At 40.0% G+C, this 58,592-nt stretch overlaps 4 protein-coding genes across 8 annotated transcripts in view; 3 read left to right on the top strand and 1 right to left on the bottom strand.

The window, feature by feature from the left end:
* Positions 1-1,320: 1,320 nt before the first annotated feature.
* On the top strand, positions 1,321-6,034 carry hsp90aa1.1 (heat shock protein 90, alpha (cytosolic), class A member 1, tandem duplicate 1). The gene is made up of 11 exons (XM_029497196.1): positions 1,321-1,532; positions 2,478-2,627; positions 2,725-3,091; positions 3,207-3,340; positions 3,440-3,745; positions 3,861-4,026; positions 4,164-4,354; positions 4,490-4,637; positions 4,734-5,002; positions 5,193-5,526; positions 5,629-6,034. Exons 2-11 carry the CDS (start codon positions 2,478-2,480, stop codon positions 5,736-5,738), a joined length of 2,175 nt encoding a protein of 724 aa, XP_029353056.1. The 5' UTR covers positions 1,321-1,532; the 3' UTR covers positions 5,739-6,034.
* A 324-nt stretch (positions 6,035-6,358) lies between these two features.
* Positions 6,359-12,136, top strand: hsp90aa1.2 (heat shock protein 90, alpha (cytosolic), class A member 1, tandem duplicate 2). The gene is made up of 11 exons (XM_029497145.1): positions 6,359-6,496; positions 8,051-8,200; positions 8,399-8,765; positions 8,847-8,980; positions 9,173-9,493; positions 9,613-9,778; positions 9,930-10,120; positions 10,546-10,693; positions 10,806-11,074; positions 11,207-11,540; positions 11,685-12,136. Exons 2-11 carry the CDS (start codon positions 8,051-8,053, stop codon positions 11,795-11,797), a joined length of 2,193 nt encoding a protein of 730 aa, XP_029353005.1. The 5' UTR covers positions 6,359-6,496; the 3' UTR covers positions 11,798-12,136.
* An 873-nt stretch (positions 12,137-13,009) lies between these two features.
* Positions 13,010-34,634, top strand: ppp2r5cb (protein phosphatase 2, regulatory subunit B', gamma b). 4 transcript variants are annotated; one of them, XM_029496065.1, is made up of 16 exons: positions 13,010-13,098; positions 13,625-13,684; positions 16,120-16,282; positions 26,290-26,489; positions 28,672-28,782; positions 28,899-28,991; positions 29,132-29,262; positions 29,355-29,414; positions 29,518-29,626; positions 29,737-29,790; positions 30,290-30,460; positions 30,617-30,744; positions 30,844-30,945; positions 31,183-31,255; positions 31,796-31,912; positions 32,611-32,745. In XM_029496065.1, the coding sequence occupies exons 1-16, from the start codon at positions 13,072-13,074 to the stop codon at positions 32,743-32,745; spliced, it is 1,734 nt and encodes a 577-aa protein (XP_029351925.1). In that variant the 5' UTR covers positions 13,010-13,071. The 4 variants fall into 4 exon arrangements, with proteins under 4 accessions (XP_029351925.1, XP_029351924.1, XP_029351926.1 ...); XM_029496064.1 differs by having other exon boundaries at positions 13,072-13,098; positions 16,117-16,282; positions 32,611-34,634; XM_029496066.1 differs by lacking the exons at positions 13,010-13,098; positions 13,625-13,684; positions 16,120-16,282 and adding an exon at positions 21,223-21,415.
* Positions 34,635-50,981: 16,347 nt separating this feature from the next.
* The window catches only part of LOC115037825 (thyroxine 5-deiodinase-like), a 10,087-nt gene continuing 2,476 nt past the window's right edge, over positions 50,982-58,592 (bottom strand). The window contains exon 2 of one of the 2 annotated variants that reach the window (XM_029496577.1): positions 50,982-52,286. In XM_029496577.1, coding sequence (XP_029352437.1) covers positions 51,515-52,286 — 772 coding nt within the window. In that variant the 3' untranslated portion in view covers positions 50,982-51,514. Of the gene's footprint in view, positions 52,375-58,592 lie in introns of those variants that run through there. The other variant, XM_029496576.1, reaches the window with a different exon arrangement.

Genomic DNA, 58,592 nt, shown 5'->3' with positions numbered 1-58,592 from the left:
AACCAAATGGAATTTGATGGAGGAAAATCACTCAAGTAAGAGGATACACTTCCAGTATCTACTTTTAAATACCAGGAATATCCATTATGTATCATGCTACGTTTATACAAGCATGGACTCACTTGATCTAGAACTATTTAAACTATGAAGAATCTGGCTCTCTATTTCATAAAAATATCATCTTACAGTGATTGCAACAGTTCTCCACGTTTCTCAACACGGACAGAAGTGTCTGCTATTTACTCGAAGCACTTGCATTATGTAATGGACGTAGCAAGGGTAATACACTGCCATCCTCTGGTTAGCTGAAGTCACTAACATCCGCAATGAACCAGAGAGTTCTAGTCTTTTTTCCTGCACAAGATGTTTACCATGTAGTATCACATTTGAGCATCTCTTTTGTGAGTTCTTTTTCGAAAATTTTCAAACTTTTCAAAGTGTGAGTGAAAATAAATCTAACATCTGAGAATGGGCTGTGTCTCACCTACATGGTTCTCATAATTTTCATCAATAAACTGAATGTTTTGCACATTTTCTAATTCATTATTATTCTGTGTGTAATACAAGTCCCTGGATTTCTTATATACCCATATCACGCAAGAATTTAGCAAATTTTTTTTCTTTCTGCATTCAAAGCATGGTCACAGTTTAACGCAAGGAAAGTAAACATTTTATTACATCTTCCCAGCTATTGTAATACATGTTAAAAGAGAACAGTATATTTTAGTCTTTAACAAGTTGTTTTTAGTCCAAGTGTTAGCTTCATTTGAAACATTCTTTTTCAATCTTGACTTATACTTTCAAACATCTTATGATGGAAGATATTGTCCATCCACAGATGAAGGTTTTATCAGACTGTTAGGAAGTTTATTATTGTAGTAATTATGTTTTAAGGTTTGAGTTACTCATAAGAAGACAGCCAATCTGAGGGACAGTTTCCTCTTATATGGACGTCAGTGATGCACATTAGTTAGTTATGGTCTGTCCAAAGCTATGTGAAACCTTGGAGATTTACCCCAATCTCACTTGCCAAAAAAACACATGGGCCTGCTGTCCATATTCTGTGTGTTAAGTGTCCAGTAGGTCCACAAGACAGCAGCTGATAGCAAAGGAAATGCACAGCTGTGACGCTTTTGGGGGGGGTATGGAGCCTTCCAGTCAGACAAGCTATCAGGAAAGCTCTTGTCGTGAGTGACAGGCACTCCTTGTGACTCTGCAGCCCTATAAGGGCACATCAACTTTAGGGCTCTGGCGTCCCCTTCACCTCCCCCCAACACCCCCTTCACTGCTGTGAACGTATCTTCTGGAAGCTTCTGAATGGGAGCTTCGAGAAACCACCCCGTAAGTATAAAAAGACACCAGCAAGTTGTGGGGTCTGGATAGAGTCAAAAGGTACTCACTTGAGTGCACCAAAAGAGACTTACTGCATAGGAGCAGTCAGGTACCGATTTGGTCTTCTTCACGAAGAAAAGAAAAGCTCAGTGACAACATTTGACGGCTATCTACAAGAAGAGACAGAAGCCAAACTCAAGGTAAGATTGTAATGAATAAAATATAATATGACTTTGGTTCTGCATTACCACATTAAAATGATCAGTATATTAGGTGCTTTGATGGCATGAACAGGCGCAAAGAAACAAATTCTTTCTTCTCAATATATTACATAATAATAAAACAAATGACGAAAGATTGAAAAGAATAAACAAAAGTGTATTTAATCAGATGTTCGATATCAGTTATTTTTATGACAGATTAGCCTATTTAATGTTAGTATCTTTTTAAGACTGTAACGTGCAGGGAGCACATGGCAAGCAGGGTGACCCTGAGTCTAAGTGCAATGGCGCATGGGCAGAAAAGCCAGTTGGCACAAAGAGCAGATGCAGCACATTTGCATCTTAGAGCAGAAACAAAGGAAATAATAATAATAAAAGCACATTTGAATGATTTGGACCTTTTGTACAACCTTTAACTAATGACATGCAAAAAAGGAATTGAAGAAATTTCAAGACAAGACAGAACTGTTTGCACTAAATGTGCAGACTAATTCATGAATATAGAAGAAAGATCATATCTGTATGGTTAAAGACAAAACTGAACTTTTCTTCTAGTTGGAATTACAGGCAAGTCTTGCCTACTCCTTAACATAAAGGTGTTATATGACACATATTGAAGTCATTGGGGGTTGGGGAAATCATCAAAGCTCCACCCATTTTACAAAAGGCACGTCTTTGATTGACAGAAGGAACATGTGTTCCTCTTGTACCAGCAATTTTTATCCTCTGCAATACCAACCCATGAGGCTGTCTGTAACAGGAAGGGGAGAATGAGCTTTTGAATTAAACACAAGCAAATTAAATTCAACATATTGGGCACATAAATTCAAATTTTAATGCTGTATGAAATTCTTACTATAAGTGCTGATTTCAGAGGATTTCTAACAGTTTGGGATTTTTATTAAATATAATGTTTTGTTTTAGATGCCTGAGAACGCTGGCCACGTTATGGAGGAGGAAGTGGAGACCTTTGCCTTCCAGGCTGAGATTGCTCAGCTTATGTCCCTCATTATCAACACTTTCTACTCCAACAAGGAGATCTTCCTTAGAGAGCTTATCTCCAACTCCTCAGATGTAAGTAAAATCAGCACTTCAGTCCATTTTCCCATGTAATTCAATATGTACACATTAATGCAACCAATGTTTTTTATATTTTTTTGCATTTGGGCAGGCATTGGACAAAATCAGATATGAAAGCTTGACAGACCCCAGCAGACTCGAGTCCTGCAAGGAACTGAAAATTGAAGTCAGACCTGACCTGCACGCTCGCACCCTGACGCTGATTGACACAGGTATTGGCATGACCAAGGCCGACCTCATCAACAACCTGGGCACAATCGCAAAATCTGGCACCAAGGCTTTCATGGAGGCTCTGCAGGCTGGAGCTGACATCTCCATGATTGGTCAGTTTGGTGTGGGTTTCTACTCTGCCTACTTGGTGGCCGAGAAAGTCACAGTCATCACCAAGCACAACGATGATGAACAATACATATGGGAGTCTGCAGCTGGAGGCTCATTCACAGTCAAACCTGATACTGGTAAATTAAATTTCCCACATTGATAATATGAGCTGATTTAATAATCTGCTGCATGAAAATGATTTTCCTCATTACCTGTCACTGTTGTCATCGCTGGCTTTATTGTTTATTTTAGGAGAGTCTATTGGCAGAGGCACAAAAGTGATTCTCCATCTCAAGGAAGATCAGACGGAATACTGTGAGGAGAAGCGCATCAAAGAAGTTGTAAAGAAGCACTCACAGTTTATCGGATACCCCATTACACTTTATGTAAGTTCTTATAAAGGCCTATTAGTTTTAGTAGAAATGGTAATAGTAGTTAAATTCTTGAAAAAATTCCTAAATCCCAAATATTTTTGCATATTTAAGGTGGAGAAGACCAGAGAGAAAGAGGTGGACCTTGAGGAGGGAGAAAAGGAAGAGGAGGTTGAGAAGGATGCTGCTGAAGACAAGGACAAACCAAAGATTGAGGATGTTGGCTCTGATGAGGATGAGGACACAAAAGAGAGCAAAAACAAGAGGAAGAAGAAGGTCAAGGAAAAGTACATTGATGCTCAGGAGCTGAACAAGACCAAGCCCATCTGGACCCGTAACCCAGATGACATCACCAATGAAGAATACGGAGAGTTCTACAAGAGTCTCACCAATGACTGGGAGGATCATCTAGCTGTGAAGGTAAATAAATACAACATCAAACATACAAAGTAGAGCAGGTAGCTTATTATTATTACCAAATGTCACTCTTTTAAGATCAGAAACGTTTTCCTGTCCTATCCCTTTTTTTCTAAAGCATTTCTCAGTGGAGGGCCAACTGGAGTTCCGTGCTCTGCTCTTCGTGCCCAGAAGAGCGGCATTTGACCTCTTTGAAAACAAGAAAAAGAGAAATAACATCAAGCTCTATGTACGCAGAGTCTTCATCATGGACAACTGTGAGGAGCTCATCCCAGAGTACCTCAGTAAGTAACATATTGATAATATATATTTCTATGTAAATGTCTTGAACTTTGCATTCCAGCTCTCTCAATCAAATTCAAACTATTGCATTTTTACCTCCAATAAACTGATATTGTCTTCTTCAATCTTCTCCATTCAGATTTCATCAAGGGTGTGGTGGACTCTGAGGATCTGCCCCTTAACATCTCCAGGGAGATGCTGCAGCAAAGCAAGATCCTGAAGGTCATTCGTAAGAACCTGGTCAAGAAGTGCCTGGAACTCTTCACTGAACTGTCTGAAGACAAGGAAAACTACAAGAAGTACTACGAACAGTTCTCAAAGAACATCAAGGTCTGTGTACTCTGCTTGCATTCTGCAAGCTCTGTTTTGTTTTTGTGTTTTTGTTTTTTTACATGCCTTTTTTAATCTTGGGCTTTTATAATGTCATAACAGAGCAACGTAGTAAAACATCATTTACTATTTCAGCTTGGCATCCATGAAGATTCACAGAACAGGAAAAAGCTCTCTGAGCTGTTACGCTACTACACCTCAGCCTCTGGAGATGAGATGGTTTCCCTGAAGGACTATGTCTCTCGCATGAAGGACAACCAAAAACACATCTACTACATCACAGGTAACATTTGCATTCTGTCTTGTGCTTTTGCTTAGGATTTCTTTCACATATGATTTAGTCACACTCTGACTCATTAATTTAAATCCCCTTTCACAGGCGAGACCAAAGACCAGGTGGCCAACTCTGCCTTTGTGGAGCGCCTTCGCAAAGCTGGCCTAGAGGTCATTTACATGATTGAGCCCATTGATGAGTACTGTGTCCAGCAGCTGAAGGAGTATGATGGCAAGAACCTGGTTTCTGTTACCAAGGAAGGCCTGGAGCTGCCTGAGGATGACGAAGAGAAGAAGAAGCAGGAAGAGCTCAAAAATAAGTTTGAGAACCTTTGCAAGATCATGAAGGACATCTTGGACAAGAAGATTGAAAAGGTAATAAAAATGGCAAAATAATTATATATCCTCTTTTGATGATCCAGTGACAGTATGGTAATATAATATGGTGAATTTGGGCCTGGTGTTTTGTTGATGACAGTGGTAAGACTTAACTAAATTGGTTGTAGTCTCAAATCATGCAGATGAGGGAGAATGCTATTGTATTAATTCTTGTTTACTGCCACAGGTCACAGTCTCCAACCGCCTGGTCTCCTCTCCCTGCTGCATTGTCACCAGCACCTACGGCTGGACGGCCAACATGGAGAGGATCATGAAGTCTCAGGCCCTGAGAGATAACTCCACCATGGGCTACATGACAGCAAAGAAGCACCTCGAGATCAACCCCATGCACCCGATTGTCGAGACCCTGAGAGAGAAGGCAGAGGCTGACAAGAATGATAAGGCTGTGAAGGACCTGGTCATCCTGCTGTTTGAGACTTCCCTGCTGTCTTCAGGATTCACACTGGAGGACCCACAGACACACGCCAACCGCATCTACAGAATGATCAAGCTGGGTCTCGGTGTGTGTTTTTTTTTTCCTCTTCTAACACAGATGGAAATTTGTTTGCTTATTATTGAATTGATTAGACTCTGACCGCTAATGCATGTACTCTACTTTGCAGGCATCGATGATGACGACTCTGCAGTTGAAGACCTCTTACAGCCTGCTGAGGAAGACATGCCAGTCTTGGAGGGTGATGACGACACATCAAGGATGGAGGAAGTTGACTAAAATACCCAGTTGATGCTTTCCTTCTTTCTTAATTTTTATTTTTGTAAAATATATTGCTCCTTAAAACAGACTTAATTCTAACACAACTCATTTCTCTGACAGTATTAACCAGTCAGTTGAAGTTCAATAATGGGATTAATGGAGGCCTCTGTGGTTTAGTCTACATTAATATCCGCTGCTTATATGAAACTACTGACAATCATTAAGAGTAATATAAAGTCACTGGTAATTTGACTTATGTCTCTTTTTGTAACCATCACATTTTTTATGAAATGCATTCAAATTTGTAATAAAATTATTCAGAAATATCTATACGACTGAGTCGATCGCATGCTGGATTTCAACACAGAGAGGGGACAACGACGTAACTCACACTTCCAACTGTTTTACTGGATGTTCTGGAATTTTCACTGAGTTGCACGTTTATCGTGGTGAATTCATTCACTCCTCCTTCAGCGGCTCTGCCTGCTGCCCGCTTTTAATCCCGCCCCCCTCCAGCCAATGATGGTTCGAGTGGAGTGGGCACGGGCGGTGATTGACAGTGCCCTGGTCCAATCAGATGGTGCCGCTGAGCTGTCGCGGGGAGGATTCTAGATGGTTCTGGAGCTTCTGGTCAGGATTCTCGAACGCTCCTCGTAGGATACAAAAGCAGCCGAGCTCCTGTGTTTGCGAAAGGTACTACTCCAGCCGGGCTGTCTGCGGTTTAGAAACGATCTCCACCCGTGTCTCAATAAGTTTTCGATACTCCGAGGACTGAGGTAAATTTAATTTTAATATAACTTCAATATAACAGAATGTCATCTGATTAATTAAATGTTATGCACTTGGACATTTGTGTCAGCTAATGTTAGCCTTCTTGTTTTAGCTATCATTTCGTTGGATATGTTTTCCTGAGACGAGAATAATGATGAAGTCCTCCGACACGAATGGAAGCAAATAGTGATGAGCTCAGTGAAAGCAGCATCAAGTCTAATGAGTGCACATCGTGTAATAATCAGATTGTCAAAGTACAATAATCATCAGGGTTGGCATGTGGGCTTTACATCTATTCATCCATCTTTGAAATGCTAACGAGAGAGAATTTCTGATCTTAACGTTATTTTCACATTTCAAAAACTTCGCAAAGTATCCCTCACACATAACCTCTGCCTTGCTCGACGGCAGCTACAGGGAACACATGGTGCACTTGTCGCACACGAATTGTGTAAAGCAGTAGCTCATCTTTTGATCCATAGTGATATTTTATAGGCAGAGGCATATTTTATAGTGAGGGATCAGTGAAACACAAGGTGATCAGTCCCAGTTCCTAATAGGATGGTTGGGGGGAGGAGCTTTCGATTCCTATGGAAACTGCTAGAGAGTTCTGTTCGGCCGTTGGTACCTTCTAGAAAGCTGCATTTCGCCCGGAGAACCGACAGGTGGAGTCAGTTTTGCCGATGCTAATAATTAAGTCTAGCCACGTGCTGCTCTTTGATTAACAATCCTGCCAATTGCAGGAGGAACATAACAGCAGAATTATTTGTAATGTCATTAAAGGTATCCAGGTTTGTGGACACATTCATTAATCGCAGATCTAAGGAGGTTATATATACTGAGGCTATAGTATTTATGAAATCTGTTAATAAAACAACCACAGTACACTTTCTGCATATACAGATCATTTATTTTGCTGATCCCCACAAATAAAGCACACCAGGCACTTGTTTAAATAAGCAGATGGATTTAGCTCCTTTGGTCAAAGATGGATTATAGTGAGCTGGATGGACAGTCTGTCAAACCACCTGCTTGGATTAGAGATACATGGACACTGATAACCTGTTATTATGGACACATAACTCACTGCTACCCAAGGTACCCAAGGTAACTGCCAGCTTTTGATATAGACTGACATTGAGCTCCAGAAATTAATTGAACTCGTTAAGTTATTGAGACTGGTAGTTTGATGGAGGGGATTTTCTTGTAAAATGAAAAGGTACAACTCATACAACGTGTGCATTATCTGTGGGAGATTAGCATTGCTCATTGTATGTGTGATTGCATAGTGACTTGCTGTCGTGACTCATTGTCACTATTTATACAGTCCAATGAACTAAGGCCCTAAAAGGGGTTTGGTTTAATGAAATAACCAAGAACAAACAGACTGAGGTGCAGATCCAGGGATCAGTGACTGCCCGCTTTACAACTGTTAGCAATAATCTTAGTGAAATAATTGTGTTGGCCTGTGTTTTAGAGGGACATGCTGCCAACTAATGTGTGCGGACGCTATCCTTGATGTATGTGCAATGTTAAAAATAATTGTCCCCTCTGCTTAGATGCCTGAATCACAGAACCAACCAATGGAGGAAGAGGCTGAGACCTTTGCATTTCAGGCTGAGATTGCTCAGCTGATGTCCCTGATTATCAACACTTTCTATTCCAATAAAGAGATCTTCCTCAGGGAGCTTATCTCCAACTCCTCAGATGTAAGTTTGCTATAGCATTTGTCTAAAGTTGCTTATTTAATCTCATGCTGTGTCAAACATATTTATTGTTTTATGCTGTGGCAATAAAACATTATTATAGTAAAATTCATATTAAATGGCAAAAAGACCGGTCTAAAAGTTTAAAGTAAATTGCAAATTCAATTAATAAAAACATAAAATATTGTTTTCTAATTCAAGGCTCTGGACAAAATCCGCTATGAGAGTCTTACTGACCCCTCCAAACTGGAGACTGGCAAAGATCTCAAAATTGAAATAATTCCCAACAAAGAGGAGCGCACCCTGACGCTGATTGACACAGGTATTGGGATGACAAAGGCCGACTTGATCAATAATCTGGGCACAATTGCAAAATCTGGCACCAAAGCTTTCATGGAGGCTCTGCAGGCTGGAGCTGACATCTCCATGATTGGTCAGTTTGGTGTGGGTTTCTATTCTGCTTACTTGGTGGCTGAGAAGGTGACAGTCATCACCAAGCACAACGATGATGAGCAGTATGCCTGGGAATCATCAGCTGGTGGCTCATTCACGGTGAAAGTGGACAACTGTAAGTGTTCTTTATCAATCATTTATACTGTAAAAGGAGGTTGTCTGTAGCTTGCACTGACCTGACCTCTGTTTTGTACAGCTGAGCCTATGGGTCGTGGCACAAAAGTGATCCTCCACCTCAAGGAAGACCAGACAGAATACCTTGAGGAGCGAAGAGTCAAGGAGATTGTGAAGAAGCATTCACAGTTCATTGGCTACCCCATCACACTCTTTGTAAGTGCTAAGTGCTTCAACAAGAAAAATGCTTTTTGATAAATGATAATAATGAGATAAGTATTTAAAATGCTCAGATTTCAAAGTCACATCAGTTCATCTAAAATAAAAAAATAAATAACATTGTACATATTCTGAATAAAGTTCAATTTTCTACTTCTAGCCAATAATGAATTAGTTATTTTTCATCAGGTGGAGAAAGAACGTGACAAGGAGGTGAGTGATGATGAGGCAGAGGAAGAAGAAAAGGAAAAAGACAAGGACGAAGAGGAGGAGAAAGATGAGGATAAGCCTGAGATTGAGGATGTTGGGTCAGATGATGAGCATGACCACGACAAGTCTTCAGACAAGAAGAAGAAGAAGAAGAAGATCAAGGAGAAGTACATTGACCAGGAGGAGCTTAACAAGACCAAACCCCTGTGGACCCGTAATCCAGATGACATCACTAATGAAGAGTATGGTGAATTCTACAAGAGTCTTACCAATGACTGGGAGGATCACCTGGCTGTCAAGGTTGGTCTCTATTTTTTTTTTTTTTATTTATGTATTTTTTTGGAAAAGCATAAGTATAAGACACTTAGTAGATTTTAATACAAGTAATATGACATTGCAAAACTAAATTTTTCCCACAGCACTTTTCAGTGGAGGGTCAGCTGGAGTTCCGTGCTCTCCTCTTTGTGCCTCGCCGCGCTCCATTTGACCTCTTTGAAAACAAGAAGAAGAAGAACAATATTAAACTGTATGTGCGCAGGGTTTTCATCATGGACAATTGTGATGAGCTCATTCCCGAGTACCTCAGTGAGTATTAACTCAAGTGTGGAGTTGCTTATTTGTTGAGCAAATATAAATTTAAAAACAAAAGCAACTATGATTTTTTATTTATTTATTTATTTATTTATTTTTTATATAAATATATAGCTCACCAGGTTTTCCCTATTCATCCTATCAGATTTCATCAAGGGTGTGGTGGACTCTGAGGATCTGCCCCTTAACATCTCAAGGGAGATGCTGCAGCAAAGCAAGATCCTGAAGGTCATTCGTAAGAACCTGGTCAAGAAGTGCCTGGAACTCTTCACTGAACTGTCTGAAGACAAGGACAACTACAAAAAATATTACGAGCAGTTCTCAAAGAACATCAAGGTCTGTGTACTCTCGTTGCATTCTGGAAGCTGCATTTTTTTTTTCCAACAATTTATTTAATCTTGGGCTTTTATAATGCCATTACAAAGCAAACCAAAAATTATTGGAATTCTAGTATGGTGTAGGTTAAATTTCTATAAGTGAAACGCTCATAAAACAACTTAAGAATTGTAGCTAATGATCACCTTTGTTCCTCTGACCTTCTAGTCACAAGCCATCTGTTGGATCCTTTGGCCATATTGTGCTAATGAAAAGCTGCTTTAAGCCGCAAACAGTCTCTTTTCTCCAGAGCTATTTTCTGTTGGTTTAAAAAAAACAATATTAGTGTTTCCTCACATTTTTACTCATCACACACAAAGTGATAATGTTACTAAAAGAACAATTTTTTTATGAAATAACGTGCTTCATTTTTTTTTTACTTTTAGCTTGGTATCCATGAGGATTCACAGAACAGGAAGAAGCTGTCTGAGCTGCTGCGCTATTACACCTCCGCCTCTGGAGATGAGATGGTTTCCCTGAAGGACTATGTCACCCGTATGAAAGACAACCAGAAACACATCTACTACATCACAGGTAAGAAGGCCCCTTCATTTATCAGCAATTTAAATATGAACCGAGAAGCATTTTAAAATCAAGTGAATTGACTTACTTAATGACTTACAACATATTCATATCTGTATCTCAGGCGAGACCAAAGACCAAGTGGCCAACTCTGCCTTTGTGGAGCGCCTTCGCAAAGCTGGCTTAGAGGTCATTTACATGATTGAGCCTATTGATGAGTACTGTGTCCAGCAGCTGAAGGAATTTGAGGGAAAAAACTTGGTTTCAGTTACCAAGGAAGGCCTGGAGCTGCCTGAGGATGAGGAGGAGAAGAAGAAGCAAGAAGAGAAAAAGGCCCAGTTTGAGAACCTTTGCAAGATCATGAAGGACATCTTGGAGAAGAAGGTGGAGAAGGTGAGAAAATTAATAAATTAAACAGTGTTAAAACACCCTGGGAGATGTTGCATAACTTCCTACCATGTATAACCCAATTTTTGTGCAGCTAAGGCAGGACATGATTGTATTGCCTCTCGTTTCCCTTCCTAGGTCACAGTCTCCAACCGTCTGGTCTCCTCTCCCTGCTGCATTGTCACTAGCACCTACGGCTGGACGGCCAACATGGAGAGAATCATGAAGGCCCAGGCACTGAGAGATAACTCCACCATGGGCTACATGGCCGCCAAAAAGCACCTTGAAATCAACCCTGACCACCCCATTGTAGAGACCCTGAGGCAGAAGGCGGAGGCTGACAAGAATGACAAATCTGTGAAGGATCTAGTCATCCTGCTCTTTGAGACTGCTTTGCTCTCCTCAGGATTTACTTTGGATGACCCTCAGACTCACTCCAATCGCATCTACAGAATGATCAAGCTGGGTCTTGGTGAGTATGTGTTTTGTTGAACAAATCTATAAGAATGATGGTTGTCACAAGGTCATAAAATGAGTAACTTCTCACAATCATGTGTTGGGAAAACAAAACAAAAAATAAGGTGACATCACTTGCTCAATCCTGTTGTTTTTCCAGGTATTGATGAAGATGATATGACATCAGATGACACCACCTCTGCTCCCACTGAGGACATGCCCCCTCTGGAAGGGGATGACGATGACACATCCAGGATGGAGGAGGTGGACTAAGCCTGTTTCTATTGCATTTAGAAAAAGTGTTCTACCCTATTTGAAATGTAACGTTGTAAATGAAACTATACTGTCCACTGACACATTCTTCCCATTGCATTGACTGTATGCAATCCAGATTCATTCCATTTAAAACATTATTTTTTAAGTTGACAGGTTTTGTATCTTGAGTTCTATCAACACATTTTTTTTATATATATATATTTATTGACATTTTGACATTCTATGTGTGGTCTTACTTTAACTGTAAATATCTAAAAATTGATACTGTTATTTCAAATGGTGGGACCCTAAAATAAAGGTTTACAATGGGAACAAGACATCTTGTGGTTGCCTGAGCTTTAACATGCTACTGTGACAAAGTAAAGACATTTAAAGAAATGTTTAAGAAGAACATGAAATGACACATGACATGACACAACAGGTGATGAACTGCCTGTCCAGTAATATTCATAGGATGAACCAAGTGGTATATGACATGAAAAATTTAGCATTTGCATTTTAAATGGTTAGGACAGGGCTACAAAGGTGTATTCAAGTTCAAGATTTGTGGCTGAAAAATAATTGACATGGTCTTCTGACTGTAGCCATTGTGACTAAGATCTAATACACTTGCATTCATTGCACAAATCTCAAACATTTGAGTTGAATAAAAACAGTTTTTCCAAGGGTATTGTCTCACAGCACCCTCCTTATGGTAGGATTAACAGGAGCCTGCAAGGAGATAGTTAAAATAAGAAAGAAGCCAGTGGCATCGAGACAATGACAGTTAATTACCGGAGAGTATGATGGACACTGATTCGATCTGTATTCAAAGACTTCTGATAGTCTAAAACTTAAAAAAGGGGAATAGGAACCCATTAAATTTGTGTGCTTTACCTGAGACACGTCATTTCAAAGGCTTCGCATCCCAACCAACATGTTTCTGTTTTGTAAATGGGTATGCACACTTGTATTAATTCCATTACTGCTTACCCAGACTGTTATTTTCTGGATTAACCAAACAATGTGGTCTGTGCAAACAAACGAGTTAATCGTGTTGCGGGCCCCGACATGTTTGCTGGCTGCTGTCCGTCCGGTCGGCCAGCAGGAGGCTCCCACTGCAGTACAACGCTGAGCGTGTTGGGCCGAGACGTTGGGTCAGCTGACCCGCAGGAGCCAATCAGAGCGCGGGGGGCAGACTGAACCGCCTTACAGTGTGTGGAGCCCGGAGAGTTGTCAAGGTTTGGGCTGCGAGGATCTGGGAGGGTAGCAAGGGCGGCCACGGTTCTACAATGCCGAATAAAACCAAGAAGGACAAGGTGAGCTTGAATATTGCAAAAATAAAAAACAAAAAAGGCTATGTCTGTAGCGGCTAACGTACACAATAGGCGCGTTTCGGCGCTTGAATTGATAAACCGGCCTCTCAATAAGACATTTAGCCATCAGTCTCTTTCCATAACCGTTAGCTAGCCAGCAGTCATCACCAGCTAGCCGTTATCCCTCCAAACATGTTAGTACTTTATCCAGGAGACACATTGTAAAGTTTAAACACACATGCTTTCCTTTTACTTTGTGTGGTTAGGTGTAGATATAAGCATTTCATATCTTAAAGGCTGAAATCTGGGGTTATCCGCTTGGTATTGACGGTGAAGTAACACAGCTAGCTGGTAGCTTGCTAGAAGGGGAGTCTGTTTAAACAGGAGTGTGAGACTGGGTGGGCAGGCGTGCTATATTTAGCTAGGATTGTGCACTGTGGCATTCACTGATAGACTGCTTATTGATGTGGTCAAACCACTTACCAGCTAATGCCAATTTTGGATCAAGCACCTCAACTTTTTCTTTCAGGAGTCTCCTAAACCTGGCAAAGGGGGCAAGAGTGGAGGACAGGAGAATTCAGAGCATGAGGTAGGCTAAAGCTTAGACACTGACTGGGGCATAGCAGGTTTGTCCTTCCTGTGCCACACGTCCAATTGTCATTGTTATGCTTTGAAAATTGAGTGCACTCTCATTGTGCTTATGCATATTGCATATATGCATATTCTCTCCAACCCTGCTCTCTGATAGGCAAAAGTCCAGACAAGATACTCAGTCTGAATAAAATCATACAATGTTTTTGACGCATGATGGAAAATTATGATCGTCTGGCAAAAATATTGTATCCTATTATTTTCTTATGGTAATTACAATTCTATAGTTTTAGTTATAGGTTACAATAGTAGTGACGTTGACTAATACTATTTGTTACAATAGGTCCCTCCCCTCTTTAAACTTAACCTGTGTCATTTTCATTAAAACAGTTATATGTAGGAATAATTTAACATTAATATTATTAATATTTAACCTCGCTCCGCATGTGACATGTTTTAATGCAGGGCTCAGTGTACTTGCTATAGATCCAACATTCTGTTGATCTTTCAGTGGTTTGTTTTCCTGCCTTTCTTGGTGTGATGTGTGTTGATAGGACTCGGTAGTCCTTTTCCTGGCATACTGTTCTTTGCTCATAACTTGATGCTGTGTTATTTGCAGATTAGGGATCCAGTCACTCTCAGATGCTTTACCTTTATTTGAATTTTATTAAAAAAAAACAGCAACAACAAAAAACTGAATTTTATTCAATGACCATAGCTTACATTAGTACACTTTTCAAATCATTTCCTGTAAAACTGTTTTGCAAGATTTCAAAAATTTCAAACAAAAAGAAAATGAGTAATGCGATTGGGCATGCCTTTAACATTTTTTGCTTACATCTGACTTGACACCTGGAGGGGCTGTACATTCAGACCGCATTACAAATTGTTGAACATTGCGTTTGTCCTGTAATAGGACTCACATCTGGTGCAAACCATTACAACAAATTGTTACACAGCATGGCCATGTAAAAGGACCACGTGCACACCATGGCCTGAACACTAAAATTAAAAAAATATTCATCAACAAATGCAGTTTACATCAGAATTTAGTCCAACTTCATGCTTCTGCACAGGAAGCAATGAACCAATTTGGGAAGGTTTCAGCTTTCTTTGTTTTTCAGTGCAACATGGTTTTCTTTACTTTGGGCAAAATGGAATCTTGATGTACTCATTCAGCTTCTGTTTTTGGTCCTCCCAAAAAAGGTGGTGTTTCTGTTTACATTTAATATTCATGTTGGAGCGGGTGCTCATCAACTATATTTCTTGTGTTTTTCATACAGTACATAGTCAAGTTCGCTGTGACATAAAAAAACAAAAACAAAACATTACCTGCTCCCATTTTCAAAGCATTACATAATTCATTAAAATGCCATTTAATTCCCAAAACATACATTTTGTACTCTTTTGCCTTAATGCCAGTCAGTTATAAAGTATTATAAAGAATTAAATGTATGTACCCTATTTAAATATTTTTTTGCCCGATACTTACTAGGCTATAATCCTCCATGTTATTAGGTGTCACCATTAGCGTAGCGGATATGTTTATGCAGCAACCTTGTGCCAAACTGAAATTGTTGGGCTTCAAGTTGTTGGGGTTAACACATACGCCTTACTTTTTGACATACACACTCCTGGTAACCACAAGCATATTTAACTGCTAAGAGTCTCAATACTGTAATGCATAGGAAAGGTTAGTTTGCAGTCTTTGAAACAAACTAGAATAGATTATGTTTAAAATATTAAATGAGAAGATCATAGATATTGCTTCCACATTGGCTTAATGAACTTCCAATTTGTTAAATCCCATCTTTGTGTCACATTAGTATGTAATCTAGGTCATAATGGAGGCTAGCTCAGCCATACTTCTCCAACTTCACTCAACAGCTTGCTAGTGGTTGGACCTAAGCTTCTCTCTTGTAGAGCTGCAGACTGTGGCCAAGTTTAGCTGGGTCTTAAATTAATTTGATAAATCCCTTGTGACTCTGACGGGCACAGCTCCACAGCTGCATCTGCTGAAATTCACTCTGTACCACTAGATGTGTGTTGATGAATGGATCCCAGCAGACAGGTAGGACTAGCTGTATGAAGTCAATCCTACATTAGGATGAAATTCAGCTTATTGAAACCTTCTTTTTTTTTTTATTATTATTATTTTTTTTTAATTCATAAATGCATTTGGGCAGCTTCATGAATGGATAGCATTATATATTATCTATAGTGCTTTGGGTGAAGTGAGGTTAATGTCCTTGGTTACATAACATAAGGCACTGTTAGAAAGTGGTGGCACACTGTATATAATTAAGTCAAATAGCTTGGCTGGTGTCGACACACACTCAAGTTTTATCAGATTCCTACAGAGCCACTCTCTTTGACATTTGGTGCGCAATGTTGCCTGACTGTCTCTAATGTGGGTTTTTCTCATTTCAGCAGAGCTCAAACAGGAAGACTAGCAATAGTGTTCCTCCCACCACTCAGCTGCTGAAGGGGAAACAGCCAGGTTCCCAGACACCTGTCAAAAAGGACAAAAGGCAGAGCTCCTCTCGCTTCAGCTTGAGCAACAACAGAGAGCTGCAGAAACTGCCTGCTTTCAAAGGTATTTACCTGTACGACACCTCAACCCTGTCACCTACTCACCTAATGAATTAACTACCCAGAACTGTTGGCTGTTACACATGTGGCTGCATGTGTGTCTCTGTCTGTGTGTGTATGTCTATTTCTTGGTTGCTGCACTTTAGCTCTTTGTCAACAACCTGTAGACAAATTGCACTGTTGCAAATTGTGCTGAATTTAAAATGTTTTGAAGCCTCTGTTCAAGATTTTATAAATAAAACAGAACTTTCCTTTTAAGGGGGTGGGAAAATACACAAGTTGCCTGTTTGAATTTTAAATATAAGAAATCCCTATAATCTTGACAAAGATAAGTGCAAGCTTCACGGACAAATGCTAATTTACAAAGACATACTCCGTTATTTACTCTTTTTCCAAAGTGAAATGTCGACCAACGGCCACTGCTGCATCCCCCTTCATTTTAATACCAAGCTGAACATGACATTATGCAATACAAGGAAACAAACAGAGGACGTACATGGCATGGACTTTGCGCTGGATTTAACCCAAGTGTCTATATTTAGTGGTAATCCAGAGATAAAGCTTTAATTCCATGGTCCTGGTGTTTCAGGATGTTGCCAGTGACCAGATAAGCAATGTCTGGCAGCTATACCACTATTCCTTCCTTCTCTTCTTCCCCTTATAGACCAGAAATTGGAGGATTCTTCCAGATGTATATAGTAATGTGTACTTAAATGTCTAAGTTCAGCATAGCACCAGATGGAAAAGCAAGGAGTGGCCACTGCTGTCAGGCCTCTGGATATATTGTCTATGCATTTTACTGGGTATGCATACATGAATACACACAACATTGCGTTCTACTGCCTTTTCCCAGCTAATTCCCTGACTTTGTGTTGCACTGAAAACAAACAGCTATGATACGTAACCGGATATTAAGTGTGGAAACCAACAATTTCTTAAAAAAAAAAAAAGATTTTGCAGATTGTAGTGGCAGGAGAGCAAACTGCTCTGTGGAATGTTTTAAGAAGTTGCTTATCAGTGCAAAATGCAAAGCCACATTCTTCTATAGGAAGAGTTTATAAATGATATTTCTCAAAGTGAAATAAATGTCTTTGACTTTGAAGGTATTAGCAGCGATAATGTTAATTAGCACCATTTCTTCACCATTCAGTTTTTTCTGCATTATTGGAATTAATGGACATAAACCTGGACTTTGCTCTGCAGAAACTATAGCTGTACTTTGGTTAGCCATTACCTTTGTGGTGTGTCAAGCATAACTTAATTCCTGATAAAGGCTACAGACTTCCCACACCCCAATGAGAGCTTTGATAACAATGTGCAAAACATTATCCCACAGTGGCCCGGTAGATGTTATCACTCAGTCCTGTCCAAACAGGCTCCTCGCTTGGCCTGTTTTCATTCCAAGTATGTTCATTACCTCCTGATGGAAACACATGTCTATGAGCCTGTCCTGCAGAATCCTAACCAGAAGCAGGCTCTTCCCATGAATTTACCCCAAAATCAAGTCTCCTTGTTTTTACTCACAGTACATTTTAACTGCCTCTGCGTTTGCATTTGGTAATTCAACAATTACATTGCTTAATTCTGAAAGGTTTGCCTGGGCGAAAGCTTCAGTATTTACAAGGCTTTTCCAAAGTTTAACAGACCAAAAATACAGTGCTTTGGATAAATGGTTGTTTGAGATTTTCTAAATGTAGTAAGGACAGTTAAGAGGAGTGCTCTGTAGGTGCTTGTTTATTTCCTTGGCAACACATTTCTAATATAAACATATTGCCAAAAAGAACAAAACAGTTGTTGCCTCTGTTTTCTGCTCGCTTTTAAAGTAAGTGCTATCCTGTATCAAGTTTCTGCCTCACAGGGTTTGTCGCCATCTGCTGGTTAGTGTAACACTGGGACAAACATTTTTAATGCTAGGACAAAATTACAAACTGACCCTCTTATTGCATGCACAAGAAGCAAACAATGCCAAGTGGGAAATGAAAACTATTTTGTCAAATAATCCCTTTATTTAAATTGTGAATCTTCTGAGTGCTTACTTAATAATATTGCAGGGTATTCAGTATAATTTGAAAGGCACTAAATTGTAAGAAGACATTGGCTTTCAAAGGGATGATAGTTAGCAGTCAAGGCCTTTCAGATATATCTATCAAAGGAAGAGATAAATAAATAAAAAAAAAAATGGCTGTGGTTGACATTTGAAGCGTAATAGTAAAGCTTTCAGAAAACAATTTCCAAGTTGCATCAGTGATCAATCCCTCAAAAAAAGAATGTCTGTCATGTTGTTTGTTTAAAACAGTGAGTACTACAGTATTTAAGATTAATGTGTGCAAGACTTATTAATGTACATCATAAGTAGAATCAGATGTACTAACAACATGGCTGATCAAATTTTTATCTGATCATCTTAAAGTTGAGGCAATTAAATTAAAGCTTATAAAGCTGTAGTTGCTAGCAGCGTATGAAAGTTTGACTTCACATTGAAATCCATGTAGGTATTTTTAATGTGGTTGGGAGACTAATGAAGCAGGATGTGGAGGCCAAGGCAACCTTTAGGAAAGGATTTCCTCTGCCACTCCTGCAGGTGGTAGAGGAAAAGACTCCCACATCTCATGAGAATGACTTCCCTGGCAAAAACATCTACATAGAAATACAATAACAAAAGAACTATAACTCACTGTCTGATATTAGCTTAAAAGACATTAAATGTAGAGAAGGACAGAGTCTTCACTATTATAAGTCTTGAGTAAAAAGACTTCCCAACATATGGATGACAAATAGTACAAATTGTGCTGAGTAGTACTTGTGAGGTAGTCTGCTATTTGATAGGTTTTAACACTATGAAATTAACATAAGCACACACAGGCCAAACTGACACAGCTGGAAAGAATTTTTTGTCACTTTCAGTAGCATTTATAAGGGAGACCTTTGAGTGTATTCAGATTAGTCTTTAGTTTTATTAGTCTCGTGTTTACAACATTAGTGACAGTCTAAATTCCAAAATATTATTTCTTTATCTCTGACTGCAGCTAGGAATCTGTTTCCACTAATGTTTTCTGACTTCACATGAATGTAATATGCCATGAAAATAAACATGACATCTATCATTTCAACAAATTGCTTTCTATAAGTCTTAGCATAAGCAGGCGAATGGGAATTGATCGAGGAAACAGATGTCTGGCTTTCTGTCAGTGAAAGTTGCTTAAGCGGAAAATGATGTCAGCTACTGTTAAAGAGCTTGTGTCCTCAGCTGTGTTGATTTGTCTATCTCTCTATATATATTTCAGCCAAATCATTGAAGCTTTTCTCAGCTTTGTATTTTACTTGGCTTTATTGCTATTAATGAGGAGCACAATTAGTCATACTCTGCATCATGTCTAGTACAAGCCCATGATGCCTGACAAGTTTTCTCTCTTTCCACTGCCAAAAGTAGCACAGACACAGCAAAAAGCAGAAGCATGATGAATGCATGTGCCAAAAAAGCATTTGAAGAGTATTTGTAACAAGTGGGCGTATTAGGAGTCATCTTGGGAAGAACAACAGATCTTTAGATGGGAGGTTGCCCCATGATTCTGATGAGTGCAGAAGGGCAAGAAAGAGCCTTTTATATGCTGGGATTATATCTTGCTGCTGAAATACTTCATACTATACATATATTAGAAAGGGCCAGACCTGCTCTTGGAGTTCTGTTACACTCCTACATCGTCTTTTGTCTCTTAGTCATTACGATGAATTTGATTTGCATATAGAATAAATGACACATTACACAGAGATGGTAAATAGGGAAAAAACTAATTGTGCTCATAATGTGACACATAATGTAATGAATTATTTTCTTAGAATCTCTCAGTTTACATATAAAATGTGTGTGGATTGATTGATTTATAGATTTATTTATTTAAGTAATTATTTGGGGAAGGGGGGTTATAAAATGCTAATCATTGGTGGCCATGTGGAGCAGGATTGCAAAGGAAATGTTCTTGTGTGAGTCCTTAGTAGTTTCTCATTTATCTCCCCTTCAAAAATGCATGATACCGTCATGCGGCGAACGGAAGCAGGCAACACATCTTTAGACTAAAAATACAAAGAAAATGCTCTACAACCTAGTGCGATGCAATAACAGATTTAAACTGGTGAATAATATCTTGTCCTTCCCTTATCAACATTTAATTAATGATCCGAATTTGAAGGGCTCCATAGTCATCTCATTTGATTGTCTGTGATATTGTAGATTTAAAGTTTTCGTGCTGAGACAGAGTGCTCACTGCATATGCACATCCTGTGTTGCTCACATCGAGACTTCCTGCCTTCCTGTTTCTCTGTTACATATACCTGGGCTCAGGCTGTGTGCTCCCGGAGAGCCATCTGCTATGCAAAAACAGACTCGCATGCACACACATATGGACAGTTAGAGAAGCAGGGGTTGTTAAGGTGGTCTCATTTTGTCTTGTTGTGCATTAACCACAGTTTATAGCTGATGATTAGCTTCCCTGTTGAATCTTGACACTGTTTTTATTTATTACTAAACTTGTCCTTGGATTGCATGCTGAGTGTATTCAACTTTTATTGCGTAAGACAGAAGTGTAATTTGTCAGTTGTGGTGTTGCAGTTGTTGAGTACTGGTTGTGAATGAGTGTTACTTGATATCTCTTGATCCTTACATATTGCATGGGAGTGTGCATTTCCTGATCTTTTTCTTGTATTTATACATTTTAAAATAGGCTGTATTGGGATCTGTAGTTGCTTTAAAACTCTTGACAGATGTAGCTGATCTTGCTCCAATCACAGTAACAGTTCCATCCCTTCCCCCTCAGCCCATCAGCCAATCCCTTCCTTCATGTTTATTTATTCTGACAGCCAGCCCATGTGATTGTAGACAACCAACCGGATGGCTGCAGTGGGGAATGACATCACTAACTAGCTGGTTCCCTCCAGCAGCAGGGGAGCTTCATTTTCTGCTTCGAGTGTTCGTGCTAAAATGGAGGCTGGCTCCTCGCCTTAGCCTGGGCTGCCCTCTTCTCCCCTGTCTCCTGTCTCAGCTCACTGATGTTGGCATGTGCTAGAGCTGCTATTGGTATGGTTTTGGATGCACCGAGCTCCAATGGGCCTTTCCAGCCTGTGGCCCTAAAGCATTTTAGAGGTGAGAATAGGAGCTTTACCTCCTCTGCTGCTCTGTGTGGGTTTCAAGGGGCGACAGGCAAGAATGTTGTTGTCATTTAACAATTGCACAGAAAATGTCTGTGCCAGATGACCTCTGTAAAATTTACTGCAAAAAAGTGAGAGCTTTCATATTCTTATTGTGGGTGGCAGTATTTTTGGAAGAGGAAGCAGGGGATTGTGTTTGTATGTTAACAAGGAAGACATTGCATAGCTTAGCTTCAGTAAGAGAGGGAGGGTTAGAGTGAGAAGGAGAACTAGTTTTGAGTCTCCCATCCCCCTCAAAACTGCTGATGTCATAGGAAGTGAGGTCAAAAAGCTTCTTGCCAATTTGTATGGATATCTGTTGTATTATGTTGTAAATGGACATGTGATGTCAGTGGTTATGTGTGTACGCTGAAATGCTTTACTGTTTGTTGCTGCATCTCCAGAAGGTGCTGTCAGCTCAGACTGGCTGGGACTTGTACTAGGTGAAGAAAAATTTACTCTAGAGATTTGCAACGAGTTTGTCTGTATATTTTTTTCATGACAAACCTTTGCCAGAAACTGATATGGTGGTCTTCCTTTAACATGCAGCCTATCGTAGCATACAAATACCTCAATCGTCACATTCTCATGTTGTGACTTGCAACAGTATTAAAATGGCCTCATGGAGTCTCCTTGCAACCTGTCCAAATGTGTTTGTATTAGTTCATTACATTCTCCAGATAAACATTATTGGATTAGAGAGGCAATTTTTTCCCATGACAAATTTCCTGTGTGCGAGCTGGAGCTTTTAGATGAGTAAAGGTTATTTGCCCATCCATGCAGAGAGCTCTGCGTGTGAAGTCTGCAGTTGCCACAGCATGTCTCTTAATATTTTAGGCTTGTTCAGAAACTCTAGTGCTGTTGTGTAACGGGAGCTCCAAGACCTCTTGGCACTAGGGGGCTGATTAGATGAGAAGCTCACAGATGGACTCATGTTTTAATTACAGGTACAGTTCCAGGTGTGTTGAAACTTTAACTCTTCTTACTGAGGATTTAAGAACATCACAGCAAAAGAGATGAATATTTCTCCAGTCATGTTGTGTTTTTGTATGGCTCATTCATTTTTCTAAATGTGAAGATTGTATATAGGGTTTATGAAAAGAGTAGGACTGATACAGTACTGGGCACAGAAAGTGGCTGAGAGGTTTTCCCAAAAGTGAAATGGCTTAGAGATAACTGTTTCACAGTATAAGAGTACAGTTTGTAGAAGAGGAGAGAATAGCAGTAAACTCTACTGTGCTGAAGTATAAAAGAGACCCTCACTTGATTTGTCAAAACTACATTAAATAACTTGCCATGCATGTAAACTTTTTTATGCTATTAATTAGATCCTCTTTTTGGCAAGTCCATTGGAGTGAGGCAATGGTGTATGATGCTTCGGCAGAGCTACTTACAGACTTGTCACTATTCCCCAGAATCAGAAACAGAAGGTTTTATTGCCAGGTATGTGTAAAAGTACTAGGAATTTGACTCTGGTCTTTCTATCTTGGACAAGGGAAAGATTAAAAGAAATAAAAGAAATAGAGAGGAAATATATGTGTGTGTGTGTGTGTGTGTGTGTGTGTGTGTGTGTGTGTATATATACACGTATATATACACGTACACACACATTGAACTTTGAAATATTTGAAGAGGGATATGATGCAATTGTGCAATAGTGCAGTAATGTGCAAATGTAAGCCAAATGTAAGGTGGCTTATGGGGAGATCTGGGAGACAGCCTGGGGGAAGAAACTGGTGGTTTTGGCTTGTTTGAATATAGACTTGAAAGTGTTCTGTAATCAGTTGGCTTGACTCCTTGTCCCACAGTACCATACTGCAGAAGCAAGCCCTAAAGGCTGATATACACTCAGGGGATAAGTTGTATAATGCCTCATCCACCTTGGCTAATTAAAATGCTCTGTTTATAAATAACCATAAAACAGAAATATGCATAACATTTTGGCAGGTAACACACAGGTAGCTGCATTTTGTGTTGTGTCAGACAGCTGTACTACTGTAAGGTGTAGGGAAAGTCCTTCTGATACAGCCAGGTTCAGGTTCAGGTTATCATCTATGTGGGAGTAGTTTGTATTATTAGTCTGTATTATGTAGTATTACCTCATAATCTGTAGGTCTAGATATCTTAAAATCAACTAATTTCACACCCAATTACAGTGGTATTATATTTATTGGTTTCAAGGTTGCCCATATATGCTTTAAAGACAATAGCCCAAAAGAGCTGCTCAGAAAATAAGAAAAAATTATATAAAGATAATATCAGTTCTTGTTTTTTGTATTTTGAATTTGTAAAGTGAAATATTTAATAATTTATGATTTTAAATTGTTTGATGTTTTGTGTGGTAAAGACAGATTACATGAATGTTGACTACACAATCTTGCTTCAACTGAAAATGTGAGTTTAGAGTGCATACACGAGTCATGAGATGTGAGATTTGTTTATAAAGCCATTATTGATTTTATCTTATAAGAAAGGACCTTGTATAAAATAAGAAAGTGCCTTGAGGGTTTATAGAGACAGCGAAAAAGATTTTGTTAAGTGCAGTGTTTCTTTGTGGTAAACATGCGAACATCCTGGAGCTAGTTGCAGTTGCATAAGGCTGTGTGGTTCACATTTTCAAATAACATAACCTCCTTTTTTGTTTGCCAAACATGAAGTAGTGCTTGCTACACTGAAGAAGAATTACCCAATAAAACCACAGAATTTTGCCAAAGTGTGCTGCTTCATTTGATGCGTCTGAATTGTAAAATTTCAATCTGACACCAAATCGCTGTTTGATTGTTATGTGGTGTTGCACACCTAATGACATTTCCAGTTTGTGTTTCATTTATGTGAACATTATGACACAATAAGTTTTTTTTTAACACCAGAGCTGCAATGATGAATCAATTGATTGATTCGTCAGCAACTCTTGATAGTTTTAGTAGTTTTAGTAACTCTCTCCTTTAGCAATTTCCCTTTCTTAGGTTTCTGACTTGTGTGGACTTGAGGAGGGTATCTGAATGTCTGTTTTTAGTTGTGCAAAACAAGACATGTAAAGATGATAGACTGTGCTGAGATGAATCATAATGGCTTTTTCACTATTTCCTGACATTTTATACATTAGTGGCTATTGACTGAAAGAGGACATCGTCTAGAAATATATCTTTAATGATTTGATGCATCATTTGCACCTCTGTGCTGTCACCTACTTGATTGATTGTTTAGACATTGCCTAATTATAGTGGATTACATTTACTTTGGTACTGGCTCTTGTGCATGCTTTACAAGGGCAGTTTGGCTGATGCCTCTCGGTTGCTGTTGATTGACTTCAAATCAGCAGCATATGATTCCACTGTAACAGCAGCAGCCTACATCCATCTCTGAATAGCAGTGCACCCCTTGGTCCAAAGTCCCTTCTCGCTCAGTGGTCGCCATAGTAATGTACAGTACACATAAGGATTATTATTTTTGGAGAAAAGAGTAACTGCCCCATAGATAGAGTTTACCTAGGAGCTACTAATCTTGTAGTAGGCTGAACATGAATAAGCACAGTTCCATTTCTCTTGGTTTCAGGGTACTTCTGGCTTGCAAACTTGACAAACTGAAGGAAACTGATGAGCAGGAGGTCTTTCTCTGTTGCTTGTGTCATTTCCTACAGGCTGATACTGATATTTTGTCTATTTAAAAGCAAAACCACCTTCTTGGAGAAACAAGTATAATTTTTGCAGTAACTACATCACAGTGAAGCTTGTAATATGACTACTTTGTGCTCTCTGTGATCTCATATACTGATCATATCCAACATGATCATTTTCCTTGTCGTCACAAATCACAATTTAGTTAGAACAGATCCAGACCTCTGCTACCTGAGTACTGACAAAAACCAGTGTGGGAGCACCATCTGTTATTTTTTGTTTTTTAAAGCATGACACTTGTGTATCTGAAATGTTTTTGCTGTATGAGTAGGGAAGGCCCTTTAGGCCCTGTGGGAGAAGACTTGAAACAGTTTGCTTTCAAAACGGGGGGAAAAAAACAACAATCTGATTCTGTGTGCAGCTTCTGTGCTCCTACATACTTGCTCTTTCCCCTGTCAAGATGTGAGCTATGATGTCTTTCTCTCAATTTTTTAACTTAAGATCATTTAATTGATTGTGTATTGTGCTGAATGAGTGCTTTTAGTCATCTACATGTATCATCAGTGCTAAATGCTGATTTATTTGGAACAATTGTTCAATGGTGTTCATTCATGCACGCATCACATACATTTAGCTTGTCTCACTGACAATGACTACAAAAGCATAATTATTTTTTAAAATTGCAAGTTAATTATTTCAGGTGTGTCCCTGTAGCCCTCCAGGCACATGCATTATTATGGTAGCAGTGACACCATCTGACAGTTTAAATAATTTATCTGTAAAATGTAAATGAATTGCATCTTGCCACATGAACCCAATGGCACTGAACCTGAATATATCTTGAAGCCTTGATACACCTTTACAATAGATGGGAACGGAGGAGAAAGGAAAAAAAAAGTTTGATTACCACAGCAACAAACAAAGCTTCAGAGCCTACAAATCATTAAACATTTCATTTATGAAAAAGATCGACTGATTTTAATTTGTTTATAAAAGACAGTGACTCACTCACTCATATGATATCTGAATAACAAATTTCTGATACTATTATTTGGATTCTGTTATGTATTATAGTGACCTTTTACAGTACCATTTGCTTTAGTGTATTAATTTACTGTACTGAAACAAACATGCACATTAATCTAACACAATAGAATCAACACACAATCCTGCAATCTGGTAGTTCTTATCTTCCTTTGTTTCTTTCTTGTAGATGTTCCCCCTGCTGAGCAGGAGAAGCTGTTCATCCAGAAGTTGCGGCAATGCTGCGTCCTCTTTGATTTTGTCTCAGACCCACTGAGTGACCTAAAATGGAAGGAGGTGAAACGGGCAGCTCTGAGCGAGATGGTGGAGTATATTACCCACAACAGGAATGTAATCACCGAACCCATCTACCCAGAGGTGGTTCACATGGTCAGTATTAAAACAGGTGGACGAATTGGGGACTTGGGTTGTGAAAGTTGAGAATAAAGAATTTTGTTTTATTTTGGGTAATTGTTGTCAGCTACGTGAATACTGTACTTTATTCAGTGCGAACATACACGGCTTAAGATACCTGTGTGATCTACACTCTACTCACCATATGAGGCCTAAATATGTACCTATTTAATTTTCTTCACAATATGGGTTTTCTCTCCACAGATAACATCATATGTACTTTGGTTTTAGGTTTAGGTTGGTGTTCCAGGTTGGTGAGATAGTAGGTCTGTTCTTCTGATTAAAAGTAATAGCACAGTGGTTCAGCTGCTGTGTCTGTCAGAGATGAAATTTCTTTTTCATAGGGGTTTGTTTCCTGGGAAGAGCTTACACTGTAGTTTCTGCTGCCAAAAGTTCATACTGGTTTTAGACCCTTTAAGTCATTATTTTCTGGTTGCTAAGTAAGTCATAGAAAAGTCAATGACCTCGATTTGTATGCAAAGATTGGTAACACAAACCTGACTCAGTTGTTAGTATTCTACTCATTGTTAAACCATTGAGTGACTCATTTATTTTGTGGCCACTTAGTGGTGTTTATTTAAAGATCCTTCACCTATTTGAGGTCCGTGAATCAGGGTCTCTCAGCTCCACCTCTATAAATCAGAGCCAGGCCATTCACTGTTGCTGTAGTCACTGTGGCTGTCACCAATCTCCTACTGTATATTTATTAGAACTGTCCCTCTGAGGTTGTGGCCTGGATGTGTTCATGGTGCCAGGTTTGCTTTCCCAAGCCAAATTAAAAGGCCTTTGATGTTAATCAAAGCCCTGCCTCAATGCCACATGGTAAACTGCAGATGATCAAGGTGCAAATTTCCCTCCGTCCTCCTCATTGTGGCTTTATTTGATCAGTGCAGCAGAAAATGCAACAGAGCTGCTAAATCAACATGAAAATATACTCTTATTCCTGGCAGCCCCTTTCCTCTGCCCCCTTAAAGACAAGGACTCTTTGAAGTCCACTGATGGTTTTCATCATCAAAGTATGGAGATTGACACGAAAAACTCCTTTATAGCCATAAAGAGTGTATTCTTATGTTAAGACTGTATGCATTATTTCTCCCAATGGCCCTTGCTCTTTCAAAACATGTTTGGTAGCTAAGTATTGATTCGTTGATAATATTTTTGGTAGACCTTTGCATGACACGACGCTGAGTGCGCCATTAGTCCCAGTCTCTGTAGGAAAGTAAGAAAGAGTTTCTGCTAAGAATTATCAAGACAGCGATGCTGGAGTGACCTCTGGTCGACTACACTCTGAGGGACTCTGTATGTGTACTGCCTGGAAAGTGATAATTGACTCTCAGGGAAACTAAAAGGATCTTTTTCACTTTGATAAATGGATTCCCTCATTCCCAGGAGAGTTTTTCTGACAGCATTATTTAGTGAAATTTTTCATAAACAAAACAAGAAATTTTCTCATTAAATGTTCTAAATGCAGATTTGCATTGGAATTCTATTATATTGTGCCTTGGGTCAACATGTGCTGATAAGAGGTCTCACTTCTTAGCAGGCTGTGGTTCCCATAATGAATACTGAAACAGAATAAAATGTGATTAGAAACCTTTTTTTTTTATATATATATATTTTGTGTGTAGTTTACAGACCACTGTACTTAGTGTTTCTTCAATGAAAACAATGCAGTAGAATTGCTAGCAGAGCTCATTCTTTTAATCTGAATTAAAATGAAAGCGTTGCTTGACAAAGCTGCTAAGCGTTTTTTGGAAATCAGTTGCACCACAAACTATTGATTACCTGTCTTATTTGCTTATTCTCATGGGTCAGAACTTAGTTGATTTCAACTGTCGGATGTGTTATCAGAAAAAAACATTCAGTGGTTGGTATGGAGTGGCCGGCAGAAGAGTCAGCGTGTTTACCAGGCTTTAAAAAATGACTACCATTTTGTGTACCCTGACTAAATGTATGGCAAATAAAACTTGTTAATTTGAACGCATTGATTACATACAATAACCTGTTAGGCAGCTTATGTAAATAGTGAAAATAGGACCACTGTTTCCCTCCTGCCTTTGTGTTGGTGTTTGAACTGTGCTATCATAAATCCTTTCTCATAATTGTTTGTTTTAAATTTTCATTGGAGCTAACATAGCTCTTTCTTTCTGTTACCCAGTTTGCTGTGAACATGTTTCGCACATTGCCACCATCGTCCAACCCTACGGGTGCCGAGTTTGACCCAGAAGAAGATGAACCTACACTAGAGGCTGCATGGCCACATTTACAGGTACATAACAGATACAGACACACACACACATTCACACATTAATAAAACCATATATTTTTATTTATCGTGACCCTGGGTAAGAATAAATCCATTCAGCTGATGCTTTTCCTCTACAGCTTGTATATGAATTCTTCTTACGGTTCTTAGAGTCACCCGACTTTCAACCAAACATAGCCAAAAAGTATATCGACCAGAGATTTGTAATGCAGGTGAGCATGAAACAATACTATTTCTTACTTCTCTTTATGATAATTTTTTTTTAAATGTGTTTTTTTGTCTTGGTGGCCAGTTGCATTATCTGGGTCTGTTATCTGTTTTTTTTTTTTCTTTCTTTCTTTCTTTACTATAGCTCTTAGACCTGTTTGACAGTGAAGACCCTAGAGAAAGAGATTTTTTAAAGACCACTCTACATCGCATCTATGGCAAGTTCCTCGGCCTGCGAGCATATATTAGGAAACAGATTAATAACATTTTTTATAGGTAAGTGAATATTTGAGTTAGATAAGTTTAGTCAAGAGAATAATGTGCGAGTGTTTTTCATCTGTTATCCCATATACTTCCAATATTTTCAGATTCATTTATGAGACTGAGCATCATAATGGAATAGCAGAATTGCTGGAAATATTGGGCAGGTAAGAAGCAGTGCTTTGGGTTTCCTTCTAGTTCAGATTATAATGACACAGTTGAGGATGGAGTGGAGCTGCGACATCTAATTAAAGGCGTTTCCCCTTACAGCATAATCAATGGATTTGCATTACCATTAAAAGAAGAGCACAAAATATTCCTGCTGAAAGTTCTGCTGCCTCTACACAAAGTCAAGTCACTTAGTGTATATCACCCACAGGTAACCATCCTGGCAGTATGCTTTGCCATAACCAAGATATCGTAATATTGTTGTTCATAAGACTGTGCTTTAATTGGAAATGGAAAAATGATGATGTCTCTCCCCCTTAGCTGGCCTACTGTGTCGTACAGTTCTTAGAAAAGGATAGCACCCTCACAGAACCGGTAAGATTTGATTTATTAATGTTTTAATGTTGTTCGAATAGGTGATTGAATTATACTTCAATATCCTTTCTATTGAAGGTAAAAACTCTGGTACAACCTCAAGCACTCTTGTGACAAAGCCGTGCTTTCATTCATTCATTTCACTTGCGTGCTGATTTGTAATGTGATTTAACAGATCGGAAATGCATTTGAATTATTTGATTGAAAATTAAAAAATTAAAAATTTTAATTAAAATTTAAAATTAGAAAAAATTGACTCCACCAAAAATCTCATCTCCATAGACCTGATTATTAGATATACAAAGTGTCTACATGGCTGGCTCTTCTTTCTCTCTAAATAAGTTTTCTACAGTTTCTATACAGTGTCTATTTGTATTGAACTTTTTAGAAAAGCTAGAAGACCTTCAGAGCAGACTATTAGATGGACAAATCAGCTCTCCAAACATTCTTAACTAAAAAGGTGTTCATCATGGGCATGTGTGTGTATCTACGTGTGTAGACAGTGATGGCTTTGCTCAAGTACTGGCCAAAGACCCACAGTCCAAAAGAGGTGATGTTCCTCAATGAACTAGAGGAGATCCTGGACGTCATTGAGCCTTCAGAATTTGTCAAAGTCATGGAGCCCCTCTTCAGACAGTTGGCCAAGTGTGTGTCCAGCCCACACTTTCAGGTCTGACTTTTATTTCAGTTCAATAAGTGCTTACATTTTTTATTTATTTGCTTATGATTTTTTTTAACAGACGTTCTGGTGTTACCTGGGTACATTGTTTTTTTTTTTAATTTGTCGGTATACATGCGTAACCTGGTATGGTTAATGTCTTATCAGGTGGCTGAGCGAGCTCTGTACTATTGGAACAACGAATATATCATGAGCCTGATCAGTGACAACGCTGCCAAGATCTTGCCAATCATGTTCCCAGCCCTCTACCGCAACTCCAAGACTCACTGGAATAAGTGAGTCACACAACGTTGCCTTGAATGTCTCTTGTGTTTGTCTTTGTGATGGATTCTGATGATAGTCAAGTGACCTGGAATATCTTTGTGTGCCTAAAGGACCATACACGGGTTGATCTACAATGCTCTGAAACTCTTCATGGAGATGAACCAGAAGCTGTTTGATGACTGCACCCAACAATTCAGGGCAGAGAAGAGCAAGTAAGTCATTTATGAATTTCCAGCACAGCCACAACTGCCATGGTGTTTGAGCTTTGTTACACACTGCATCAAAAGCATTGTACAAAAATAATTGAAATGGGAAAGAATGGCTAAACAGATACATAAATCAGAAGAGTCAACTGAACCACAGACTCCTGAAACGCTTTGAACATAACAGATGTGTGATGTCAATTTTTCCTTTTGAAGTTATGCTTTGATGATGTCTGCTTTTTTCAGAGAGAAAGCTAAATGGAAAGAGAGAGAAGATGCGTGGCTGAAGATTGAGAATCTAGCAAAGTCAAACCCACAGGTGAGCGCTCTATTAATTTTGCAGACATCCTACTGACTGAGCCCTGACACTAGAATGCACCTCAGGTCGCAGGATATCTGAGTAGAAATGGCATTGATGTGTCAATGTGTCATTGGCTTTATTGAAATGACCGCCTGCTCAACTGATGTCCTGATGTTTAACGTCACAGTTTCATCCCCAGTGATGCATGTACACAGATTAATATGTGCGGGGTTACCCACAATATCAATATTGACTGCAAATTTTCTCCACCTGTATATTTTGCATAGATAAACAAGTAGGTGCTCGGCCAGCACATTCAATGTCAGATATAAACAGGTTATGTTATATTTCAAGGTTGCCTCAGTATCTTTAATCTTGCATGATTATTCTTTTTATTATTCCTGCATTTCCATGGACATTCTTTAGGCCCTCATCATCCATTAATATAACTATAACATACCATATAAAATGCCAAGTTGGCATGTGCCACTTTGACATGATATGAAAAATAAATAAAAAGTTGATGAAACAACATTTCTGTCATTCCTCCTCGTGCAGTTTCTGATGTATGTTGACTCAGTCAGCTCAGGCAGTCCAATGGACATGGAGACAGATGGGCCACTGCTGGACGATGTCAACATGCTAAAGAAAGCTGTAGAAGAGGAAGCCACACAGGTGAGGGACAGTGTGTCAACATAAGGTGTAGCAGTTAATATGTAGACATGTTTGAGGAAGGTTAAAGCGCATTCACTGTAATGCTGTCTTTCTTAAACTTTCTGCAGTTATAATTTAATGGTGGGATTTAAAGGATTACTCTGTACCATAAGAGTGCATTAGTCGGAAGAAACACAGCTGTGCTTTTACGTTTATAAATTTGTGCTTTTAGAGGAACGCTTGCCAACCTTTGGGAGTCAATTCTCAGGGAATAATGCTCTTGATATTCACATCAACATAGTTGTACTTCAGTTTGCCTTTCAAACATGATAAAGATTTGTTACTTATAGTGCTTAGAGGCTGCCTCATGTTTTTGAGTCAGTGTAGTATTTATTAAGTGAAGAGGTATTTGGCTGATGTGGTTGGACCCCCTCACATACTTAAGGCCATTTCAGGTATTGTTACAGAGAGAGTGTAAAAATGGTCTCTGTCAGTTGCTTAAGATGATTGTTCACACCTAAGTGAAGTGAGTCATGTGACCTACAGAGCATCATTCCAATAGTCCTGCAACTACCAAGTGGAGCAGTCTTGGAGGTTGTCCCCTGCTCAAGAAACATTTGTGTGTCATACTTTTCTTTCTCCCTACTGCAGACAGAAGGTAAACATCAGGAGCATATCATCATTGAATGTTGCTAATCCCACTCTCTCGATGTGTCCAGATCCAAAGAGATCAACGAAGAGAACGTCCATTAATGCGAAGGAAATCGGAGCTCCCCAAGGATATCTCCACTGTCACAGCATTGGAGTTGCACCGGAGAGCTGAAGAAATGTTGACGACACATGACGGCCACTGAGACACCACCTTCAGATCCACCATTAACCAGCAACAGCAGAAGTATCCACAGAGGAACCAGGGGCCCACAGAGGCTTGCACAACAGAGCTCTGGTATCTCTGCCCAGCTCAGCACACCACAGAACTGAAAGGCCTCAGCTCCACCTGACACAAAAAATGTCTAAAGAAGCGCATCTTCCTGGATCTGCTCTCTGGGCCAGCGGCACTCAGTACTCACTGATCTACCCTATACCCTCACCCCAACTGGTAATTGTCCAGCAGAGACATCTGTGGTAATGGACAGTCCTGCATGACCACAACACACCGTGAACTTCACCCAAGATACTGTAGTGTTGATATCCTATCCTCCCCCACTGGTTTTTCTCTTTTCCTGTCCTCAACCTGTTGTGTTTTGGGGTGCTGTGCTGCCCCCTTCTGGTCATTTCTCTCAGGTGTTCTGTTCTGTGTGTGTGTGTGTGTGTGTGTGTGTGTGTGTGTGCGTGCGTGTGTGCGTGCGTGCGCGCGCATGTGCGTGAGCTGTCTTCTCTTCTTGCCTCTTCTTTATAGATGTCAGGTGCTTGTACAAATAATAATATGAGCCCTTCTACAGAGGACTTGTTCGGTTTAATAAAAAAAAAAAAACCATCAGTAAATGAGAAAATGTCAGTCGTTTCTATATATATTTAATATTAGCTATTTTTCTCATAACATTTAATCTAGACAGCTGTTTATATTTTTTCCTACATAGTATATTAGGAGCTCTTCTCAGAGGAAAATACACTTCCTATCTGTATGTAACTGTTCTGTCAGGAGCTTGCTATTTTTTTCTCTGTACATTTTCCATTAGCTGTGAAGAATCATTGATCATTCTGTAAATCAGGGCAGGATCATTGAGGACTCACCAGTAGAGTACATCTGGATTTAAAGCATTACAACACTGTTCTGTTCACACAGTGCTTGCCTGAAAGGGGTCCAGGTTCCAGTTTGTTTTGTTTTGTTTTTTAAATATCTACCAGGTCATTTTGTCCACGTAGAAGCCCAGCTCAGTGCCAACTACTCTCACAAATTAAGTTCTTCCTTCACGATGAATCTTTGTGTAGTCAGTAGGGTAACACAGGTTGCACCGTGTCTGTGTCTTTAACAATGCTATTGGTGATTACATGTTTGGATCTAGTTGATGGTTCCTTGGGATGAGGCCAGCTAAAGCTCAGTTAGCTTCACTGGTTACATGAGAGGGGATTTGGGGATTTATTTTTGGTTCCTATTTGCATCCAACCATTGTAGAAGTTTGTTAAACACGGACATTAGCATTCAGTACAGGTCAGTGTCACTCTCGTGAGGCTTAGAGGGGTCAGAGAAATGTAGTTGCTCGTCTGGGATTTACACAATGTTGCTGTGTGTTGAGTCGAGTCAAACAGGGGCAGATACTGTGCTGATGGTAATTACTTTTTCTACTCTTCTCAAGCAAGACCCTTTTATTTATAAAACACTTGATAGAGATTAGACTGCATCATAAATGAGGTATGTTTGGTTCAAAGAGGTCAAACATACGCCTTTCTTTTTACAGTGCCTTTTATAGTCGAAGGGGATATTTGCTCATCTGAGAATTGAGTAGTTTCATTAACAGAAATATCAGATCATAAGCAAATGGTGATAAAAAGACATGTTCAAGTCTGTATTCAGCACACCTCCAGCCCCTTGGACTCCAGCACTTGCCTTGTTGAAGCTGCAAGTCCATTTTGATGTTAAAAGCTCGAGAGGAGAGTAGTAGAGTAGAGCGGTTGCCCCAAACTACTCCAGCAATGAAGCACTTCCTGATAAAACTTGAAAGAAAATAGAAACACAACTGAAGAGAAAAGAAAAAAAAAAAAAAAAAAAAACGAGTTAAGAATTGAAATCTGTGATGCTGTCTGTCTTGGTGTATGGGGTCACTTCCCCCAGAGCGCCAGCCTAAGAGCTAGCCTCCACAGGAGAGGAAATCACATCCCATCATAACTTCACCATTCTGTTTCCCCTCTGTCCCATTCCACTTTTGATTTATTCCATTGTTTGACCCCCCCCCCCCCCTTCCCCCCTGCCCAGTTGAAAGTCTAATATTCCCCTTTAGGGCCCATTATTTGGACATCGTTTTCATCTGCTTCTGGATGCTTGCAAGTTCTTTTTGTTGTGGTTTTAACTTCCCTTGCCTGCAGAACCTCTTGTCAGTGTTTCAACTGAATGTGCAAATTTGTAAATAATACTGCAGTCACATTGTTCTGTTTTCTCCGTGTTTGTCTTGAAGAACAACATTCACCAGAGGCTTTTACAGAAAGCTCAACCCCTTTACCCTGGGTGTTACAGTGGAGCTGACAACAAAAGAAAACTGATTCTATCCTTTCACTTGTCTGCATCCTCTGATTGTTGGTCGTCTGCGTTGTGGTGCAGTGCAGTGGCGGCACATTCTTATTGTCCCATTGGTGACTGTTGTTCTTCTTGAAATGGCTTTAATATTGGCTTCTTTGGAGCTCTCTTCATTTTACATAAGCTTTGTTTTCTTTTTCTTTGAAAAGAATAAATATTGCAAGTGTCCTTTAGTATACATCTCATACTAAATGGCTTCATCTAATATTGTACATATAATGTACTTGTATTTTATGTTATATCTATGATTAAATGTTAGAATTCAGATTTTGTACAAAGAGCCTGTGTACAGAGGTTATTAGCAACTGCAGACAGTTGGTATGTGACGCAGACTTCAACACATGTGACTATTTACATTTAGAGACTGTTTAGAATTTGAATAGTTTTTTATCAACTTGTAATCTGACATTTTTTTCCCCGTTTTGTTATTCCACCTCCAGACATGTGTTGAGATCCTACATACATAAGCTTTTTGTGTGTGCTTTTATCCAAATCTCCAGTGGTGTACATCTATCTATATACAGCAAATAAAGAAAACATGTGAGTTTTATATTTTCATCCAAAAAACAAAAACAAAAACAAAAACCCAACAACTTCTCTGCGAGTTTCATTCAACCTGCTTTTTTGTTTCTATCTTGCAGTTTACCTTTGGCCCAGGAGGCTCATAAGAGAGTTGGCAATCAAGCAACCACACATTTATCTCAAACATGTTTCCTGTCGTCCATTTGAATATGACAGTTGGTGTCCAGTCAGCACAGCTGATTGGGTCCACTGACAGGTTGGCCTGTTTGTAGCACATTTGTTTATCTCTGATGAATTAGATAAACTGAAGGGAGCATGCAGTCATTTGCTGCCACCTGCTGGGCAAGATGTTTTATACTAATATCATTACTGTCTTAATCAGCTGTACTACTGTTCAAATGAAGACAGCCGTAAAGCCAGGAAATATGTTTGTGGCCCAAAGAAGAGAAAAAACTTGGAAATCTTTGTAAAATAAACCTGAAGGAAATTATCATCTCAACAGGGGGATCCCTTCAAGATATTTTGAAGATATTTTTCCTCTATCTTGAAACTATTATTTAAGATAATGTTAGAATCTGAAATTAACAACAATTAACAACATATTTCTGAATGATGTTCTCAAGCATTACTTATTGTTAATAGATCCAAATTTGATTATTCTAAAAAGAATGAGACCTATTCATTTAGTCTTAATATTGGAGGTTATTGTAATGCCTTTTTCTGTTTTGACATCAGTTATTTTACCAAACAGCCAAATGAAATGAATGAGTGCATTGGCATTGATCATCCTGTTCATTCAGAATAAAGCCATATTACCCTGGATCAGAATATTTAGGACACAGCTTGTTGCTCTTGACGAGATGTTCAGTTCCGCCATCAGCCATTCACAGTTGCCTTAACACTCTGTAAATTGGCTTGTCGGAGGTCGCTTAAGTTCCTCTATTCATTTGAAGACAACAGTGAAGTTTGGCATCCACCCACCCTCTTGTGTCTAGCACCCCTGCTGGGATCTGTGCTGAACCCAAATGAACCTGTGGGGATTTAGAGAACAAATTAACCCACGCATTTTTCACCTCTCCAGCAAAAATGTTGGCTTGTTGTTGTGACACTAATGACAGTGCTAAATAGTGTAAAATTGGATCATTTATTGATTATGTAAATACCTGGTGGGTTAACCATGGTTGCATTCAAAAATTTACCAAGGTTCGAACCAACGTTTCTGCATTTATCATAAAGAAACAAAAATATAGCAGCATAATAGCCCTTTTTTTTTTTCTAAATGACTGGCCTAATGAGGATGCAAATTGTCTCCCATGAGGAAAAAAAAAACTGCTTCACTATCAACACATTGTCCCCCAATTATCTAAGAGGGAATATTCCTCTGGGCTGGCTGCGTCATTGAATGTCAAAATACGTCAGTGAATTTTGTGGGTGGTTAAAAGAAAAGCTTCACAGATAAGGTCACTTTAGTTCGTTGTTTTTTGCTTGCAGTCAGAGTGCTGTACCGTCATTCTTGACTTCAACTGTGGTGTGAGGTTTTTCATTTTTATTTATATATTTATTGCTACTCCCTCCCCTTCCTGGTCCGCACAACCAAAACATATTTTGTCACGACTGGATATGTCAGAAACTATCGCCATGGAAACAGAGCTCAAAAGTTTGGAGTGTCGACCCCCATTGTGACAACATCCAATCAGATTGGAGCAAAAGCTTGCGGCTTTGCGTTACTTTACTGTTTTGTGCAGCGTGAGCATATCTGCGTGGACCTGATTCTCACTGTGTGTGTGTGTGTGTGTGTGTGTGTGTTGTAGGAAATGGGAGCCAATAGGGAGGAAAGTGACTCATCACATCATCCCTGGGGGTTTAAGATCTGACCTGCCTCAGTGGTCTTCTATCCAATGCCTCATCTTTCCTCCTCACAAACACAGAAGCTTTGTTTCACCTGAAGCCCTCTTTAGTAAAGTGTCGAGTCACACATTGTGCCTGCCCACCGACCCTCAGCCTAACCCCTGGTGACGAAGGGCTGGGGTGCAGCCCGGTCCAAGTTTCTTTGCTGTTTGACGCTTCAAAGCCCTTTTCATCTTAGCCGAGGACCTGGGATCAGGCCCAGCTACAGCCTGCCTTACACACACAAGAATGAGACAGGACAGACTGTGTCCCCTTTAGGTCCATCCGACTTTAACAAGGCCGACTTCCCTAACGGACATCTCCAGACAAAGTTGGTAAAAGTACACATTAAAGACTTCAAACCTAAGCTCAAGCATGCTGGAAATGTTTTTCTCAGGGAATCAGAAGATTGAGAGTAGAACAGAACTACTGCTTTGCTTTGTGTTTATCATCTCAAACAGTCGTATGTGTTGCATTACTTCTAGCCCTCTTCCTTTTTATAATTGTTTCCTACAGAGCGGCAGGCTGGATAGCAGGTGTTAGTTTGAGAAACCTGCACCTCCTACACACTGCATGAGGCTGTTGATAACGAAGCTTCGGGGAATAAAAGGTGAGAAGGGTGATGGTTGCAGGTCGGAGAAGTTGTGAAAATCGGAGGCAGTGCAGCTCCTTTTTGCTCACAGCCTAATTTAGAGCTAAATTATTAGATGCCAGTGGCTCTTGGAGCTGCGCTTATGCTGAAAAGACAAAGTTGCTCCGTATCCAGAACAGCCGCAAACAAGCTGATACTATAAGTATGTTAAAGCAATTTAGAATGAGTGCAGCGTACAGAATGTGCCATGTTAACTCTCAGCTCCTCTTCAGATGATGAAGTTCTGGACCCCCACACTGTGAGCCCTGCAACTTATTGGAGCATGTTAACAGCAAAAATGACCCCCTTTGCCTGTGTGGGTTCCCTCCCACGCTCCAACAACAGGTACATTAGTGCTGACCGGTGGCTTAATTACCCAAAGTTCTCAATGGTTGTTTGTATTTGTATGCCTGGCTGGTGATAAACTTACAAGGATGTGACTGGAAATAGTTCATTCCAGTTGACTGCTTCCAACTTAATTAGATTATTTTGGTAAAGCTGCTGTCCTACACACTCTGGTTTCTGGAGTTATCACGCAACTCTAGTTAAAAATGTCAATGTAAAACATGTGCAGTGTTGACATTATCAGTCCTTTAACCCCAAAAAGGGGTGCTTGTTTGTGTGCTCCACGTGCCTTTCTGTGCTCACGCTCCTCTGTATGTGCATGTGGGAGATAAAGCAGTGGTAATCCTACTGCCTGTCAGTTCAGGCACACTGAAGCTGTACTGGGACGCACTTCCACTGTGGCTGTCTGGAACACGCACACACACGGACACACACGGACACACAACCTTTATTATCTTCCAATATCTGGGCCACATGGGGACAACCCCATTGTCTGCTGAAGCTAAGCAGACACATAAGCGCTCTGTCTGTACAGGGGACACAGATAACTGTCTGACTATACGTGGAGCAGCTCAAGCAGGACAGTGGAGACGCAGCAGCCTCACCTGACCGTCTGAGGCCTTGTTGTTCTCAGCACATAAGGTCAGAACCTACTTGGGGGACATGAAGGGCAGGAAACACTACGAGCAGAGCGCTGACTTGTACTTTGGAAATAAAATCACAAAGACAGAGGGAATTGGAGAGAGAGAGAGAGAGAGAGAGAGAAACAGTCAAGCAGAGGGACACACTATTTTTACTCTTTTTCCACTTGGCTGAGTGATAGATGGATGCACAGAAAGTGATGGAAGCAACCTTTTGCAGGAGCGGATGCTCAGAGGAGTGGCATTATCTAAGCAGCACGGATGAATGCTTTTTCTAAGCACGTGCATTGATGCATGCATGGTGGAGAGATTTTGTAATTAGGCAATTGTATAAATTAGCAGGTAAATAATATATTCAAATGTGCTAAAAACCAATTTATGATGTATGGATTAAAATGATTTGCACAATCCACCTCATCTAACTCCATTCAAGCTCCTCTCAGACCAGCTGTGAGAGCATGTGTACTCCTTTCTGGGGCCTGTTATTTGCACGAGACTGACATAATTCCTGGATGTAAACGTAAAGCTTTCAAGTCATCTTATTACAGATTCAACGGGAACAAACATGCAAACTGTCACAGAAATGACGAACATGATTATATAGAGTTCGTTCTGCAATTTGACTCTTTCCATGAAAGTCACGCAACTGCATGCGATCCTTTCATCCTTTCAGATGCACATGCACTCTATTGATGGTCACTGAGAGCACTGTGCTTTAGTTGGAACACCTAATGATGCTACCTCAGTGCTGCTGTCTTTAGTATTGGTTATTTTATTTTGTCATTTTAATTTAGTTACTTAGATTGCTATGGTTATTTATTCTTAAATGTCATTTAAGTTCAGGAGTTCTGTCTTTGATACTGAGACCTGAGTGTGGCATTTTGTTCACATTGGCAAATGACAAATAAAGTATCTTGAAATCAGAAAACGAAAAGGAGCCTAATACGGTGGGTTGTACAATGGACTACCATGTTTGTCTGATCTCTGATAGTCAAGCTGGAGTGTAATTCTTCTAACATGCTTGATGTGAATCAGTTTCCAGAATATGAAGGTGTAGATTGTGTCCTAGCTCCTGCCTGCACTTGTGTGCTACCCTCTCATGATAATTCATAGGTCAGAGTTATTTTCTTCCACTGCGTCTGCTTGTGTTGTTTAAACTTGGAAAAACATCTTCCCTTAGGTTGGAAATGTGTCCAAGAGAAACATTGCCAAGAGGAGCTGATGGTCCTTCAACAGTAACAGCAGGTGAAGGACATTTGAAGCGTACACTGAACTGACATGAGGGCTCCATATTGTGAAAACACTCAAGGAGATTATTATTGTATATTGTTCACGGTGAGGAGACTCCACAAGAGAATCTGGCAGAGATAGGTTTTCGACAGTCATTCACATTTTTTCAAAGTCTCTTGCCTACTTTATCGCACATCCTGATTTGGTTCACCTACCACTTGTGTCCAACATCTCACAGAGGATGCACACAGCCAGTATGCTAAGCAAGCACAGGATATGGTAGATAGCCGCTGTGCGCACTGTGGTTCTCCTTCTTGCCCATATGTTTCATATCACATCAAACAAGAAATGTCTGACAGCTTTATGAGTAAATCTGTTTGTATGTTGTGGTCTACAAACATATTTAGGAGGATCTGTTGATGTTTTTTTTTTTTTTTACTAAAATGCTTGACCACCCTTTCATGTGAAAAATGCTCGGTATTTGGTCAGCAGCTTTTTTTTTTTTTTTTTTTTAAATCCACATATTTACATGTGCAGCACGACAACAGTACATCCATTGATCAGATGAACACTCCCCCTCTGTTACTATAGTTATTATTAGTAGATGTGATGAAAAACTTTAAAGTCACGCAAAACACATGAATAATCTCAGCCTCCGCAATAGATGGGAGTAATGTCCTTTTCACCAAACTCGGTTTCTTGCTGTGGACTAGTGGTTTGACCCCCTCACAGGTACCACAGTGAAGAGGGCCGCAAAGATCGGTGGCTGAGGTCTGTGGTGGTCTGTGGTGGTCTCACGAAAGACTGGCCTAATGTCTGGTCGTGGTTGATGGACTGTGGTAAAAATATTTAAACATCTTTTGTGAAGGATTCTGTTTGTGTCTGTTTTAACCGCTAAACCAAAAGCTTAAAATGGACTAAAACAAAATATGTACATTTTGAATCAGAATCATTTTTCAAACAATGGGTTAAAACCGAGCCCCAAAGACAGCAGTTATTATTCTTATGGAACAGGGACAGGAATGTGGGCAATTTGCGTTCTGCGTAATGTCAGCCGGTTGAAACTCTTTATCTGTGTGCTCTCTCCCACTCTGTGCTCACATATGCGTTGTCTATACAGGACTGCCTGACAGCATGTATAGTCTGCCGCGTTGGGGTGTGATATGTTTTATTTAAACTTCAGACAACTTCAGACTTCTCAGTTTTTGAATCGAATTTTTGATATTTGTGTGCTTTTAAAGTACCAACAACCATATCATTTCAATGTAATTTTACATCCCCTGTCAGTCAGTCAGTGCTGAAATGAGATGGACAGTGATCAAATTCAGACTAGTACTATCCTTGTAATAGTTCGGCAGCATTTCCTTTTCTATCTTGTAGCTTTCACGCTGGAGCCCTTAAGCAGTTCATGCGGCTCTGCGTCGTTATATGTAAAACCAGTATTGGATTCACTGTCAGATGGGACAAGAGAATCAGATTTGGAGGAAGTGAAAACTATCTCAGTGTTTTGACAGTCTGGTGCAGTCCAAATGGGAAAGAAATTGAGGTTTGGATTTATCTGCAGTTATTCAAATGAGATAGAGCTGGCAAAAACAGTTTTTGACACTCGACCAGCCGAGCCGGATCTGACTGCAGGCTGGCTTGGAAAGAAATTTAGTGTTCGCACAAATGTCCACCGGACGACCAGGATTGGAGCCATATGTCCTTATTTCCTCTGCTCTGGTCATGTCTTTATTATCGATTTTTTTTTTCTTTCTCCGAGGAGGAAATTTCACATGCAAACTACATACTGTCCTGTAACAGGTTTATTAAACTCAGGCCTGTTACCAAAACTGAACCCAGGGAAACTCACACAGTTGGGGTGTTTCCCTGTTCTGGGCCGAGACACCAATACTCCAGTATTACATAGAACATGTGGTGCACTGTTCTATTATATTTTTATAGCGTGTCCATTGAACCTTTAAGGCACAATTTATGAACACAGCTTGTGTACATTTCTTGTTTGGATATTTCCCATTAATATCATAGCATTTTTCACTTTCTGTCATATGGAGCAGTAGATTAAATGACATATTAAGATCAGTAATGCATTTAAGTTGTTCAAAAAACATGAATGGCCAAATCCCCTTCAAAAATATGCAGATACAAAAGGAAGACAGGCAGAAATACTAAATAATGCAAGTTGGCTGTGAGTCAAAAGGCTAATGAGCTGCTAATTTGCAGGTAGAATACAATCTGAAAAAAATAAAACAAACCTGTGAAATTTTAATACATTTTTATTGTGTTTCAGTATAAGCATACTTTGGCAATGCACACTGTGCATTTATCTTTCCTGACAGAAATAACTTGCAAACATAAAATGTAACATGTACAACTTGTCCAGTCTCCTCCGCCTAACACTACATTTACAGAATCAAAGTGCTTTTTTCCTCACCTTTGCCCCGGGCTAAATGTGGCTCCACGGTGCTCGTGTTCACAGGCAACAGGTGGGAAATGTTCACCACTAATGGGAATCAAGCTCTACCTGTGAGGGCACTGTATTGATGTACAGCCTCTTCCCAGAGGTGGATGAGACGAACCTTGACATAAACTTACCCATGTTCTAATTCTCCAACCCATATTCAAACTCTCCGTCAATAGTCAGGGGAAGGAAATCTTTGTCTGTCGCTGTGAGCTGAGCTCCTTTGAGATCATTCGACCAGATTTTAGCCCTCATGGTGTGATGAATAGAGAAGACAGAAGAGCAATAAATAGGTTTTTCATTTGATGCTCAGCGGTATTAACTACTGGAAAGCAAGTAGGTGGTATTCCCACTTCTGAGCAGAACCACACGTCAGAGGTGCAGAGACATGCGTCATGCAGGGGCCGCACTGTACCACACAGCACTGAGGCTCTGAAGTGGGAGAGAATGGGAGACAAGGGGTTGGAGGGGAGGGCTCTATGTCAGGCTCCACTTGGATCTTGACTAATATCTTATGGTATTCATCTGATAGACTGAAAACACGGTCTCCATTAGATTTGGTATTTTTGTAAGTACGGTCTGAAGGGCAGTGATGCGCTGAATTCACTTTCTGACTGTCTGATGGTGGAAAATTTCATGAAAACCTCCTCTGTCAGCCTGGGTCAGAATAAAAAATGAGCGTGAGCCTTAACTGTCTGTAATTTGACTAAAGCTTTGTTATTGAGAGCAGCACCCAGTGACATCTGCAACGTCAAGATCCCCAGATAAATTGATCTCATAGCAACCACGTTGCCATGGCAACCAGGATACAGATGCCATGCTGAGGTGAAAAGCAGAGTGACTGGCTGCCAGACTGCCAGGGATTTTTTTTTTTTTTTTTTTTTTCAAAAGAGAGAGAGAGAGAGAGAGAGAGAGAGAGAGAGAGAGAGAAAACATTACTGAATGATTCATCAAGTTTCCATCCATAAATTATTGCCTGCATCATCGGCTCCCTACTATTTTCTGCCTATTCTTTTTACTCTAATTACTTTTCATCATTTTTCCCTGGCTCTTCTCACTGCGGCTCATCCAACGCTCACAGCTATCTTTGTAAAATTAGCTGAGCTTTTTTAGCACTTATAGTTTAGAAAAATAATATGACAAAATGGTTTTACCGTTAGGTGCATTATACATATTGAATCTTTATTTAACATACTCAAAGAAACAAACAAAAAAAAATTGTTGTGGTTGGCTGTATGCAAATCCAACCCAATCAGTCAAACTTTCAAGAGATATTTATTCATTTATACTGTGACCACCTTTACAGAAACAATACAATATTACAATATACAATACAATTTACATTAGATTGAAGTACTTAATCACATTTCATCTTGAGATTGTGATTGAATTTTATGAATTTTTCACATCATTATTCTTCTATTCATTTTAACTTAACTGTATTTCTCTGTATCTGCTGTTATTATTATTATTACTCTTACCTTTTTATAATAATAGCTTTTACAATCACTCAATCCTAATTCACCTTTGCTATCATTGCGCCTACATTTTCTGCACAAATCATTCTGAGTATAATGATATGCCAGCTAACATTTTCAAATCTGCCTCAAAACAACAGTCACAGGGAGTGGATGTTTCTATGTATTATATTCCATGCCAGTCACACAGGGAGCTCTTGAAAGTGGCTGAATGTAAAAGATGCAGTGTAAGATCCTCCGTCCTCGTGTGTTCTCTGAAGTCCAGCTTCCTTGGTTCATTATTCTGTTACTGTCCCTCCACAGCGGCTCGGCATAGAAAAACCAGGGTTTTCATGTGCATCATTGATATGTGTCTAAAAAAATGCTGGGAAAACGGGAGCACACAGAAAACAACACTATGCGGTGGAAATAAACATATATTAAGAATTTGCCTAAAGAAAGTATATATATATGAATGTTTCTGTTTTTCCACATCGCTAATGTCAATAATAATATTAACAACTAATTGTCATTCTGGAAGAAAGTTGTGTATCATACTTCCTCCTCACCAAAAGCCCTCTCCAGCAGCATAAAGCAATGCCAATGTCAGCCCTCGTCTTCTTTATGTTTCTGTCACTTCTTGTCCTCCACAGGAGCTAACACACTGACATGCAGCCACATCTGGCCTTTCTGAAAAAACTACTTTCCAATCACGAGTCACTGTAGTGTCCAGTCAGGCCTTTCAGCATAAGAGGATTAAGAAGTAGTGAAACGCTAATCATTGCACCTTGTGGAGTGGAGAAGATTGAAATACACATTATCTGCCTGACTGACATGTCGATCGTGCAAATCTTACCAGAGCTGTATCATCATGACAAAATGAAACGGGACAAGAGGCCTCCACAAAGCATTTGGGGGATAGGGGCCAGAGATGGCCCCTGATATCTGCCCCTAAAACTACTCCAGTCGGGCCCCAATTGTTGCGTCTCTCTTGGCTACATGTTTAGTCACCTCTTTTTGGTGTGCATCTCTGTGTTACTTATGAATATTTTAACAAATGATGAGAACTTTTGATTAACATGTTAGCCAAAAGTCAAAGTTAGCCTCGGATCCTCACTAGAAACACCACTAACAATATTCCATTGAGGGCTCTGACTCAGTCTGCCTCTTATTAGCTTCAGCTGAAGTTTGAATCTCATTTTTGCACAGAATGAAGACTTTGGATTTTGTCTGTCATCTATTAAATCTGCATTGGAAAGGGATCTCTTCATGGTCAGTGGGGAAGAATGAAGAATTGCGGCATAAAAAAAAAAAAAAAAAAAAAAAAAAAAAAAAAACCCACACAGACTGTGAATATGGCTTCAAGAAAGATAAGATGACCCAGGTTTGAATGTGAAATAACACTAACAAGCTGAAACCTGGTAATAAATCTTTCATACTATAATTTAACTCGATTAAGTTTGAATACCATCGTTTACTGCAGGAGATGACTCCTAGCTGCTTTTTGTAATACTCTCAAACTAGTTGTTATTGTGTTCTGTTCATAATTTCTGAAAAACACTCCAGCCCCTCTTGTGTTACTGTCTCTATTTTAGCCATTATTAGAGGATGATATAATGTTGTGTTTCTGTACATTAGATGAGACTGTCCCTGCTCCACAGAGCTCACACTTGATTCTATTAAAAAGTCTGTCTTGTCAGAAGGTGTTTTGAAGCCATCTGTTTTCTTCCACCACCTCTCAGAATAAGGTGAGCCTGTGGTGGCAGGAAAATGGCATGTGATAATACTTAATATTGAGGGTGAACCCTCGGATTGATTAACCAGTTGAACCTCTATGGGCAGCAATGACCTTAAACTATTTTCTGTTGCTGCTGGTCAATGTTCCACAACAATTTAGATTCACGTCAGCATCTCTATCAGACCACAGATGGGTTTTCTTTGTTTGAATCTTAGATTATTAGATTTATTTTGATATTTAGGGTCATTGTCCTGCTCCAATCATGTCATTGTCCCGATGCAACACTCACCTCCTACTGAGATTTGGCACATGGATGGATTTGCTAACATTTTCCCGTAAGAGGATGAACTTAATTTTCCAATGAGACCCAGAGGCAGTAAAGCAGTCCTTGCTTCATGAAGTACCCTCCACTTAGCTTCATCTTTGGGATGATGTTTTAGTGTTGGTATGCAGGGCCCTTTTTACATCATACCATGTGTTCATCCCGAACTTTAGTTTCAACTAGATATTCTTGCAGCAATGTTGTAAAGTGTACAGGATACTTTTTTGTCAAACTTCAGCAGAGCAGCAAGTTTTTTTGGTCGGCAGCAGTTTCATCCTTGGCGTCATGGCAGGTCATCATGCTCCACGCACAATGATTTGTGAATGGTCGGTCTGTGAGCTGAGATGTTTACCAGCTCCAATTCCTTAAAGGCTTTAGCTGTACTGTGAGGCCCGCTGTTGAGTCGTTGTAGCTGCAGGCTCTCTTCTAAGAAGAGCCACTACAGACCTACCTTAACTCTATTTATAGCATTTGTCTGGCTTTGGACTGATGAATATCTGAACTCTTCGAGAGGTCTTTGTAACCCTTTCAGCTTTTTTTTTTTTTCTAACTCCTTCAATGATTCTTGTCTTGTGATATAGCAGATTTTGCAAGTTATTTTTAAGAGTAGCACGCACACTCTTAAACACGCCTCCCATCTTCTTCATTATTTGGACTCCAGATTTGATAACTACTGGCTTCAGATGATTCCCGGTAAAGAATGATTTTGGTTATGTCTAAGCAAAATACATTGATTTGGGTGTCATTAGTTCAAATAAATTGTTTGTTCACAAAGGTAATGTATGCTTTCATCGACTTATTTATTTATTTTTATTGGCCAAATTGATGTCATTGCGAGGGGTTTCTTTCCTCGCTGCCAAATTTAGGGTCACTGAGGTGAAGGACTGTGAAATTGGAAAGGGTGTCAGAGTGTCTCTGCAGATGGATACACTGTCCCATGGCTACAAACCTTGTTTTCTGCATCATATGACTGAATAGAGCTGAATAGAAAGTCATGAGATTGGCTCGATAAAGAGCTATCATTTCAACAAAGCGTTTTATGTCCTGCCAAGCAGTACCTTGCCTCAGTGGCATAGTAATTATTTTATGATCTGTACACACCAGCAGAGCTTGGGAATATGTTTTGATAAATGCTAAGTTATTACTAAGGCTGGGCACTAAGGGGCACTTTCTATCCCGGCGCTCCAGTGAACTCACAGCAAAATGATTACGTATTAGGAGTTTGTTTTTAGAAGCAGCGTCTGACGTAACAGCTCCTTTTCCTTTCAGCCTTGGTTTGGTCTCCACTGTTTGAGAGGGAAACGTCCGGCTGTTTAGTTTCTAAATGCTCCACCTTGTTCACCAGCTCAATGCCAAACATGTATGACTGTAGCTTGCTGTGTGGGAGGTCAAGAACAGTGGGATTTTAGAGCCAGTAAATTTTTAAGAGAGAAAACAAATTCTTGACTAGAAGTCAGCATTTTCACATGAGCTAATGTTATTGTAATGTAATGTTATTTCTTTTAGTTGAAAAGAATATTAATTAGTGTAGCTTTAACTGTGGTTATAAAAATAAATTCAGGAGATGGTCAGAGAATAAAATTCACGATGTGGTTAGAACATCTTATCTTTGGTATTTTGCTTTATTTTATGGGGCCCCTCCTTGGGATTTCCCCACATGCTAGACAGGGTTATGAGCTTAGACTGCTTTTGACTGTTCAGCAATTTAAAATGCTAAATCAAATCATGTTTAATAACATAATATTGTAAATGTCTCATGAGCACAAACACTGTGCTATTTCTGCTCTCACTGCCTGTGTTCCTAAAGATGCAAAAATGTCTCATATCAACAAAAATGTCATCATAGTTTTATTCATTCATTTATGAGCAGTGGATAATCTGCCATTACCAAACCGCAGCTGTCTGCCTCTGTTCAGCGTCGAGCGAGAAAAGATCTGCTATTTTTACGTCTTTAACTCTCATTTGACTGCAGCAGAAACTTTCCATTCAGTTTTTAAGACTGAATGTTACTTTTAACACCACTTGAGTTCCACCCTCAGGCAATCAAGTTGCCTCCAAAATAATAATAGCATAGATTTTGCTTCGTGACTGCCTGTGAAGAAACTACTACAGATAGTTGAAGTTTAAAGTCTGATACAGATGTGTTTTTAAAAAGTGAGTATTTAAATGTTTGCTTTATTTTGAAAGGTGACTCACATTTTCTGTGGTGGCAAAATTAGCTGAATTTGAAGCAATATGATTGAAAGATAATTAGATTGATTTATTGATAAAGACAGGCACTGCTCTTCCAAACTGCAAAACACATTAGACAAGGCAAAAATCCTCACATCATTCACAGGCTAATAATGGTAGTAAAAACATCTTGACACCCCCCCGCTGCCCTTCACATGTGACTAATGCAATATTTTTCTCTTAAGGAAATGTGTCTGTCTAAATGTGCTCAAGCATTCACAGTAAAAGTATTTGTGGTGTTCTGAATTGAAGATAGAAATATAGAAAACGATATGGAAAGAAATAAATGCATAATCAAGAAGGAAAGATGAAAGGAAGCAACGGAGGAAAGACAGTAGTGGGGACGAGAGGCTGGCAGTTCATTTGACCATTGGTAGCATGATATTTCTGAAATGCCGGATGGTACCAACCACAGAAGAGAGGGCCCAAACACATCGGCAACATTTTGCGACTCGTGAATCTCTGTTGAAGAAACCAGCATTCCCAACCGTGTGGAGTCGGCTCCCCAGTACCGAAACCAGTATGAGACAGAAGATATTCACAAGCCCTTTGTGCCCTTCTCCTTTTCAGACCTGTGTTCAGTATCTTTTGTGTATTTAACATATCAGCTGACAAGTAAGCCAGTAAGTGTGTAGTTTAAGGACTGAAAATGAACTGAAGGGTAAAAAGGCAGGAGGAAGAGACGGATTCAAATCACGTCCAAGAGTTTTCTGACATAAATTATAGTTTTGCGGATTCTTTTGGTGGCGTGAAAATTACACCTATGACTGTAAAATTGTCGCAAAACAGCTGGTGACACAACCACAATCAAGATAGCAATAAAAAACTTTTTTTTTTTCATTTTCTTATGTGTTGGGAAACACAAATGAAGAAAAGCTGAATCTGAGCTAAATGGACCTGCAGGGACAAATGTTTTCTGCAGGGAATCACTTTGTCATGCACAACAGCGATAGCCTGCTTTTTTTAGCTGCTGACTTTTCACGTTATCAGTCACTCTTGGGTCACCAAGGTAATTTAAAAAAAAAAAAAAAGGTCTTTGGACCTTCTATTATAATGTCAACACTGTGTTTGCACCCAAAGAGCTGAAATTTATTGAAAAACAAAGCTCTAAACTAATTTGTCTCCCTTTTGCAAAGAGGAAATGGAGGTTTTGGGAGCAGGTTGTGTAAGTTCCCCTGCTCTCTGTTCACCTCCTGCAGCACAATAGATCAAAGGCTATGCTAGGCTATAGACACACACATCCATACAGGACATGCATGTGGTGATATAATGAGAATGAACTGAGGCATGAAGGAACCTGAATACATCATGACCACATAACAGAGACTTGGGCCACGTGGGATCAACAATAATCACATTGCTCTCTCATCCTAATTATATGTGGCAGAGTGTCTATATAACCCTTCTTATTTGTGTGTGTGTGCGTGCACATATACCCTATATGTATAAGGAAGGGTTGAGAGATTCCAGGGATAATGACAAAGAAAGAAAAAAGATAAAGGTAGATTGATAGAGACGGATTAAGGAAGCTGCATAATCAGCTTTTTTTTTTCAGACTGAGCCATGTGTAGAAAATGCCACAGCTCTAAATAGTTGACACACAAAACAAATTTGTAAACAGTCTTTTTTGTTTTAGAACAAGCTTGCGTAACGCAAGAAACATTCTGTGAGTAATTCCCTTCGACCATGTAGCTGTTTCAATGAGACTCCAGTTTTCACAGAGGAGCCACCCCTCCCTGAGTGAGATTTAGTGGCCTAATGACTTGATTGAATTCCTCTAATTATCTGCCAAAAAAAGAGAACATTTAAATTCAATAAAAAGGCTGCAACTTGGATTCGAATACCCTCCACAGATTTAAACCACTCTCACTCTCACTAAAACTGTGAAATCTAATCCTGTCCTAAGGCTATTGCTCATCACCAATTGTTCCCTATCACTTCTGATTAACTGAGCGACTCAGCATGAAGCTGCTCTCTTCCTCTAGACCTTCCGCTTTAAACTGTAGGTGATGTCTGGCTTTTCTTTTTTGACATGTTTAATGGCTTAGAGAGGAGTGATTAGGGAATGAATGCTTTCATCAGTCTAGGAGTATTTATACTCTGCTGCGGATTATTGTGCTGCCAGTGGCGCACTTTGACCTGAGTAGGCCTGCAGGAGGAGGAAGAAGAGGAACAATGGGATCTAAACAATCTAAACAATCAGGAGAGCCAGAAAAAAAAAAAAAGAAAACTCAACCAAAAGATTTTGGGGCCAAAGCCACGTCAAGTCACTCAAATGTTCTCTCAAACGTGAATCCATCCTTTTCTTCTTACACATCGTAAACACATCATGACCAGAGGAAGAACTTTAAGGTAAAATCACCAACGTGTGATCTGACATTTATTAAAAAAAAACAAAAAACAAAAAACAAAAAAACATTTGTTCAGTTACATTGTTTTTCCACATTACATTGTGTTTGTCGAGGAGGGCACCTCGCTCCCGGTGTCACACACATCAGTGTCGGTTCTCTGGCTGCGCCTTTTAAAAACCGAACTTCATAGAAACACCCGAGGGAGATATGAGCCTGGGCACACACACACACACACACACACACACACACACACACACACACGCCGGTATTGTAGAAAAATAGAGTGATCACTAATTGAATCCAGTTTCAACGGATTCAAGAAATTTCCGTACAAAAAAAATAAAGAAAATCGCTATGAGCAATCAATTTAAGGTCGAGACAAGCACAATATACCAGCCTACAGCCCGGACACGACTTTCGGCTATCAGTCAGAGACTCCTGAATATCTTAATGCGAGGAACACAATATAATGTGCCATGTGTGAACATTTGATAGCAGCATCTGGATGTTTTGCACTGTGAGTTGGACACTTAAGCGGAAATTGGTAGAGCAGCAGGCAGTTCAGCATCTTCAACTACACATGGAGCACCGCCGTTTGGGAATTCACCAGATCGCTCCTGTACCGCTCCAGCCAGTTCCTCAGCTCGGAAATCCGGTATCCCTCCGGACCTCTGCCCCCCTGATACACCACCCTGGCGTCCCTGACGATGTAAAGTCTCTCAAAGTAAGCTCCGTACGCGGCGTTGGACGAGTTGTCCATATTATCCACCACCACGTTGCTGCCGGGCACCTCGGCCAGCATCAGCTGAGCGGCTCTCAGTCTGTCCTCCAAGCAGCGGTGCTTGGGGATCTGGTACGGCGCGTCCGAGCTCACCCAGCCGTCCGACGGATGCGCCTCCTCGATATATACAACTAAAAAGTCCGCAATGTCCGCGTACTGACTCACGACGCGCTGAAACGCCGCCAGGCGCGTCATGAATGGCGGTCAGGAGCAGCTGCCAAAGTTGAGAATGAGCGGTCTCTTCCCTTTCATGCAGTCCAGGATCCGGACCTGCCTCCGCTCCTGGACCAGGACCACCTCGGTGTTGGGCGCAGTGCGCCCGAGGTGCGCTGATTTGAGAAAGTCCAATTTCTGGCCGTACCACACGGCCCTGAGGGACTCCAAGGTGAACATCTTGTTGGAGTCGGAGACGCACACCGGCGGGTCGTCGGGACTGTCCTGCCTCTCTCCCATTTTCAGCAGCACTTTTTTCCTAATGCACAGGAAATCCAGCAGCCACAGCATGACGGCGGCCAGCAGGAACCGGGGCAGCAGCATCAGGCACAGGGCTGCATGCTTCAGCGCCCTCGCCATTTGGACACCGCCGGAGTCGTGCATCATCCCCGCAGATGGGATGCGACTAGGCCGGCGAAAGAGACAACTAGTATTTTAGTCACCTTTACCCATTGGACAAAACTATCTGACGCACACGGACACTCTTTTTATAGGTACAGCAGCATTTGAATAATGGGGGGAAAAAAAGAAAAGAAAAGAGGAAAAAAAAAAAAAAAACACGCCTCAGCTACCCGCACCGCCCACTCACATGGTGGGGATTACCTCCCGTCAACTCTGGGCTTCAAAGATCCACAGAGGGAGAGACACACACTGTGGGGCTGCCTTTGAGATAACACCTGACAGCGGATGGACAGGCTTGGCATCGCTGACAGACTCTCGGATCTGTTTGGCTTGCCTGTAGCCGGACGCACGGTTGCTCCTGAAAGTCGGGAAAAAGATTTGACTTCGTCATTCTGCCTGTGAACTCAGATCTCCCTGAACTGAGCGCAGAGAGCTCAGCGGCCACTAGACGGCGCTGCAGCCACACAGAGTGACGGCTGGATGAGTCATTCACCGATAAGCTGCTGGGCCCCTGAGAGCCTTCAGAGGAGTGAAGGCACAATGAACCATCCACCACTGACAGATAACCCCCCTACATACACCCTCAGGTTCTCTGCTGGCCATTTTAAAAACCATTCCTCAAATAAAAAACGGTATACACACTCAGATCTCTGCACTATCGAGGATCTATTTTAAAGAATAAATGGTTAAACTTTTCTTTATATCTGCAATCTGTTTTGAAAGAAGAGGACATGTTCAGTGTCAGTGCGACTGTGCTGGTAAATGAAAGGTCATGACACACACACACACACACACACACACACACACACACACACACACACACCTTCTCCCTCCTGCTAAGATACAGCAGCATGGTCTTAATCAAAATCAGAGCCTGTCACATCCCCTCACCTTGAGACGTTCCACCTTGTCACCTGTTAACAAGATGGCACCCTGATTCCATAATGATGCCAGCATGCGCCTGACCGTCCATCCCACCCTGAGATACGCCCCTCCACCCCCGCTGCCGCCATGTGTTCGTTTTTTAAACCACCACCTAGTAACTCTCTGTCCACTTCCTTCAGACCACTAACAACTGAGTAAACTGCCTTGTTTTTTTAATCATTAATATGATCACAATCAACAAGCATTTTTATTAGCGAGAGGGAGGAGACCTTGACCATAAAAGCAGACAGGGATACTTAAATGCTGGAGTGAGCTGGCAAGCAAAGGACAACGGAGAGGATTTATATAAGTGAAAAAAATGGCATCTGGAGGAAGCACAAGAGGACAAAAAAGGGAGGAGGCAGATGTGTGGAGAGCTCCTTCTTGACTTTGTAGAGAGAAATGAGGATGTTCAAAGAAGTGCTGCAGTCCCTCATACTTCAAAATGCCTGGGCCCGATGTACACGTAATATAAGCAACTCATTTGCACTTGAAAACCCACTACACACATGACAATGACACAACAATGACAAGAGGAATAAATTGTCAGGAACAATGCAAAGAAACACAAATGCTCATTTGATTGAAATAAAAAAAAAAAAAGAAACCTAAGTAAGATGAGCCACGTAGCGTTATTCCTCATCTTTTAATGGACAAAAGAAACACCTTCGACATAAATCTACACTGAACACATGTCAGCAAGTTGGAAATAAACAACAGAGAGGCAAAGTGCAATCATGTTGGAGTTGTTTCAGTGAAGACGTGACATGATGGTTAAAAATGCACAATTTGTTCTGCGTTAAATTTAATCTGAGTTTTACCTTCAAACATGGACTTTGGATGTGCTTTCCTTTTACTTTTTTACAAAAGAACTGATATTTTTTATATATTTATTTTATATTATATATATATATTTAAAAAAGAAAAGAGAAAGAAAAACGACACATTTGAAACCTCAATTAAAAGTTAGGTTTTCATTGATAAATGCTGATGTGAAACTTTCATTGGAGATTGTGTACAGCTAATAAGTTGCCCTGCCAATAACTCCCATGAAAGCACTTTTTCAAACAAACAAGATATGACATGTCAATCAGACATCCCTACGGGCTTTCACAGTGCTTCCAGGCAATTTTTTTCCCCCTGGACAAAGTCAGACTAACAGTTTTCCCTGTTCCCTGTGCTGGCTAATTCCTCAGCAGGAAACAAACAAAAAAGTGTTTTTGTAGCCTATAACTGTAAATGATCCAATGTAAAATCACTGGAACACCTTGAAGTCAACTACATTCTTACGGGAGAATGTAATATGTCTTTTTTTGATATCCATGCACATGAGATTCATTCAACCTCAAGTCACAGCTGGCATTTTAGGGAGACAATCGGCAGCGAGGACTCGAGCTTTGCACTGGTCATTGTAACACAAACACAAGATTAATATTTGAGATCTGGGAACACTGAGCCACCTTCTCAGCAAAAACAGGCAGGGAAGGGAAGAAACAGAAAGCAAGAGCATCGGCCATGCTTTCAATCAGCTGTTTTTACACTTCATTTGAAACTGATGACAAATGAAGTAAAAATGAATCATTACCCAGAAAAGCTCTAGTTGTGGAAAACCACCAGCGAGTCATAGTTGAACCACGAAGTTAACCCTAAAACCATGACACACTGCTTTCTGTATCCTGCCCTGTGGACTTCTTTAAAAACCAGACTGGTCACCAAACTGCTGAAGCTTCCTGTCCTACTTAACCACTTGTAATATCAATGTGATTTCTACAAGCTTCTGATATGTTATCAGTTGGGTGATTCATGACCGTAGTATTTAAATGGTAAGAAACTGAAACGACCCTTGGACACATACTGTTGTTTGAAATCCACACCTGTGATCACAGGCTGACTGGAGGCACCTGGGACTGTTTAGCAGCTGTTGCACTGGAGGTCTCTGATAGTGTTTTGCAGAACTCCGAGCAGAGCAGACAACCTGCTGAGAAATGGCTGCAGCAAACCAGATGTGCATCGGCTACATGTCTGTGTTACTTTTACACGAACACCTGCAAGTTTGTTTGTCTGGTAAACGGGGCCGTGTACACGGATGGGCTGGGTGGGTGTTACCCACCAAGAGGACTCAACTGCCCATCCAATGAAAATTCTGAACCCCCCCCCCAAAAAAAAAAAACAAAAACAAAACAAAAACAAAACAAACAAAAAGCGAACTCAACATTATAGCTATTTTTTTGGGGGGAGGGTGCAGTCATAGTTTACTGCTGATCATTTTAATGTATGGCTGTGATTAGTCATTAGTTATTGCCAAACCATGACACTTCATCACACATGTGGTACAGACACGTTTATTGTTTAGTGTATTGCTAAACTGCCCCCCCTCACACCGCCTCAAGCTAGATTTTTGTTGTTACCTACTCAAATAATCCAGATGCCCACCCAAACATCCAAACATGACATCCTAGTAACACCTCTGCAGGCAAAGAAAGACTATAGGAAAAGATACAGTAATATAGTGACCACATAAAGTAAAATATCAATTATCACTTACTCCATCTACACAATGTGCCCATTGCCCTAATGGATTTACCTCTGAATGTTAAAAAAAAAGAGGAAATGAGAGCACAATTCAACATATCCAGTTTCTCCCCTGAAAGGAACGCATTGAGTTTTCAGTTATGTTCTGAATTTGTTACTGCAGTTGCTGCTGAGCTGTTGTTTCATTACGATGAAAAACAAAGGGGGAATAACTGATAATTGAGAATAAGGTCTTTCTCTTTGTTTTCCTGCATGTCTGACATTCATTTCACATTGTGAAACATCAGAAAAAACAAAAAATAGACTGTCCGTGATTGTGATCAAAGCTCTGAAAAAAAAAGAGGAAATTTTCCATTTAAATGGAAGTTGATGATGGGAAAATAAGAGTGCCCTCTGGCACTAAAGATCCAGTGAGCTGATGACTTTGTGTTTTGTCTCATGAAGCCAATTATTCTTACCCAACATGCAAACCTCATTCATTTCATCCTGCCTGGATTCACAAGATGTCATAGTGCATAAAAGCCTCACACATGACAGCAATGAGAAAAAGGGTTAGGGGTTAGTTGAAACACTTGGACAGCAGCGATGTAACTGACAGTCAAACTCAGTGAATTAAAACAAGATGCTGATTGACAAAAAGAGTTTCTTGTCGGATATAAGAACATTAATTCTGAAACAAAGTGAACTAAGGCCATCAAAATGCTGCTAATAAAGATGTTTACTTTCTAAGTAAGAAACACCAAATAGAAAGATGCGAGTCTTTAATGGAGACTCACATTAAATGCTTGGCACTCTATAATTTGGTTCCCCCCATACCTCTCTGTTAAAACTGCTGCTGTGATCTGGATTAGACCATGGGCGTCTTTTGGTTGTTTACACAGGGGCTAAACAAAGAAAAGAGCATGTGTGCAGGCTTGTGGACAACTCCTGGCCGCCATGTTGGTTGCTCGGGCTGAACTAGATTTTCTTGGAATCATTAAGACTTCTAAGATCAGCTCGGGTTGAGCCCCGTGTGACCCAGCAGTCTAAGAGGTCATCGCAGAAATACTGAGGAACTTAAGCTCATTAACTCTATCAAAGATTGGTACAATACAAACAGTCAGTCACAGATCGCTGTGCTTACACACCCACACACGCTGACTGCCGTGCAAACATATGACTCCAAATGCAGCAGTTGGATGAATAGGATACTACCTTAACTTCTCTAAACCTAGATGTGCTTCTCCTTAAACTGCCATGAGTCCTCTTTACCTCTTGTTAACTTTCATTAAGTCAGTCCATTTCATTAGTTTGATAACAACATATTACTAGTAGTGGTTAGAAAGTTTCATGTTTTTTGACTTCCATTTGAGGATCATTTTATTTAAATCTGCCCATGTCCAGACAATGGCGCCATAGAAATTCAACATAAGGAAGAAAAACAAAGAAATAAACATAAAATACAAGAATACAAGATAAAGCAGGCTTGGTTTCCAGCTCATTAGGCTTTTTCTGATCTCTGCTCACACAGCGGTGCCAAGAAAAAAGCAAAGTATCAAAAGCCTTTTCCTGCTGGAAAAAAAACAAAGGGAAAAGAACGATTTCTTCTTGTATGTTTATGTCTTTCTCTTTAAAACCTCCCAGTCTGCAACCACAATTCCACAGCTACTGCGAACTTTCGCATTCTCAACCTCAAGCTTGACAAGTATGGCTTAATGAAACGCTCGTAGCCTGCGCCTTCATTCTGTTTTCTTTTCTTTCTTTCTTTCTTTTTGAAATAAACTGCTGGAACCCTACTTTCATTAGACCTGGGCTGGATTTTGGCATGGCAGCACAGGTCATACAAGGACGTCGCAGAACAGGAAAAACAGCTTGGACAGAGCCTGCAGCAAATCACCACGAGTGGGAGTGATACAGCTGAAACTATGATTAGCACGCTGGCCACAGGAGAATTATTGCTTACACACGTCTCAGGTAGGACAGACACACACACACACACACTCACAGTTATTGAAGCACTTGTTTAGAGAATTATTAGGTGATTGTTATGAAATTTGCATCACGTGTAATCACTTTTGACCATTCATGATTAAAATATAGCCCCGTCCATAATGATCATCAAGCATTTGAGTGAGTAGACTTGTAGTTACTAAGCAACCGTCATGTAGTCCCTCTCAGGCTAATCTGTCTACAGTAGGCCGCTGTGGCTGCATGGAGTCTTAAATGCACACTGATACATCGCCTTGGAAAAGCAGCATTTTTGTCTGCAAGACAGGATGATTTTTATTTATTTTTTCATTTCCGTTTGCATCACACCACCTCATCGTTTAGCCCTGAAAAATAACTAATCGTCAGTTTGCTAAAGATTTGGGAAGATAGATGAGTTTTACATCATGTTCTGAGGTTTATCACAGAAATTAGTCACCCTGCCTATTCTGAGCTCGCACCACAAACGCCACAAGACTAAGCAGATAAAACCAGGACACAGTGCATCGGCTGAGGTTTGATATGACTCTTTTATGAGACAGAAAGACAATGTTCAAATGTCAAAGCGCATTTCAAGAGTTATTATCCTGAGGAGATTTCCAATAAGGCTACTAATGTGATTTTCATTTGGAGAGGAATTTCACTCATGTTTTGTTCATTTGCAGCTTATTCCCAAAGTCAGCCTTCAGTATGGTTCAAAGATTGCTTGTCATTAGAATATGATAACAGCGGCTTTTGCTTGGAAAATCTTCCTGGAATTGCATGTTTATTTGACCCCCCCCACCCAAAAAAAAAAAAAAAAAAAACAAGCCAAAAAAACAATACACTTCTAATG

Source organism: Echeneis naucrates, chromosome 24 (assembly GCF_900963305.1).
Source record: "Echeneis naucrates chromosome 24, fEcheNa1.1, whole genome shotgun sequence".
Classification (NCBI taxonomy): Eukaryota; Metazoa; Chordata; class Actinopteri; order Carangiformes; family Echeneidae; genus Echeneis; species Echeneis naucrates.
Note: the sequence above shows the minus strand (reverse complement) of the source record. Positions and strands in the feature narration are given on the sequence as shown.

What these genes read in the sequence shown, in the direction of transcription:
- hsp90aa1.2 (XM_029497145.1), top strand. Translation starts at nt 8,051, where the DNA reads ATGCCTGAATCACAGAACCAACCAATGGAGGAAGAGGCTGAGACCTTT. An exon ending in CACGGTGAAAGTGGACAACT is followed by an intron (nt 8,766 to 8,846) that starts GTAAGTGTTCTT and finishes TGTTTTGTACAG; the next exon opens with CTGAGCCTATGGGTCGTGGC. An exon ending in GCTACCCCATCACACTCTTT is followed by an intron (nt 8,981 to 9,172) that starts GTAAGTGCTAAG and finishes ATTTTTCATCAG; the next exon opens with GTGGAGAAAGAACGTGACAA.
- hsp90aa1.1 (XM_029497196.1), top strand. Translation starts at nt 2,478, where the DNA reads ATGCCTGAGAACGCTGGCCACGTTATGGAGGAGGAAGTGGAGACCTTT. An exon ending in AGGATCATCTAGCTGTGAAG is followed by an intron (nt 3,746 to 3,860) that starts GTAAATAAATAC and finishes TTTTTTCTAAAG; the next exon opens with CATTTCTCAGTGGAGGGCCA. An exon ending in GCTCATCCCAGAGTACCTCA is followed by an intron (nt 4,027 to 4,163) that starts GTAAGTAACATA and finishes TTCTCCATTCAG; the next exon opens with ATTTCATCAAGGGTGTGGTG.
- ppp2r5cb (XM_029496064.1), top strand. Translation starts at nt 13,072, where the DNA reads ATGCCGAATAAAACCAAGAAGGACAAG. An exon ending in GAAACTGCCTGCTTTCAAAG is followed by an intron (nt 16,283 to 26,289) that starts GTATTTACCTGT and finishes TCTTTCTTGTAG; the next exon opens with ATGTTCCCCCTGCTGAGCAG. An exon ending in TTGCTGGAAATATTGGGCAG is followed by an intron (nt 29,415 to 29,517) that starts GTAAGAAGCAGT and finishes TTCCCCTTACAG; the next exon opens with CATAATCAATGGATTTGCAT.